The 72,089-nt window shown below is 45.0% G+C and overlaps 2 long non-coding RNA genes across 2 annotated transcripts; one reads left to right on the plus strand and one right to left on the minus strand.

The window, feature by feature from the left end:
• Window positions 1-11,121: 11,121 nt before the first annotated feature.
• LOC115081724 lies at window positions 11,122-11,776 on the minus strand. The gene is made up of 3 exons (XR_003853863.1): window positions 11,754-11,776; window positions 11,505-11,605; window positions 11,122-11,293 (listed from the first exon to the last, which is right to left on the minus strand). It is a non-coding gene; the product is annotated as an uncharacterized LOC115081724 (long non-coding RNA).
• A 198-nt stretch (window positions 11,777-11,974) lies between these two features.
• LOC115081723 lies at window positions 11,975-12,629 on the plus strand. The gene is made up of 3 exons (XR_003853861.1): window positions 11,975-11,997; window positions 12,146-12,246; window positions 12,458-12,629. It is a non-coding gene; the product is annotated as an uncharacterized LOC115081723 (long non-coding RNA).
• The last annotated feature ends 59,460 nt before the right edge of the window (window positions 12,630-72,089 follow it).

Genomic DNA, 72,089 nt, shown 5'->3' on the forward strand with positions numbered 1-72,089 from the left:
CTATCCCGTTTACATTTTTATGGTCTACTTTTATTGTATTTTTGTCCCCCCTTTTCTGTTTTTTTCGTTTTCTGTTTTTTTTTTATACCATAAGCAGGGGTGCACTTCCCATACTTATCCTAGCCTTTTCCTAGGCTATATTCCCAGGGAATTCATCTCCCTGATTTTGGTCCACCTAGACTGTCACAGCCTATTTACCTTAGGCTGTATATCCAGGGATTTCACCTCTCTGTATTTCACTGGGCCCAGTATTTTTCCCAGGAGCCTAGCGCCCTATATTTAAGCTGCCGGCTTTTCCTGGAGCCTTGCGCCCTGTATTTAAGCTGCCGGCTATGTCAGGCTCTTGTAATGCTGAACGCTTTGTTATTCATAGGAACACACAAGTCTCTTTATAATAGTGCAAAAACAATGATTAAGCACATTTCCCTTAAAGGTCTCAATGTTAGTGCAATACAAATGGGACAGCACAAAAAAACAAAGAGAAAAAGATTAAAAATACCTTCAGGGATCCTGTGTCCTGTATTCCGTTACAACCGAGAGAAGGGCTTCTCGGGCTGTACTGTCCTGCTTCAGGTTAGCCCAGCCCTCCCTTCTTTAATTCCCGGAACAATGCACCATCTGTAATAAAAAAAATTTACCAAAGGACAACAGAGACAGTGTATTTCTCATAATCAAATGCCTTTATTTCTTATGCTCATAAGGAAGTCAGCTCCTAAGCCTGAGAGACTGACTTGATTAGATATTCAATTGGTTAGCCTTAAATACAGTTTTGCCCTAGTAATTAAAACAATACTCCTTTGATTTAAGGTCACAAGGTGAAAAGAAACATTTGCTTACATCTGACATTCCAAAGAGTCCTGGGAAACTAACTAACCTTGATTTTATAACTCTTCATTGTGTTGCCTAAAAATACAAAGAGATACATGTGTTTTGTCTGTTATCTAAGTGTGAGACAGCTTCAGAGACCGAGCAGTGCCTCCTGGAACACTTTTGGTAAATTTCCACTAAACAGATGGCCCTTATAAATGTTATCACAGGTCCTGCAGGTCCCCACCATTGGCAGGCAGAGCTGGCTGGAGCAGAGGGCCAATAGGAAGATCACCAATACTAGCCCTCATTCCCCTTAGGTTGAGCCCTCAGGTGCCAGGGTTGGCTGGATTTAGGTACAGGCGAGCCTCTGTGAAGAGATGAATCCATCTCAGAAGATATTGTTGGCCAGTGGGAAAAGAACGAAATCAGTCCAAGCAGTGGTCGGACAGGCAACAGACAGCAGAGACAAAAGCAGGCAGAGGTCAGAAGCAGGCAGAGTTCAACAAGGTGAGGAGCAAGCAGTGATCACAAGGCAGGCAGAAGTCAAACGTAGTTGAGGAGCAGTCCAAAGTCAAGCCAGGAATCCAAATGAAGACAAAGCCAGGGATCCAAACCAAGATCAAGTCAAGATCAATCTGGGGGGAATAAGATAAGGCGGAATAGCAGGAAGGCACTGAAGTCTGATGAGGAACAAGAACACAGGAATGCAGGAACTCTGAAGACACAGGCAGGAACCAGGGACACGAAGACATGGCACTGGAACAGGAGTAGAAACTGGAACTAGGAACGAAGAGGCAATCAGCTACTCATAAGAACATAAGAACATGTCATACTGGGTCAGACCAAGGGTCCAACAAGCTCAGCATTCTGTTTCCAACAGTGGCCAATCCAGGCCATAAGAACCTGGCAAGTACCCAAAAACTAAGTCTATTCCATGTTACCGTTGCTAGTAATAGCAGTGGCTATTTTCTAATTCAACTTAATTAATAGCAGGTAATGGACTTCTCCTCCAAGAACTTATCCAATCCTTTTTTAAACACAGCTATACTAACTGCACTCCGAGGAGTTTGACCTATTGCTGAGATAGCTGAGGAAGGGCAGAGCAGTCCTTATATAGGAGAAGGTCTGTGATGTCATCTAGGGGTACCATGGTGGATTTCCTGCTGTGGGCCCTTTAAAAGTGTCTGAGCTGCGCGCGCCCATGCCTAGGGACACCTCGCTCAGCTGAGCAGCATTCCTAGTGCAGTGCATCAATCCTGCATGGCAGCCAGCCATGTCTTTACCTGAGGCCTAGCCGTGGCATTGGTGTGCTCCCTTCAACCCTGGGCTGGAGGCAAGAGCAGCCGGTTGTGGAACGGACCCACGACAGGCCAAATGCAACAGTTAGAAATCAAAGCACTTACAAGATGAATCAGGATGAGCGGAAAGAAACCTGCTGCCAGTGGTTCTACGGTGTAACAAATATGGAGCAAAAACTAAAGGGGGTGTGAGTGGGAGGTTAAAATGTTCAGAAATCAAAGGTCATCATAAATGATGAAAAGTCACAAAATCACAACCCACTGTGATTATGTACACTGAGGGGCTGATGCAATATCACACACGGTACAACGGGTGCTCATATTGAATGTCTGTTTTCCTAACGCATGCACATCCACCCCTCCTGGGCACCTAATACTATATTTAAATGAACTGCCAAGTTAAAAAAGACATGCTAGTGAAAACTGGGCATCCCTAGCGCTCAAATTCATCAGGTGCCCAGGAGACATGGCTGTGTGCCCATAAGGAAAACGGGCACTCACTCAATAAGAGCATTCATTTTATCCTGCCACAGATAATTTACACGCACAATAAAGATGCAGTGAAATTGGCCTGCAGCATGTAGATTGTGCATGTATATTGTGCCACCAGAATTATTTTGTTTTAATCGAGCCCTTACATTTTCCTTAAATTTTAGTCACTGCAAATCAGAAGATCATAGTATCACAAGGATACTAATTAAGAGGAACCACAGAGAGCAGTATTTTTAGTTTTTTCATTTGCCCTTGACTTGCCGTATGACTTAACGCCAGCACTGGAGCTGGCATTAAATTTTCCGGGTTAAAAAGGGTATATTGGGTGACTGTTGATTTCTGCATTGCAGGGTAATAGCTAATAGCCTCATCTATATGGAATTTACATGTGATGAGCGCAATTAGCTACATTTGTATGGGTGCATGTTTTGAACGTGCTAATCCCCTTATTGCATTGGGTGTTACACTAGCACATCCAAAACAAGTGTCAAACCGAGGGTAAATCTGTGCTCCAGGCTGGGCACACTTTATTGCATTGGCCCCTGATTGTGCAAGTCTTTAAAATTTGCACCGCACGAAAACGTGCCAGCAGCGGTTCTCCCACTATCATGCTACAGTCTATATCTTTTCTTCCCATGGTTCATATTTTTGTCTTGCCTGCCTATATTCTATGGCCCATCAGTTTTGTTCTCCCATCTTATATGTCCTCCCTCCATTCTTTCCATTAGTTTTCTCATCTCCCTTCTAATCATTTCTCCTGTTTTTCTTTCCATTTCTTTCTCTTCCTTCTTCCTTCTTCCTCTCCCTCATCCTCCCCTTCCTTCATTTCTTCCTTTCGCTCATTCTTGTCTCCTTGTCTTCCCTTGATCCCTTCCAATTTCTTATGCTTTTGTACATGTCTCTATCCAATGTAAACCATATTGTTGGAGGCAAAAAAGGACAGTTCAATAGGAATGGTGGCAGTGAAGATATAGTCAGAGGAGCCAAGAAGAATGGGGAGAGAAAGTTGGGAGAGGCACTGAAGTAAAAGGAGAGTCGAGAATGCTGGAGGAGAAGATGGCAAGAGAGTCTGAAGATCTGGCAGTGAAGAGAAAGATAAAACAGTGGTCGTAGCATCAAGAAAGCTATGGAGGAAAGCAGTTTACCATGATTATCTGTCAAGAAGCAAATCTGTAGCAATTGTAACATCACTAGAAAATGGAGACCTTGACATAATGTTGCTACTTTAATGACAGATATGAGTTAACTTAATAATCTTGAAGTTCATTCCCTTCAACAGGTTCTGTCCTCAGTATGAGTCGACTGTTCCTGCTCCTCCTTGTTCTTCTGCAGATACTGTACTGCACAACAGAAGGTAAGAAACACCAGCTCAGGGAGGAAGATGTATCTCATGGCTTTCTTCTGTGCTGGAAAGGAGTAATAAGCAACTTTGTCTCTGGAGCTTTATGGCACTTTCCTGTGTTAGGGAGATAGGGTAATAAATAGCATGTGATTTTCCATCTTTTATATTTATGGTCATGTTTCATGCTCTTATGATACATGTGTTTAGTTTGCAATAAGAAGACAATTTCCCAGGACATTTGCCCAGGTAGTTAGTGATTTACCCAGGTAAATTGGCTGTCTGAAAATTGCCCTCACTCAGTCCAGATGAAAGTATTCACAGGATCCTATAGCATGTGTATTTTTTATCCAGACTGAACACAGCAATTCCCAGGTGCATGTTTTGGATAGGATTGGAAAATAACACACGTAGGGAGTAATTTTCTTAAGGATTTAAGTAAGTAAAAATAAGATATACTGCAGCAATTTTCAGAAGCCCATTTACAAGCTTAAAGATCAATATTAAAAGCCCAATGTGCACCAAATTCAGGAGATGAGTGCACATGTCGGGCTGGCACGCACTGAACAAATTTTAAAAGCTGCAGAGATGCGCGCATATCTCTTGCGGCGAGCAGCTTGCACTTGTTTCCAAAAGGAGCATGGTCTCAGAAGGGCATGGGCATTTCGGGACATGGTCAAGAGATGTGCATGTAAATACTTATGCACCCCGGTGCGCATTGAGGTCCCCTGACACATACGTTTCCTTTTGTAATAGATGATATGAAACATAAAATAAAAGGATCAAGACATTTCTGAGGGGTTTAAAGGGTCTGGGGTGACTGGGGTCAGTGTAGGCTATCAAACCAGGGTGGGGGGGGGGGGGGGGAGGAACTAGCTTTTAATTGGGCAAATTGGTAGACAAACTGGTGAACTGGGAATGGCTTCAGTGCTTGCCCCTTTAAAAACCCCCTTACTTACGAAGAAGAAGCAGAATTTATGCACTCATGCATGCACTCACTTAAAATTGGGCACACATGTGTGCAACCAGGCTATTATATAACGTGTGCATATATGAGCGCAAGCTATAAAATGGCTGTGTCATTGAGCATGGGCTGACACATGAGTGCCAATGTGTACCCACATACTGGTTTGAAAGTTACCATCTCTAAGGGGGTTATTTTCTAAAGCTAGCGCATGTGTGCGATAGCTGGCTCGGGGCGGAGTCGGCCCCGGAAGAGGAGGAGTCGGGGCGGCACCAGGGCTGACACCGCGAAGACTGCGCCGACAGCGAAAGGTAAACACCTTTATCGCTGTCAGTTTTGCGCCGAATAGCTACACCTTTTATGGTGTACTTATTTGGCGCGACGCCGGCAGCAATCGCACCGCGGAGGTGCAATCACTGCCGGCTATCGCAGGACCGCCTCCCCGTTTCGCACCCCCCGTTACTGCCGAATTCACTATGCCTTGCGGCATTAGTGAATCCGGCCCTAAGTGTTCTTACATGAGCAAAATATTGACAATTCAATAGCATATATTGTAGCAAATTTCAAAAGCCCACTGTGAGGAAACATATAAGAAACTCCTTCAGAACACCTTAAAGGACCTGCTACAGATATCTGTACCGGTCCTCCTTAACTCCCAATCCAGCAACCCAGATTCTGGGCAAGGTTGGATCACTGCAAGCAGGGATAAAGAGGCCAGGACCCAAGGGATGAGGGAGGCCTCCATAGACAGGTGGAAGCCTCGAGATAGCAAACTGTAATTTACAATGGGTTTTGTTAAACTGCACAAACCAGCTAACTTATTTTGTTTATTATTGTTTACCACTAAAGAAGCTTCTAAAGATTTTTTTCCAGAGTCCAGCCTTGAATCTGTTCTCTGGCTAGTCCTGACTGCTGGGCATCACGTATGGTGACAGAAGCGAAGTCTCTTGCCTAAGCAGGGAGCACAGGCAGAAGCCCATAGCTGCAGCAGAGGGGAAAAAAAACAAACCCTACAGAATTTTGTTTTCTTTTCTTCTGGGACCTCCCAGGTCCACTCACCCAACTGAAGCTACAACAGGCCAAGGGGGGAAGCCCTTCCTTTGCAGTCAGGGGTCAAGCAGTGAGTCGGGGCTAGACAGGCCAGCAGGGTTTTTTTGTTTTGTTTTGGGTTTTTTTCCCCCCCTCTCCTTTTCCTGGAGAGATACCCAGTTTGGAGGTGGCTCAGAAAGCAGGGAAGATGAAGCAAGTGATCCAGGGCCTTGCTACAGGGCAGCAGCAGCAGCAATTGCAGAATGCCATATAAACTCAAACTGACCAGCAGCAGGCACTGCGAGAACAACTTACACAGCAAAACTCTAAGGCTAACTCAGGTGGCACAGGCCGTGCAGACATCTGTGACCAGGATACCCCTGGCAAATTTGTTACCTCACATCCTGTGAAAAAAAAGAAATGCAGACAAGGTCCCAGAGGCTTTTCTGAAAAATTTTGAGAGGACCGCCCACCTGTCGACTTAGCTTGAAGCCAGTTGGACTATGATGTAATTGACGAACTTGCTCACGGGCAGGAATCACGCGGCTTTCCAAGCAACCAACCCAGATGGGTGGGCTACCTATGTAGAAGTCAAGGCCGCTACCCTGGAGAGAGCTGGGTACACCTCAGAAACGTACCAGCAGCAGTTCTGGCAGGAATTCTTGAAGCCCGGGGAGAGCCCCTGAAATCTGTTTCATCGCCTGAAGGATGCCGGCTGGTAGTAGTTACAACCGGAGGCAAAGACTAGCCTCAAAGTAGCCTGACAGGTGCTTCTGGAACAATTCTTAGACATGTGGAATTGGGTCGGCCAGCATACAGGGCTTATGTTGGAAAGAGCTCTAGAAGTGTCAGACGCCTTCCACCAGGCTCAATTAATGCCTGACGTGGCAAGGAGGCTAAAAAGACAGCCCACACAAACTCCCTGGCAAAGCACATGGAATGGAGGTCCGCAGCAGCGTCCCTCAGAGGCGGATAGCTCATCTTCTGTACCTAGAACTCGGGCCACAGTCTCTTCCATGTGCTTTAACTGTGGTTGGAGAGGTCTTTTGGCAAGGGACTGCCAATTTGAGGGACCTGAAGTTATGGACCCAGCCAACATTAGAATGTAAAGTCTCTGGGGATAAAGGAAAAACTCCAAAGCAGGAAAAATCTACACCCCAGAGGAGGAAAGGTACCTCAGAGAATTCAACCCACCCCAGGAATGAAAATGTGGACAGTTTTTCCTTCTGTGCGGGGAGTGGTTATCAGAAAGACCAGTGTACCTTTCGAAAGGCCAAAAACAAAGAAGCCTTGAAGGGATGCTCTTTTTGTAACGTAGCAAACCATAACGTTGAAGAGCGTCCATGGTTAGACGACATCAAAAGCGATCGTAAGCTGAGGAACAGTGCATGAAAGAGCAGGCAGCAAAGGGGAACCTCAGAAAGAGAATGAAAAAGACTCCTGCATTCATTGAGGACAGAAAATTGTACCAAAGAGCCAGAAATCCAGAGTTGTTTACGGTAAAGTAATTACCGGTACTTTTGGACACTAATCCAGTGGTCCCTAGTTTGAGCACCCAGCACACTGTGTACAGGAAGTCACCTCACCCAGGGAGTTCAGGAGAGGAAGTCATTCACCCCGCACGGGGACCTGAGAGGACCCCTTTCTTCTCCCAGCTGAAAGACTCCACACCTTGAGAATAAAGGGAAGTAGAAGATCTAGTCAGGGTCCCTGCACCAAAGAACTTAAAAATACTTTTATGGCCCCCAGCCGGGCTGGACATGCACACTGGGGTGGGGTTACGAATAAATGAAACAAAAATGTATGTTTATATTGATAGGTATCCTGCATTCATTTCAGGGCCACAAATGAAATGAAAATGGTCTCATTTGCTGCATTTTACCCATTTGTCTCAAATGAATGTGTATCCCTAACAGATGCATGTGACCTCTGAATGCCCCATTTTCCAACATGTAATTGTAACAGCAGTTTCTGTTTTGCATGGGTTTTTTTTGTACTTTTTGTCTTTCAGACACCAAGAGCTTCCTTTCTGACAGATGTCCCTGTATTTTAGGTAAATGAATAATAATAATATTTTTAGTAAATCTAAAAATAAAATTGATGGCTGCACAAATGAAGGGGAATAGAATGATTAGTAAGAATCAGCTTGGATTCAGGATTCTTTGTAGTTTGTGATGTCTTTTTCTGGACAAACAAAATAATCATTCAATGTTGTTATGTTGCATGTGTTTTTGAGAGCAGATAGGTTTCTTCTTCAAATAAGATCTCTTTCGGAGGAGTCACCCGCAGGGCCCGCACAACCATTAGGCAGTACCTGACAGACGCTTAGGGCAGCGTCAATGGGCAGGGCACTGCTGGGATATGCGAGGGCGCCGTTTTCAAAATGTGAAAGAAGGGTCACAGCAGTCGCAGAGCACGAGAGAGAAAGAGCACTATAAGAAGCAACCGTAAATCAGTATATCTACTACTGTCAGAGGGCACATTTAACTCAAGATGGGTTTGGGGAGGGGGGGGGGCAGCCTTACATTGGTCTGCCTAGGGTGCTACAGACCCTTGCACTGGCCCTGACACCTGCCATCTTGAAAGCTCATTTAAGAACATAAGAACATAAGAAAATGCCATACTGGGTCAGACCAAGGGTCCATCAAGCCCAGCATCCTGTTTCCAACAGTGGCCAATCCAGGCCACAAGAACCTGGCAAGTACCCAAAAATTAAGTCTATTCCATGTAACCATTGCTAATGGCAGTGGCTATTCTCTAAGTAAACTTAATAGCAGGTAATGGACTTCTCCTCCAAGAACTTATCCAATCCTTTTTTAAACCCCGCTATATTAACTGCACTAACCACATCCTCCGGCAACAAATTCCAGAGTCTAATTGTGCGTTGAGTAAAAAAGAACTTTCTCCGATTAGTTTTAAATGTGCCACATGCTAACTTCATGGAGTGCCCCCTAGTCTTTCTACTATCCGAAAGAGTAAATAAGCGATTCACATCTACCCGTTCTAGACCTCTCATGATTTTAAACACCTCTATCATATCCTGCCTCAGCCGTCTCTTCTCCAAGCTGAAAAGTCCTAATCTCTTTAGTCTTTCCTCATAGGGGAGCTGTTCCATCCCCTTTATCATTTTGGTTGCCCTTCTCTGTACCTTCTCCATCGCAATTATATCTTTTTTGAGATGCGGCGACCAGAATTGTACACAGTATTCAAGGTGCGGTCTCACCATGGAGCGATACAGAGGCATTATGACATTTTCCGTTTTATTCACCATTCCCTTTCTAATAATTCCCAACATTCTGTTTGCTTTTTTGACTGCCACAGCACACTGCACTGACGATTTCAATGTGTTATCCACTATGACACCTAGATCTCTTTCTTGGGTTGTAGCACCTAATATGGAACCCAACATTGTGTAATTATAGCATGGGTTATTTTTCCCTATATGCATCACCTTGCACTTATCCACATTAAATTTCATCTGCCATTTGGATGCCCAATTTTCCAGTCTCACAAGGTCTTCCTGCAATTTATCACAATCTGCTTGTGATTTAACTACTCTGAACAATTTTGTGTCATCTGCAAATTTGATTATCTCACTAGTCGTATTTCTTTCCAGATCATTTATAAATATATTGAAAAGTAAGGGTCCCAATACAGATCCCTGAGGCACTCCACTGTCCACTCCCTTCCACTGAGAAAATTGCCCATTTAATCCTACTCTCTGTTTCCTGTCTTTTAGCCAGTTTGCAATCCACGAAGGACATCGCCACCTACTAGACCTTTGGAGTATTCTTATGTTGGGCAAATGAAATGTATCACAAGCTATAAAGAATCCAGCTTTTTATAGGACCAATACGATAACTGGAACCCACTGGGAGGCCATTCCAGGAATTTATCATCCTTTCTTGGAAGAAATATTTCCTTACAATATATTGGTCCTGAGTTTATCCCCTTTTATTTTGATAACATGGCTTTTGGCTCTACTGCTTCCATGCCATTGGAAAATGTTTGCTTTGTGTGTATCATTTATACCTTTCAAGTATTTGAATGTCTCTTTTGTATCTTCCCCTCCCCTTTCTTTCTTTTAGAATAAACATATTTTGATCCTTAAGTCTCATATCAAGAGAGCTTGTGGTGGAGACTCATCTCTGGACTTGTCTGTAGCCATTTTGGGTTATGGCCTTCAGAACTGTACACAGTACTCCAGATGAGGTCTCACCAACGACCTGTACAGAGACATTCTAATCTCCTTTTTATCTGTTGGTAATGCCTATCCCTATGCACCTTAGTATATTGCTCTGGCTTTTCCTACCATATTTTAGTGTTTTGCTACTTAGAGATAATCAGTGTTCACCCCAAGATCTTTCTTCTGATTGGTGCACATCAGTGCTTCACTCTCTATCTTGTTCAGCGGTGCTGGATTTCTTTGCTCCAGATGCACGGTTCTACATTTTTTCCTTTTCATTTAATCTTAAGTGCCAAACTCGACTACTTTTCAAGCTTTCTTCGATGATTATTTCTTTCTTCTTCTCCATTTGGAATGTACTTCCTGTTGAAAATTTCCTTTTCATCTACTAAAACCCCGAAATGTTCCTATCAGCACCTCTAACATCACTTATAAAAATATTGAACAGAAACAGACCCAGGCCTGATAATCTGCCTTTCTTTGCTGTGAATTCCATTTGCCACTGCCCTCTGTTGCATATCTCAAAACTGGTCAATTTCACCACCTCAGGACCCACCCCAGGCTGCTCTTCTTATATATATATATATATATATATATATATAGCAATCAAAAAACTATAGGCAATATCGTCTCTACCAGTGCTATGAGAAACATATATATAAAAAAAAAACCCTTACATTAACAAATGTATGGGAAACAACTAGCACTTATGTGAATTCAAAAAATATTTCAAAATGATTTATTACTGATAAAGAATCATTACTTTATTTAATAAGTTAATCACCTATCACCATTACACACATTGAATTTTCACATATCACAAAAAGTACATACACATTAAAATTAGCATAGAGTCCTCTAAAGTATATCCCTCAGTGCTCACCTACTTCTTACCTCGATCTTACCCTAAACGGACCTTGTACAGCCTAATCCCATTGATGTTAACTTAGGTCTTTGTTGATGAATACACCTCTTGCATCAAAAACCTCATGTATAAATCTTAAATAATAACCATATATGTTTCCAAAAATCATAAATCCTAGGTGTATTGCATTCATCCAGTTCTTTAATCCATCCCGACAAGGGCCTCGTTTCGCCACTGCTGGCTTCTTCAGGGGAATACTCTTTTTCTAAAGACCCAACATCAACAGTTACCCATGGCTCCCACCTCGTGTCTACAATACATAAAACAGTATTACAGAAAACAAAAAAATTTTTTTACATAACAAACATGACTCATACTGAAATATATTTATGCCCAATTTATCAAAGTTGTCCAATGAAATTTAACTTATTTAAAACATTGCATATATTAATATAAAGTGCCTGAATAGTAATAAATCAACTCTGTGATTTATAAAAACTTATCCTAAGTCCCACTCCTACCTAAAATTGAAGGAGCGGACTCAGACACAACACACTCAATTCACTCCAGCTCAATGGCTCCCGTTGTTTATCATGAAAAACTCCCGAATATGAGTGTAATCCTAAAAATTGGTTCAAACAAAAAAATCTTTAGTATTAAACCTTCACTATGAACAATGTTTTAACAAAAACTCACAAAAATTAATTAAATATATTTTACGTCAGGTGTAGTCTTGAGATACTCCCATACTGAAACCAATGTAGTTTTACCTCTTCACTCTGTTAGAAACCCGACTCACTTGGTGTAAACCAGGAGTTTCACTGCCTGGCTCCCGACTCCCTTCATATGAGCCAGGAGTTTCACTTCCTGGATCTCCTCCTCCTTCACCACACCTATAAAGACCATAAAATTTATAACCATGCTTTTTGAGGGGTCACTGCCCTCAATATACAAAACTTTATATAAGATTATACCTTTTTCACAAGGGAGTCGGGTTTCTAACAGAGTGAAGAGGTAAAACTACATTGGTTTCAGTTTGGGAGTATCTCAAGACTACACCTGACGTAAAATATATTTAATTAATTTTTGTGAGTTTTTGTTAAAACATTGTTCATAGTGAAGGTTTAATACTAAAGATTTTTTTGTTTGAACCAATTTTTAGGATTACACTCATATTCGGGAGTTTTTCATGATAAACAACGGGAGCCATTGAGCTGGAGTGAATTGAGTGTGTTGTGTCTGAGTCCGCTCCTTCAATTTTAGGTAGGAGTGGGACTTAGGATAAGTTTTTATAAATCACAGAGTTGATTTATTACTATTCAGGCACTTTATATTAATATATGCAATGTTTTAAATAAGTTAAATTTCATTGGACAACTTTGATAAATTGGGCATAAATATATTTCAGTATGAGTCATGTTTGTTATGTAAAAAAAAATTTTTGTTTTCTGTAATACTGTTTTATGTATTGTAGACACGAGGTGGGAGCCATGGGTAACTGTTGATGTTGGGTCTTTAGAAAAAGAGTATTCCCCTGAAGAAGCCAGCAGTGGCGAAACGAGGCCCTTGTCGGGATGGATTAAAGAACTGGATGAATGCAATACACCTAGGATTTATGATTTTTGGAAACATATATGGTTATTATTTAAGATTTATACATGAGGTTTTTGATGCAAGAGGTGTATTCATCAACAAAGACCTAAGTTAACATCAATGGGATTAGGCTGTACAAGGTCCGTTTAGGGTAAGATCGAGGTAAGAAGTAGGTGAGCACTGAGGGATATACTTTAGAGGACTCTATGCTAATTTTAATGTGTATGTACTTTTTGTGATATGTGAAAATTCAATGTGTGTAATGGTGATAGGTGATTAACTTATTAAATAAAGTAATGATTCTTTATCAGTAATAAATCATTTTGAAATATTTTTTGAATTCACATAAGTGCTAGTTGTTTCCCATACATTTGTTAATGTAAGGGTTTTTTTTTGATATATATATATATATATATATATATAACAGTGGCTTTGCACTATCACCAAGCAGTTATTTTTTATCTGCTGGGAGATATTTTGCATCTTTTGGATCCTTCCCAGATGATGGCCAGTCCCCTTGCTTTTGGGATTGGTCAGTTGCTCCCCTTCACATTCTGGGGTTGAGCATGCTCAGCTCAGTTTTTCAGTATTCCATGAGTTCAGGAGTTTGAGTTGAGTTGCATTTGCTGTTACTGTTGGAGTTGGTGGCTTTGCCTTTTTGAAGTTTGGAGATCCAAGTGGGCCCTCAGCCTACTACAAAGGGGCTAGCAGGAAGACATTCCTATTTTCGTGCTCTCTGGTCAAAAAAGGAGTTTCCCTATATTATGCGTGAAGAGGGGAGATTTTTGGATTTCCAGAGAGTGAGCCTATTTTTGTGAGTTTTTCCAGCCTTGAAGGGAAGCCCCCTTCAGGTAGGAACAGTTTGAGGCTGCCTGCATACTTAACCTTCAAGGATATTGGTAGTGCTCAAGAAAAGTGTTTGGGCTGGAGAGAAGTAGTTGTGGAGTTTCTCCCCTTGTTTAAGGAGCAGTTTTCCCTTTTTCAATATTGGGAGAGCCTGAACCAGTGTCCTTGGGAGTGATTATTTTACTGGTCATGATGATTTTTACAATCCTCTCATGGATACTTTTCTTTAAACTTCAGTAAACTCTTTTAATTCTGAACATCACTCCTTGTCTGTGTCTGAGTTTATGAAACCAACAGTGGAGAGACTGACTGAAGAGTGAGCTACAACAGTGAGTACAGAATGGGACACTGACAGTGAGAGACTGGGTGATAATACCAAGAACACCAAGGGCCCTGGAGGTTTTTTCCTCTTCTCTGACGATGTGGACCCCAGCCTTCTAGTGGCTTCCTACTGTGGTGAGACTGAAAAGAGAAAGAGAGAGATAGACAAAAATGGTCTAGGACAGTGAATGTGTCCCTAGAATTGCCATAACCCCTGAATTAGGGACTATGAAGCCAAGAGGGGTTACATATAAGTCTCCTGTATGGATCAGTATCAAAATCTTTACTGAAATCTAAGTATACTGTTATAATTTGGTAGTGTTGTGGGCCCTTGGTTGCAGCAAGAGATGGATCCTCCCACAGGGCAGAGTCCTGTGGGGATTTGCTGTGATAGGCTGGCTCTATTAGCACACATACAGAGTCAAGAGAGTCTTTATTATATTGCCGATGATGGGAATAACCCGAGGAGCAGGAAGAGAACCCCTGCACAGAAGAGAGTAGTCCCAGAGGAGTGGTCTCGTCAGTACTCCGCAGCGTGATAATCGCAAAGGTGCACTCTCACCAATAGATGATAGTTGTAGATCCGGTAGTAGTCCTCCGCAGAGCGCGGTACGCTGTGAATCCACACTGTAGACAATAGGCCAGAGAGGTAGATCCGGTAGTGGTCCGCAGAGCGGGGTATGCTGTGAATCCACACTGTAGAAGGTCAGAGAGAGGGACAAGCTGGAAAGCCGGGGTACTCACTCTGTAGTAGTAGGCTGAAGAAGAGAGGGACCTCCATGGAGCGGAGGCCCGGGATGAGGCAAGACCCATGAGGAACGGGTACCTTAGGCGTCCTGAGCTGGAAGCAAGCTGACCCCGAAGGATAAATCTGGAACGTGGCAAGGCCGCCGAGGAGCGGGTATCTGGGTCGTCTGAGGCAGGAATAAAGAGCGAAGGCGTCTGTAGCATGAGCGAAATCAGGAGGAAAGGAATCCTTGCTAACTCGTAGGTGGGTTAGTAAATGGAGACAGAGAAGGCACAGCCGTCTGCGACCGACGGGCGCAACATATATCATATGCATTTCTCAACCCTGATCCAGTTCTTTGATTTCCAAATCAAAGAAATTTAACTGATAAATAAACTAATTTTCCTCTGTTTAAACCATAGGGGCGGATTTAAAAAGGCCCGCGCGCGCCGGCGCGCCTATTTTGCATAGGCCGCCGGCGCGCGTAAAGCCCCGGGACGAGCGTAAGTCCCGGGGCTTTCGCAAAGGGGAGGGAGGGGGCGTGTCCGGGGGCATTCCCGAAACGACGCGGCGTTTCGGGGGTGTGCCCCGGCGTTTCGGGGGCGGGCCCGGGGGCATGGCGCCGGCCCGGGGGTGTGGTCGAGGCCTCCGGACCAGCCCCCGGGACGGGAGGACGGAGCGGGGCTGCCGGCGACGCGCGCAAAGTTAAGGGTGGGGGTTTAGCTGCATGTTCCCTCCGAGGCCGCTCCGAAATCGGAGCGGCCTCGGAGGGAACATGCAGCTCGCGCTGGGCTCGGCGCGCGCAGGTTGCACAAATGTGCACCCCCTTGCACGCGCCGACCCCGGATTTTATAAGATACGCGCGGCTACGCACGTATCTTATAAAATCCAGCATACTTTTGTTCGCGCCTGGTGCGCGAACAAAAGTACGCGCTCGCGTATTTTTTAAAAATCTGCCCCATACAATATTGGATCATGTAGCCTACTGTATTCAGCATAGTTTACTGTTCTTTCCTTTAGTAATGATTCCATTAAAGTACCTGCAAGACAAGTTAGACTGACTGCCCTGTAGTTACCAGATTCTTTCTTATTTCCACTTTCATGAAGAAGGACAAAATCTGCCTGTCTCTAGTCTTCTGGAATCATTCCTCTCTCCAACAAACCGTTACGCCTGACTAAAGTAACTAATTAAAAAAATGCAATACTTAGGAAAAGTATCACTGTATATCTCCAGACAGGTGTCAGCAAACCGGGAAGCCAGTGTAAGACCACCTGAAAGGTAGTTGCCTGGTCCTCTCAATCATTCACCCTGGAGAGAAAGTAAAAAAGAGAATAAAACCAGAAAATTTTTGTAAATTTTTGATATGTAAATAAAATCTGCTTTTCGCAAAATAGTTTATTTATTTATTTATTTATTTATTTATTTTATATACTGGTGTTCGATTTTACATATCACATCGGTTTACATTCCAACAATGAGATGAAATACAGGATCCTTGGGATTTTTTGGGGGGTTTTTTGAGTTGGATTCCAATAAATTGTTAAACAGGATTGTTACTGAAGCTGTCAGAACTCCTCTATGCTCTTTTAATATTCTAAGATACAGTATAGCCCATCTGTCCCAATCACTTTGTTCATTTTCAGTTCTGGTATTTTCCATACAAACCCTCTCTTCTGTAAATGGAATCTGCTTTCTACCATATGAACTCCTGCCATCTATCTATGGGCCTTCTCCAATTCCTTCTACAGTGAACACTGAACAAAATTATCTGTTCAGTATTTCTGCTTTTTCTTTTCCACTCTCCAAAACAGAGTTGAACAAATACATGTGGACTGAAAACTGGATGATTGTGCAAATGTAATATCTAACTAGATAAACGACGCTTGACCGACGTGCTGCAAATGCGCAGTAGAGAGCAGCTCTACTGCGCATGTGTGGGCGAGCACGTCGGTCTTAGGCAGCGTAAAAAAAAAAAAAACATGGCGGCAGCGGGCGGCGGCGGTGGCGGCAGCGGCGGTGGCGGCAGCGGGCGGCGGCGGTAGCAGCGGCGGCCAGTAGCGAGGGAGGGAGGAGAGAGAGAGAGGGACGGATGGACTGACTGAGTGGGAGGGAGGGAGGGAGGGATTGAGTGAGGGGGAGGGACTGGGAGGGAGGGTCTGAGTGAGAGGGAGGGAGGTAGGGGGTTGGGAAGAGTGAGGGGAGAGGGAGAATGAGGGAGAGGTGAGAGTCAGGGATGTGAGTAAGTGGAAGGGGGAGAGGGAGAATGAGGGAGAGGTGAGAGACAGGGCCGCAGCGACGGCGGCGAAGACGGGCGGCAGCAGTGAGGGAGGAGAGAGAGAGGGAGGGACTGACTGAGAGAGAGGGGAGGGACTGAGTGAGAGGGGAGGAGAGAGAGGGGAGTGGGACTGAGTGAGAGGGAGGGAGTGGGACTGAGTGAGAGGGAGAGGGGGGACTGAGTGAGGGGGGAGGGAGTGAGTGGGACTGAGTGAGGGGGGAGGGAGGGAGTGGGACTGAGGGAGGGAGTGGGACTGAGGGAGAGGAGGGAGGGAGTGGGACTGAGTGAGAGTGAGTGGGACTGAGTGTGAGTGAGAGGGAGGGAGAGGGGGAGGGAGTGAGTGAGACTGAGTGGGAGGGAGGGACTGAGTGAGAGGAGAGGGAGGGTGGGGAGGAGTGGGTGAGTGTGAGGGAGGGAGGTAGGGGTGGTGAAGAGTGAGGGGAGAGAGAATGAGGGGGAGGTGAGAGACAGAGGGATGTAGCCCGTTTTAACGGGCTTAACGGCTTGTATGATTATAAATAAAAACATTTCAGATTGGGCAGAGTTAATAAGAAAAGAGGCCTTATAATCAAGTTTGGAGTCATTACTATTTGTATGCATGCTGAAAATTACCTTAAAATTCTTACTGGTTTTCAAATAATTTCTTCTATTTTGTGTTGATGAGAAAATATCTTAAAAATTCAAGACCTCTTTTTTAGTCAGAGCTTCCAGTAATACTAAGAATATGAGAAGTTACAGTAATTGGGAAAACCAATAAGTCCTCATGTATTAGCTTAAAGAATGTTGTGATACAACCAATGCATACAAATAGTTTAGTTTAGTTAGTTTACATCAGACATGCCTTCACAACGGTTTACAAGTTAAAAACACAAGAAATACATTCTTTTGTTAAGATAGTAATAGTAATAGCTTCAAACCTCAGCAAATTAGAGCAGCTTGTTTTATGATGATAAAATACTATTATCCAACTTTAATAGAAAAATATCTGGATATTCATTGCATGCAAGCAGAACAATTAAGAATTGACATTTATTTACTTTCAATCTGTCAAGGAACCCTGGAAGTAAGAAACACAAATGTACCTGAATAAGTTTTTATTATGAGTTTTTGCTTCCATGGCAAGCTTATTTTCAAATTTTCTCTCTGCCTTCCCTTTCAATGCTTTGCATCTGACTTGTCAGTGCTTATGCTGTTTCCTGTTTTCTTCATTCAGATCCCTTTTCCATTTCTTGAAAGATTTTCTTTTAGATATTATAGCCTTTCTCACCTTACCTCATCTTTCAACTGTGCCATTAGTTGTTTAGCCTTCTTTCCACCTTTTCTAATGCGTGAAATACATCTGGTCTGGCCTTCCAAGATGGTATTTTTAAATAATGTCCATGCCTGAGCTAAACTCTTAACCTTTGCAGTTGCTCCTTTCAGTTTTTACCTAATCATTTTCCTCATTTTATCATAGTCACCTTTTTGAAAGTTAAAAGCTGTCATAGTAGATTTCTTTTTTGCGCTCAAATTTGATAATGTTGTGATCACTATTGCCAAGTGGCTCCAATACTGTTACCTCTCGCACCAAATCCTGTGTTCCACTAAGGACTAGGTCTAAAATAGTTTCCCCTCTTGTTGTTTTTGTACCAGCTGCGCCGTGAAGTAATCATTTATTTCCTCTAGGAACTTTACTTCTCTATAGTGTCCTGATGTAACATTCACCCAGTCAATACTGGGGTAATTGAAATCACCCATTATTACAGTGCTGCTGATTTTGTTAGCTTCCCTAATTTCTTTTAGCATTTCATTGTCTGTTAGTTCAGGTGGATGGTAATACACACTCATTACTATTTCATTCCCTTTTTCACCAGGAATTTCTATCCATAAAGATTCAACATTGCATTTTGTTTCCTGCAGAACTTTTGTCCTGTTTGACTCAATGCTCTCTTTAGCATATAGAGTCACCCCTCCACCAATTTGATCCATCCTATCATTTTGATTTAATTTGTTCCCTGGTATCACAGTGTCCCATTGGGTATCCTCCTTCCACCAGGTCTCTGAGATGCCAATTATATCTACATCCAGTGCTTTACACTCTAACTCTCCCATTTTACTTTTTAGACTTCTAGCACTTGTATACAGACATTTCAAAGTATGTTTGTTTGTATTAACAACCTGCTCATCAGTTGAAGGGTTAATTTGGAATCTTTCTGCACTTTACTTTGACATTTATTGCAACCTCTCTATCTGGATGCCCTATTTTTCCTGTTCTGTTAGTATCCTTTAAAGATACACCATTCCAAACCAAATGGCTCTGAGCGACTATAGTCTTTCCCCCCTCATCTAGTTTAAAAGCTGTGCTATCTCCTTTTTAAAGGTTAGTGCCAGCAGCCTGGTTCCATGCTGGTTAAGGTGGAGCCCATCCTTTTGGAAAAAGCTCCTCTCCCTTCCCCAAAATGAAGCCCAGTTCCTAACAAACCTAAAACCCTCTTCCTTGCACCATCATCTTATCCATGCATTAAGACTTTGGAGCTGTGCCTGTCTCTGGGGTCCTGCACATAGAATGGGGAACATTTCTGAAAATGCTACCCTGGAGGTTCTGGATTTCATCTTTCTATTTAAAACCCTAAATTTGACTTCCAGAACCTCCATCTTGCACTTTCCTATGTCATTGGTACCCACATGTACCAAGAAAGCTGGCTCCTCACCAGCAGTATCTAAAATCCTATCTATTTGATGCATGAGGTCTGCCACCTTTGCACCAAGCAAGCAAGTTACCAAGCAATCCTCATGTCCTTCAGCTACACAGATATCAACCTTCCTAATAATTGAATCACCAACTATAACGGCCATCCTAACTCTTCCCTCCTGGGCACTTGCCTCTGGAGACCTATCCTCGGTGTGAGAGGATACTACATCATCTTGAGGGCAAGTCCTAGCTACAGGATTGCTTCCTGCCTCATCAAGCTGATGCTCTCCTTCTGGTGACCTTTCTCCTCCAAAGTAGCACAGGGGCTACCAGATTGGAGATGGGCCTTCTCTACTATTTCCCTGAAGGTCTCCCCTTTATACCTCTCTGTCTCCCTTAGCTCCTCCAGGTCTGCCACTCTAGCCTTCAGAGATCAGACTCATTCCCTGAGAGCTTGGTGCTTTTTGTACTTGGTTCACAAATATGAACTCTCGCCAGCTGAGAGATAATCATACATGTGGCTCTCAGTGCAAAAGACTGGACTATTTCCTGCATCATAATTTTGTTGATTTATCAATTTAAAATGTCTAAGGGAGCAGGGATGTAAAGCTAACCTAAAGTACTTTTAGTCTATGGATTTATTTTATATGTGTCTGGCAATGACCCTCAATACACTACAATTAATCTACTTATATCTTCCTAGTTATCCAACTTATTGACTCATGACTCTTGTTTTGAATTAGATTCCTTATGTATAAAATCAGCAACAAATTACTCCTACCAAACACAATTACCATGTAAAATCAAAACAAATAGGACCAAATAAAAACAAATGAGGTCTAGTAAACAGATAAGGTATAGCAAGGTAAATGAAAAGTCTTAGGAGAACTGACAATTTGTCTCACCTTTTCAATCTGAACATCTGTGAGAGAGGATAAGAATCTTCTCTGTAGTGTAAATAATCACTGCTAAGTTGTAGTGAGTCTCAGTCAATTATGCAACATCAGTAGACATCTTCTGAGAGTTTCAGTAAGCTCTTTCCTCTAGAAGAAAAAACTGCATAATCGACCATGAAGGGAAGTGAATAATTAATCGTCTGATCTGAAGTCAAACACCTTATCCATTAGGCCATACAGCCAAGATGCATATGTATTAAATAGGTTTACAGCTGTGATAGCAGCCCTTGGCAATAGAATTGTCAATGGCTATGCTCTGGGGCATGGTGTAGAAATAGTATCAAACCCTAGATTTAAAAAACTTGTACATCTTCTAATGCAGTATTTCTTTATTATTTTCCTTGGATCACCAAAGGAAGATGCCGAGTGGCAGGATATGGAGACTGGATGCAAATTGGTTCCTATTGCTATAAGTATTACAATGATGCAAAGACCTTTTTTGATGCACAGGTAAGATTCTTAAACGTTACTTGGAATCTGAAAGCTTATTCAGATATTGAAAAATACATTTTTGATCTTGATAATTGACAGAAGTGATATCATTTGCTATGCTGTGGGCTGACAAACTGATTTATGGGATTAATTTCTCCCACCTTCCATGGGATTGACAGAAGAAGATTAACGACATAATCAAAATGCCTTCTGATCCTCTCTGCTTGAGATCAGCCTCAGTGGCTTTTTTAGGTCTTGCCTCTTGGACTAGGTTTATTTACCCTTCAAGCCCATGCGCGGAACAATAAATATCAAAGCATAGTACAAATAACAAATTTACAACCATAATATCCCCTGTCCCCATCACATCATCCAGCCATCATCTAACCATGTGGTTTATACGCTAAAGCTTAACATGCTTGGTAAGGCCACAGGGCGAGCAATTTTATAAAAGCTGATGTCAGGCTTAAATCTGTATGCATGAAGTACACACAGACTTAAACCTGAATTTTCAGGGCAGACTTACGTGCATAAGATCACTTTGAAAAATTAGCTGGCGTGTGTGGGAAATCATCAGCTTAGTGTGCTGTGGCAGTCAAAAAAGCAAACAGAATGTTAGGAATTATTAGGAAGGGAATGGTGAATAAAACGGAAAATGTCATAATGTCTCTGTATCACTCCATGATGAGACCGCACCTTGAATACTGTGCACAATTCTGGTCACCGCATCTCAAAAAAGATATAGCTGCGATGGAGAAGGTAAGAGTTGGGCAACCAAAATGATAAAGGGGATGGAACAGCTTCCCTATGAGGAAAGACTAAAGAGGTTAGTACTGTTCAGCTTGGAGAAAAGACGGCTGAGGGAGGATATGATAGAGGTGTTTAAAATCATGAGAGGTCTAAAATGGGTAAATGTGAATTAGTTATTTACTTTTTCGGATAATAGAAGGACTAGGGGGTACTCCATGAAGTTAGCAAGTAGCACATTTAAAACTAATCAGAGAAAATTCTTTTTCACTCAACGCACAATTAATCTCTGGAATTTGTTGCCAAGGATGTGGTTAGTGCAGTAAGTGTAGCTGGGTTTAAAAAAAGTTTGGATAAGTTCTTGGAGGAGAAGTCCATTACCTGCTATTAATCAAGTTGACTTACAGAATAGTTTAGTTTAGTTTATTGGTTTTTTTATATACCGACACATCAGACAAGCCTTCACATCGGTTCACACATGATAAAAAGATTAGAAATACAATGATCATAAATAGTAACAGCTAAAAACTATATAGGGTAAAAGAATAAATTAGCTGTTAAGAGAGATAAAATCATAGATTAATTAAATAGCATAATCATAAAACATTAAGATAGAAATTAAACTAAAAATATACAGGGGATAGCTCATCAGGATGGTTTGCTTATTTCTGGTCAGGCTGGTTAGCTGATTCATATTCTGCAAAGGCGCATTTAAACAGCCAAGTTTTTAAATCAGCTTTAAATTGCTTTTTTTCAGTTGTTAATCTCAGTGCTGTAGGTAAAGCATTCCATAGTTTTGTTCCTGCAATGGATATAATACTGCTGGCAGTGGTAGCCTGGGATCTACTTAGTGTTTGGATACTTGTGAGGTACTTCTAGCCTGGACTGACCACGGTTGGAAACAAGATGTTGGGCTTGATGGACCCTTGGTCTGACCCAGTATGGCAATTTCTTATGTTCTTATATTCTTATAACCCTGGTAGTATAGACAAACACATTTACACCTGCATTGCAACTTAGCAGGTGTAGATGTGCGCTTGTAAATTTATGTGCATACTTTGAATACTGAAAGTATGCATACCCTAATTCCATCCCTAGGAATGGCTTTTTCTAGTGCACATAAAAGTATACAAAAAAATCACTTTTGCACATACTTGTGAGGTACTTCTAGCCTGGATTGGCCATGGTTGGAAACAGGATGCACAAACCCTGTCTCCCTTCTCCACCCAGTTTTCAGAAGCCCACTTACACACATAAAACCAGGTTTTATGCATGTAAATCATTTTGAAAATTCAGCTCTTAGAGAATCTGGATAAATGGAAATCATAGTCCCCTAGAAAATGTCCCACTTGTCAACTAACCTACTGGCCAGGCTTAGGGTGCAGAGAGAGCTTTGATCTGTCAATGGCTGTGCTATGGAGCAAGGGTGTAGAAATAGTATGTAGCATGCCATACACCTCCATATGTGCTGTTTTTGCGTGCAGAACCTCTCTGGAAATTCACTCCTTAGTGCACAAAATCAGTACTGAGTACCTAACTTAGTTCCCCTGGCCTGACACCTACCCATATGCCACCCACTTTTCATATGCCTATATTCAGGTGCCTAATAAAAATAGGCATTTAATTCAGACACTCAAGGAAAAGTTTTAATTTTCGAGATTTTGGCACCTAATTTCTTAAATTAGATCTGGGGTGGCCAACCTTCACACAGCAAGAGTCAAGGAACTAGAATGTACAGTATCAAGGAGCCTCACATTTTCAAAGAGATGGAGGGAGGAAGCGGTCCCATTGAGGACTCCTCCTCCCTCCATCATCCCCACCAGTTTTTCTTTCTCTCTCTCTCTCCCTCTCTCTCTCTCAATCCTGTCACCCTGTCTCCACCAGCTTCTCAGTCCCCACTACCTTACTTCCCCCTACTTTCTCCCTCTCCCTCTCCCTCTCTTTCTCCTTCTCCCCCTGCCCCTAACCCTACCATTCCTATTTCTCCCCATTTCCCCAATCCAATTCCAGCACTCTCAGCACCTACCTGCCTAGTCCGAACTGACCACTCTCTCCCCCTTCTCTCTAATCTGATCCGAGCACTCATAGTGCCATTGCATAGATCCATGGTGTGACTGCACTTTGAGAATTGTGTGCATTTCTGATCACCCCATCTAAAAAAAAAAAGACATTGTGGATGAAGAAAAGATACAGAGAATGATGAGAAAAATGATAAATGGAGGGAAATCTCTCTTATTGGCCATAGTAATGGCAATTTATTTGTATAGACTGATTTTCTACAATATAATCACAAAACGGTGTACAATAAAAAAATAAATATAAAATGCCTGAAGTAAGCCTTAACAGATTAGGGCTCTTTAGCTTGGAAAAGAGACAACTGAGAGGGGATATGATTGAGATTTATAAAATCATGACCGGGTGTAATGAGTAAATAGGGAGTGGTTATTTATCCTTTCAAATAACACTGAGGACCATATTCAGTAAGCCGTTTAGTTGACAAGTTATCCGGTTAAAGTAAACCAAATAACTTTTCCCGAATATTCAGCTGGATAAACGTTGGGCTGAATATACGAGCTTAAAGTTAACTGGCAACTTGAGGCCGGAATCCTTACAAATGTAACTGGCTTTGTTTGACTATAACCGTTTAGGTTTTTAAGTTATTGGGATTTGTGTGGCCGGATACTTAGCACTGTTTTTTTACGGTGAGACTGGCCCCCAGCAGCAGGAGATGACGTCAGGATAAATGCGACTCCTGCTGCCGCCTAACCCACAACTGGCGACTTAAGAGAAGAGGAGGACACGGTGGCTGACAGTGGACCCCATCCTATTGGGGGGCTGAAAAAAAGGCCTGGGCCTTATGGGTGTGTCTGGGTGACTGCTTGTGTGTATGTGTATGGGTGGGTGACTACCTGCCCGGGTAGATGGGTGAGTGCTTGTGTGTGTTGGAGGGGGTGAATGCCTGTGTGTGCATATGATAGGGTGGTGTGTATGTATGATGGGTGGGTGAAGCGGTTGTGTGGGTGAGGGAGGGTGTGAGGGTGAGGGCATGTGTATGTGTATGAGTAGGGGAATTGTGTATGTATGAAAGGGTGCTGTGGTGGTGTGTGTGTATGAGAGGGTGGTGGGATCTGTGCACTGAGGAAGTGGGAGATAGGTGAATGGTGGGGGTATGTGTGTGGCGCCCTATGTGATCCTTACAGCCTTGTTCCCTCCTCCTCCCCCCAGCCCTTCCCACACACAATTAAACATTATGCATTAATAATAACAGAGCTTACATGAAAAAGGACATCAAAGTAGAGTCTTTCAGGAAAAAAAAATCACTTACAAAAACTCTATATTTTTCTACATTACTGAGGTACCAGCCAGAAAACGATTCAAAAAAGACACTTGGAATTCATGAATTTCATATGGTATTCGGCCTACTGTAATGTTTGTTTAGTGTGGACTTGACCCTTAGATAGCTGCCATAAGTAAATTGAATTACAGTAGAGTAAGCTTCTTATACCAAAACAGGGCTAATTGTCAGCCTTCAGATAGTAACAGTGTTGCCTTCCTGTGAAAAAAGCAACACTGCAAATTTTACACCAGGCCCTAAAACACCAATACACCTGCTATTAGGAAACAGAACAAGCTAAGCTGCTATAGATCCCTACACAAATACTTCACCTCAGCCACATGTAGAATGCAGTCATATCTTCACCAAATTACAGAATAAACAAAAAAGAGACTATGAAGCATAAACAGAAACCTGCAGACAAAAACTGAACAGGAAACTGCAACACAGACTCTGAGTGCAGTCCAGCAATGGAAAAACTGAAACATTACTATTCCTCACAAAACATTAAACAATAAAATCAAGAAATATAAAACAATCATAACAGTAAAACCATTCTAATAAAAAGAATAAATATTTTTTAAAATAAGTAACAGAACATCTAATTAAACATTTTTTTAAATTTCCCAAACAACAAAATTTTTCAAAACTGCAGACCCATCAAATAACACTCAGTAATTAAAACTAATAATGATTAAATATATTCCTACCTCTCCAATGCTGGGAACCTTTGGTTTCCAGTCACCCTGAGATTGTTATGGACTTTGGGGGGGGGGGGGGGTGATGGAGACCCACGAACTATCTCTTCTCTCTCATAGACACACACTCTAACATGGACATGCTCTCTCTCACACATACACTCTCGCATACACTCCTTCCCTCACTCTTACATACAGGATCTCTCTCACACACTCCCTTCTACTCACATACATGCGCTATCACCCTCTGTCTACTACTCACATGTATGGGCACTCTCTCATGCACTCCCTCCCTCTCTCTTACACACACACACACACTCACACCAGGGTCTCTATCTCCACTGCCAGCTGGATGGGCTTTATTTCTTCAGCTACCAGCCCTCTCTCTCTCTCCTTAAGAACATAAGAACATGCCATACTGGGTCAGACCAAGGGTCCATCAAGCCCAGCATCCTGTTTCCAACAGTGGCCAATCCAGGCCATAAGAACCTGGCAAGTACCCAAAAACTAAATCTATTCCATGTTACCATTGCTAGTAATAGCAGTGGCTATTTTCTAAGTCAACTTAATTAATAGCAGGTAATGGACTTCTCCCTCCAAGAACTTTGTCTGTGATGGCCCCACCAGGCCTCGCCATCTCTTCCACCACTGCTGCTGTGTGCTCCCAGGAATGCCAGGCCTAATTCCTTCTTCCTTTCTCTACTCACCCACACCCTCTTTCCCTTTCCTTCCTTTCTCACTCTCAACTTCCCACTGTCCAATGTTCTTCCTCTTCCTACTGGCAAATTAAGGTACTGCCAGTCTAGGTTGTCTTTCTGCTGGGGAGGGGGGGAGCAGAGAGCTCAGATGGTGCACAAATCTTCATGTTCTCTCCCTCCAATCACCTCTCACATTCCCTCCCTTTCCACCTTTCCTTCTCATTCTGTCCCTTCCCTTCATTTAGGCCTCATATTCTAGCTCTTCTGCCATATTTTCCTTTCCTCATTCACGTCACTCTCAATCTTCTCTCATCCCTCTCATTCACTCTATTCAGTTCACTTCCTTCAATTCTCTCTCATCTGCTCCCCTCCCTTCCTCCTTAACCGGGTCTTTTGTCACTGATGGGGTGGAACCCGGCCTTTCAGCCACCGGCTCTTCTCTGGGGCGGGCTTGCTGTTTTTCTTTTGCTGGTGAGGCTTGGCCTCCCCTCCAGCGGCTCTTCCGCGGAGCGGCCCTGATGCTTTTAATTCGCTGGCTGGTCCTGGCTTCCCTGCCAGTGCTGAGCGCTGCTGGTGTGAGATGGGAACCCCACTGGCATTGCCCATAAATCGTGCCTCACTTCCTGCCTGAGGACTCTTGTCAGGAAGGGAAATGAAGTCACTGCAGGGGTAATTGGGGGGGAGCACTTGCTGCCACCTCAAAATTTTGCCTCATTATAGAGCTGCTCCTGGGAGTTCAGGAGTAAGGAGGAAAGATTATGAGACCCATCACTGGATCTCTGCCCTTGGGACATAGGACTCAAGCCTGGAGTAAAGAAGACAGAACTGTAAGGATTTTTTTTCTGGGACTATGGGGATCCCCTCAGCCATAGGAGTTCCCTAGCCCACTGGGACAGTTTCTGGGCTCAGTCCAGGCGTGAGGGGGCTTAATCTCTGGGACCTGAGAGAGAGGACACATATACCAGAGAGAGTCAGTAATATGTATAACCCCAGCTGTAAGTGACACCGTAGTTATTCATTAAACATTGATTTTACTTCTGAAGAAATCAGTAAAACTTTATTTTCAAAACCCACAAATGTGTCCAGCCTGTCTGTTCCTGCAGCATAACTTCACATATACAGAGAGAGAGAGAGGCAGTGAAACACAAGCACCTACAGTAAGGAGTGATTCACGCCACTGCCTGGGCCAAGAAGGTTTGTTATCTGCCAGCTAGAACAGTTATATTATTTGACCTCCTTTCTAACTGCAGCGTATGTGATGCTGTAATGTATAATATTTTTATTTTCTATCAATATGTGTGGGAAATGTAAGAATATGTGAAGAAAGGTAAAGTCTGCCGATAAATTTTACCTACAGATCTTCCCTTTGAAAACTGGTTTGGAAAAAAAAAGTATCTGCAGAAACTTACACCTGCTATTTATGTGAGCACTATTTCCAGCAGAATTTATGGGGGTGGATAAATGACGGTGTTTTTATGGCTTTCCCCCTCACTCACTCCCCATACACTCTTGCTGTCTCTCTTCTTCCCTTCCCTTCATCACCCATTTCCCTCTTTTCCTTTCCTCTCTCGCCTCCCCCTCCCCTTTCACTCACCTCTCACTCACCCCCTCCCTCACCCTCCCATCATCTCCCCTCCTCTCCTTTCCTCTCCTCTCAGTAACACTCCCTTCCCTTCCTCTAACCATTCTCCCTTCTTCTTTCCCTTCTCTTCTCCCCCTCCCCTCTTACCCAGGCATCTTGCCCTTTCGCCATTGGGGGGGGAGGGTTGGGGCTTCTGCTAGCTCCTTGCATTTGTGCTGCCACATGGATCCTCTTCGGTCACTGGGATTGAGACCTCTGCTGGCAGTGCAGCATTTGCCATATTGTTACCCCCACACAGCATGTGTGTCTAAAAAACAAATAATAAACCTTGCTCTAGGCCTATCCAGCCATGGCCAGGGAACATTTCATAGGCAGGCGAGATATACTCTGTGGGCTAGACCTGGCCCACAGTCCATAGTCTGGGGACCCCTGCAATAGATAACAGTGTTATATTTGTTTCTGTTATTAACTCATGCATATCTGTATGTTATACCAGGCACATTGTGAGGGCAGAAAAGGGACCCTGGCCTCAGTTAATTCTGATGCACTTAACTGGCAACTTGTCTACTTGATTATTGCAACTGCCAAAACTACAAGACAAGCATGGCTGGGAGGAGTGCGACAATACCAGGTAAAGAATGCGTCTGGATGATAAGGGAAGTCTTTTATTCTGCTTTTTCATTTGTAATTTGCTGCAAAAATGCATAACTTAGAACTAAATGGGCGATAGAGTGGACACAGGAAATTGTTTGTCAGATACAGAGCTGTATTGTAATTCCCTCCCAGCTGTTATGGACTCTGCCTGCGGGTCTCCCTGTGAGCAGGCACTCACCTTCCTTCATGCTTCTGCTGGCCGACGCGGCTGGTGCCGCCGGAGTCGGGCCTTCAGCGTGGCCGGAGCCGCGGTCTTGCCGTTCCCTTGCGGCCCGGAGGCCACCCATCAGATCTCTCTTCGCCGCGGCAGGAGCTGCGGACTTCTCCCTGCCCTCTTCGCGGCTGGAAGCCGCCGCCGAAGCCTTCATGATCTTCGTGGCAGGAGGCCGCATCCCCAGGCTCGATTGGCGGCTGGAGCTGCCCCCGGGGCTTCCTGCAGCAGCTGGAGCCACTGCCGTCTTTGGGGCCTACATCCAGGCCCAGCCCTGCTGCCTCGCAACGTCGATGTCTGTGCAGGCCACTGTCCACGGTCCTGCACAGCTTCCTTTCTGCTTCCTCCTAAGCGCGCAGCCGCGCCTCTCTTCAATATTTAAAGGGCCCATGGCTGGATATGCCTTGGGCCCCACCTATGGACTGATTTCCTGTTCAGCCCTAAAAAAGGGCTGGTCTTGTCATTGTTCCTGGCCTTGCATTGGAGTTACTTCACTCTGGAGGCTCCTGCCTGCCAGAGCTCCATCAGGTCTTCTTCGTGGAGCTCCTCATCGTTTTGTCTTCTCGTCATGTCATGTCTTGATTGCTTGAGGTCCCCGTCCAGGTGTTCTAGTGTCTTGTCTTGATCTTCCACTTCCTGATGTCCCTGGTTCCTTGGTGTCTTGCTCCTGTGTCTTCAGCGCTCTTGAGCCTTCTGGTCCTGTCGGCCTTGGTCCCTCGGATGACGTCTTTCCCGAATTGGAGTGGCCCTGCAGGTAGAATTTGTTCCTGTGCTCCTGAGCCGTCTTGTCCTGCCAGCCTTTGTGGAGCTTCAGATGACATCGGCTTCGTCGTCGGAGTCCCACCTCAACTGGATTCTTCCCTGTGCTTGTCCCGCTCTCCGCGTGGTCCATGACCAGTCTCCTTGGGCTGTGTAGGGCACGCAGTGGGACAGGGTGGTCCGCGACCAGCCCATTGGGTCCGCTCGTGAAAGTGGGCTGAGTAGGGTGCCCTGAGAGACAGTGCCAATGTTCACCCTCCCAGCTTCTCGTCTCGTCTGGACTTCATCAAGTTCCTCGTCTCGTCCCTGTTGCCGTTGCATCAGCCCTGATGTCATGTCTTCACTTCAACCCTCGTCCCTGATGCCATTACATCAGCCCTGGTGTCATGTCTTCACTTCAACCCTCGTCCCTGATGCCGTCGCATCAGTACTGGTGTCATGTCTTCAGTAGCCTTGGTGTCAAGTCTTCGTATCTACCCTGTTGTCATGTCTTCTGCCCTCATCCTCAGGCCGGCCTGCTGCTCCATGCCGATCCAAGCAGCAGGTCCGAAAGGGCTTGGAACGGTCGAAGGACTGTTCCCCTACCAACATCATCTGGTTGTTGGCGCTGGGAGCTTGCAGGCCTGGCAGAGGGTAAGACCGTAGTCCCGTTGTGCTGGAACACGCCGTCAACCCTCGGTTCGGTCCTGGATCTGTCTGGGGTCGGGCTGAGGCCCAAGGGCACACAAAAACCCGCCGTTACGTAACACCAGCCTACCACATACTTTACTATCCCATGGGCTGCTTTTCGTATTCAGACTCTGTGCGGGTTTTCTCAATTAAGGTTGCTCATTCCTCAATTAATTCCACTTATAACCCATCTGATTTACTTCTTTCCAAATCACTGCTTTAACTGAAAGCCTATTTGTTTTTTTATTTTGTGTCTTGTCTGTCCATCTTGACTGGCCTGTAAGCTTCAAGGGTAGAGACTGTCAATTCTATTTCTCTGTTCAGTTCTGCATGTCTGGTATGCATTACACACATGATGATAATAATAATAATCATAATATCGTCTTACAAGTGGCTGGCAGCTGGGATATGTCCTAGGCAGTGTGGACAGGAATAACTAGACAATGAATGGGGTCAGTTAGTCTTTTTCTACCATAATTTAGTATCTGGACAATTTTCAGCAAGACTGAGCATGTCATCTAGGCAGCCAAATTTTGGACACTCAGATCTAAGCAAATTTTCAGCCAAACCTAGATGCCTAGATTTTTGGCTGAAAATGTACTAAATCTATATAGCTAAAGTTTGGCCCACCTAGATTTAAGAGACTCAGTGTTGGCTGAAAATGGCTCACCTTAATAAAACTTGACAAATTCAAAATATGCTTGTCATATCTCCCCAAACCTAGATATTTTAAACCGTGCCCCCCCCCCCCCCCCAGGTACTGTAATCATCCCCATCTCCCAATAGTTTAAACCATACAAACACCTTTCCCCCATGGCATGATCCCCTTCTTCCCACCCACTCCACCTTGTAAAATGATCCTCTGGTATCCCTTCCACCGTGTGAACATTCCAGACCCTCCCAAACTCTGGAATCTCACTGCTTCCTTTTTATGGGCAGAATGGACACAATTTTCCTTTTCTAGCACTGCTGAGCTATACTGATTAGTCCTGCAACTTGAGCTCCAATTGGTCTTTCCTGCACTCAGGGTATTTCAATGGAATACTTTCTGTTTATTTAGCTTCAGCCAGATATCCCCAAGTCTCCAGCAAACACAGGTAGAAGCCCTGCCCTGGTGACATTATTTCTGGGCTGGCAGCTTGAAAAGTCAGCTTGTAGCAGCAGGCAAGTCACCATCAACTGTGTTTTCCCTTTAAAGGAGCCCCTTGGAGGGGTTGTGGAGATTTCTAGGAATTATAACGCTGGATTTCCCAGTTATTTTCTATCAGGACTGGCTTCTTAATTTCTATTTTATAGTAATGTTGAGATCTATGGACTAATTATTTAATTTACATTTAATTATTTTATTTTATGTCAAAATGTAATGTCTTCTATAGATTATTTTCTTTTCGATGATTGTCTGTCCTTGTTACTTTTCATGCTACTTGTCATGAACTTTTAGAGCTGCATTTATTTTTTGCTCTGTTACAGGTGAATTTTTAAAGGAGCTAGGCATGGAAATGTAACATTCTATCGTAGCAATTTTCAGAAGCCATTTACCCGTGTTAAGAGCATTTAACACAGATAAAAAAAACCCTTAATTCAATGTCATATATTGCAGCAATTTTCAAAATCCCACTTACACAAATAAAGTGAATTTACACATGTAAAACCCAGTTTAAAGCATGTAAATACTTTTGAAATTCAGGTTCACGTTAGCGTGATTTTCTAAAGTATCGCAGGCCTGCGATACTTTAGAAAATGAGGCCCTTAGTATCATTCGTTTACATGCATAACTCCTTTGGCACACACTAAATTTTCAGTTACAATAAGGTATCCAGTGGAATAAGATAATACACTGATATTTAGGGTTCAGAAGAAACTTCAGGAATAGTGTAGTTAGATTAGTCTAAAATTAGTGTAGTAGGTTATTTCTGGAGGAAAACAGACCAGAGGGTGCATCATCATCCAGATAATTTTCGGGCTGATACAGTAAAGTCTGCGGGAGAGCGGGAGTTTGCCCGCTCTCCCGGCGCGCGCACCGGCCACTCGCCGGTGTGCGCGATGCAGTATTTAAATGAGGCCCGGCGGTAGATCCGGGCAAAAGGAGGTGCTAGGGACACTAACGCCTCCTTTTTGACAGGAGCGGCGGCTGTCAGCGGGTTTGACAGCTGACGCTCAATTTTGCCGGTGTCGGTTCTCGAGCCCGCTGACAGCCACGGGCTCGGAAACCGGACGCCTGCAAAATTGAGCGTCCGGTTTTCGACCCGACAGCCGCGGGCCGAATTCAAATTATTATTATTTTTTTTTACTTTTTTTACTCTTCGGGACCTCCGACTTAATATCGCCATGATATTAAGTCGGAGGGTGCCGGAAGAAATTAGCACCAACCTTTGGGTCGGCGCTAATTTCTGAAAGTAAAATGTGCGGCTTGGCTGCACATTTTACTTTCTGTATCCCGCGCTTACCTAATAGGGCCGTCAACATGCATTTGCATGTTGAGGGCGCTATTAGGTGCTGCGGGTTGGACGCACGTTTTCCTCCCCTTACTGAATAAGGGGTAAGGGAAAACGCGCGTCCAATAGCAGGCTAACTGTGCGCTCCATCGGAGCGCACTGTACTGTATCGGCCTGATTGTTTGTAAGAGGAGAAGCAGATGCTAGCATGACAATGAAGTCAAGCTCAAACTATCCCTAGATTCATCAAAATGTGATGATAACACATGGAAAATGCCCGTGCTAAGAAAAAGGGGCGTGTTTATGGACATTTTAGAATTACTGCCAGTATGTTAAATTTTTCCCTTATAAATAATCCACAGGCTCTTGCCCACAATGGGCTTCAACCAGCATCATATTACTGGGCACATTGATTTTACGTCATTTACTCATTCCATTTTTCACTTTAACAATTTTATTCCTTTTCAACCTCAAAAATCACCCTTAATTATTGCTACTTAAAATACTCTTTAAAAAACTTTTTTAAACTTATCTTTTAAACATCAAACTGCTCTCCACATTTGCTCAGTATTTATGCCTTCCCGACATTGACAATGTTTCGGCAACTTCTGCCTGCCTCGAGAGAATATGCCTATTCTCTAAAACAGCTAAATTTGCTTACCGATCTTATCAAGATGGCACTAAACTTTTCCCATAGACACCTTTTCGAGGGAATGGGAGAGGGGTAAGGGAATGGGGGGCTATCTTAATGTTGGATTTTGGGGGAAAGGGTTGGGGGGGTTATTTTAATGTTGGAATTTGGGGGATGGGTGGCCGGGGCCATCGTGCAGCTATATGTTTCTATTTTGTAACTTTTGGCCAGCCCTGACCCCAGCTCAAACTTTTCTCAAGCCATGGGGGTTTTTTTTGGGCCAGCACTTTAAATGTGTGGCAGAAGCCTCGGGATCCGAATCAGGGTCCTGGGCCTCTCCCCACATATTTACCATATTTCTAGGTTGGCTGCAATAAAATATTTGCATCAGATTGCCTAGTAATGGCCATCTTTGCATGCATTTGTATTATTCATGCCTGCAAATCTCATGAAAGAAGGCCATTGTAATAGGGGAGGGTAGAAGGGCTGGGAGATGTAAAATATCACCTATATTTCGTGATATCGCCACGATAGTGCTCTGTTTAACTATTGTTTAGTGGCTTGATGCAACTCCCAGTAAATAATTAAGCTGAAAGCATTTAAGCAGAAAAACATAAACAAATGTTAAAATCAAAATAAAATTATGATTTTACAGTAAGAATCTATATTCAGCAGGTGCTATTCAAGCCAAGGCAAGAGAGACAGTATTTTGTCTATACTGAGCAGGAAACATTCAAACCAAACCTGGACAAATATAATATTTTGAGAAACACATCTCCTTTTTTGCTGCAATTTGCCAGTGTCTTCATTCACTCCATTGTTGTTTGGCACTGTGTATCTTCATCTGCCATTATTGTTTTTACTTCCATAATTTATGTTTTTATTGATATTATACTGATTTATGTTTTTATTCTATAAACATGGGGCAACTTTCCTTCTAATTCTGTCATCTTTCCTCCCTAAGTCCACCAGATCTTTTTCCTTCTTTAATACAGAGGATACAAATTCTAGGCTAAGAATTTTCTGTGCAAAATATATCACCCACTCTTTATCAGAGGGCTGTTTTGAAATTTCCTCAGTAACTGCTGAACTTTGATTTACTAATACCTTCATTAACTGAAAGAGTCTCCTTTATGCAAGTGCCAGTAGCTCGAACAGAAAGCATGTTTTTTTACCTCTTTAACTGCCATTTTATACTTGTAGACTTTTGTTATACAGAGGGGGTCATTTATTGCATTAGGCTATGTGATAGCTGCCATGACCATGTGGTAAGGTTTCATTGCCATTTGTGATGTCTCCTGTGAGGTGAATTGAAGGGGGGAGAGAGAGAGAGAGAGAGAGAGAGATTGAGAGAGTGAGAGAAAAAAAACTCACTCCAAGATGAGATTTGGGCAATGTTTAAACTGAATTTTTGCATAAACCTCGCCCCTTTTGCATGCGGTACTTACCGCATTTTGATAAATCCAGGCCAGAGATTTAAATGTACTGGTGGCTTCTTTTTGTGCCATCAGCAGTGAAGTTGATGTCTTGGTTGCTGAAGCAACCATAACCTAGTGTGATATCATGGGGCAATTGCCACTGGTATTATCTAACATATCCTCACAAGACCAGCCATATCTATTCTAAACTTAAGATCCTCATTCCAAAATGCAGCCATTTGACCAAGTGATCTTCCCTTATAATTCAAAAAATTGCATTAGTTAATTCAGACAATTTTACTGTTATGATCCTGCTCGCGGAACCCATCTGGCGAGCAGGCCCTCCACCTACCGCTGTGTCAGCTTGATGCCGTAGGACTTCAGGCAGCCTAGGCCACTCCCAGACAGTGCCGCCAGTGTCCCTCCACCTCTGCGGCTTAGTATCGCCGCCGAGACTCAGCTTCTTTGTGGCTTGCAAGCTGCTGCAGAGTTCCCCCATGCGGCCTGAAGCCACCGCCACTGACCTCCGCTTCGCGGCGGGGTGGACACCGCCAGGAACCCTGTCTAAGTGGCAGGAGCTGCCGCTGACCTCTTCATCTCCCAGGCTCCTCTAGCGCAAGTCTCTTCAGGTTATTTAAAGGGCCAGAAGTGGGAAAAGCCTGCAGCCCCACCGGATGTTGTCATCACCTTGTTCCCTAGACCAGCCATATAATAGGGCTCAGTTTCACTTCCTTGGAACCTTCAAATCAGATTCCATGGTCACCCATGTTCCTCTTCTCTGTTCAAGGTCTTCCGTGGTCTGCTCCTGTCCAGATGGCTCCATGTTCCATGTTCTTTTTGTTCCTGGTCTCCTCCGTCTCATGTTCCTGGTCTTATCCCTCATTGGAGCTCCTTCGTTGCCTGTTCCTTGTCCTGATGTTCCTCGTCCAGGAGTCCTGATGTTCTTTGTCCTCTAATCCTGATGTTCTTCATCCTAATGTTCTTCATCTGAAAATCTTAATGTTCCTCATCCAGACGTCCGGTTGTTCCAGAAGTCCTGATGTTCCTCGTCCAGAAGTCCTGATGTTCCTTGATCCGTGTTCCAGATGTCCCTGATGTTCTATGTTCCAATCCTGGTCCTGATGTCCTCACCTCTGGCTCTTTGTCCTGCTTCCAGGTTCCTTGATTGTCCACCTTTCTGAGCATGCCACCATCGTGGTCCATGACTAGCCCATGGGGGGCTGTGTAGGGTGCTTTGTGGCACTAGGCCTATCTTCATGTCTGCAGCGCAAGTCTCTGGAAGGCGCTTGTTTTTAATGCTGAGATCTGTTCCTGAATTCCGAGTTCCAGGTCTTGAATCCTGAGTCTTGAATCCTGTCCTGGTCTTCGGAGTACCTTGTGCCCACTTCCGTCCATGCCCAGGACTCTGTCAGAACCTGCTCCACTTCAGCATGGTCCACGACCAGCCACAGGCAGCTGTGTAGGGCGCGTCTCGGTGCAGTCCTCTCCTGAATCTTCGACATGTCTCCGGTCTCAAGTTCCACTTTTTCACCTGGAGTCTGCTTCGCTTCCAGCGTAGTCCACGACAAGCCATGGGCGGCTGTGTATGGCATGCTGCAAAGCAGCATTCACCCAGTACTAATGCCTGAATCCTGAAACCTTGCCTGAGACTCCCAAGTCCCAAAAAACCTCGTCTGTGCCTTCCAAGTATTCTGAGTCTTTCAAGTCCTCGTCTGAGTCTTCCAAGTATCCTGAGTCTTAGTCTGAGTCTGTCAAGTATCCTGAGTCCTTGTCTGAGTCTTCCAAGTTCCACGTAACCTCATCCGAGCCCTCCAAGTATCCTGAGTCTTCGTCTGAGTCCTCCAAGTATCCTGAGTCCTCGTCCGAGTCTTCCAAGTTCCACGTAACCTCGTCTGAGTCCTCCAGGTATCCTGAGTCTTCTGTTCCAAGTTCCATGTCTCGTCTTGTTCCTGCCCTCAGTCTCTGTCTGGCCTCACACACTCATCGTTCCCAAATGGCGGGTCTGGAAGGGCTATTGAGTGGCCGGAGGGCTACTCCTGAGACCAGCATTGCGTTGCTGGGTCTCACTAATACGTGTAGGTCCAGTAGAGGGCTGAGCCTGCCTTGTTCCTGTTCCAGACATTCTTTGCCTTGTTTTCAGTCCAGCCTTGTTCCTGCTCCACCCATGCCTGTATAAACTCACCTCTTACGGAGTCTTGGGACTCCTCCCTGAGCTGCCTCATGGCCCAAGGGCTCACAATCTCCCAGGAGCAGGCAACCGTACCTCCACATCCTCAACAGGATTCGAAGGCCCCGCAGTCATAACATTTACCATATTAATATTCCTCACGTTCTAGGTAGATGTTGGATTCATGGACCCTTCAGTCAGCTGGGACAGATGATGACACACCGTGAGAAGTCCCACAGTGGAAGTCTAAGCCGGGAGGCGGCACAGGGCAGGAGACCGGAGGGATCTTCACCACTGGAAGCCTGAGGTCCCCCCAGGAGGAGCCTGAGAGGACCCGAGCCGCTTGGACTTACGTGCGGTCTCCTGTGGGTCGGTTTCTGAAGAAGAGTTCCAGAGGATGAAGAAGAGTAGAGCTGTAGCCAGGAGGCCATCTGGAACTTCACCACTGGAAGCCTGCTGTCCCCCCGAGAGGAGCTCGTGAGGATCCGAGCCGTTTGGACTTAGGAGAGGCCTTCTGAATGAAAGCCGGAATCAGGAACCAGTGGACGAAAACTGGAATCAGAAGCCAGTGGATGGACCGAGGTCAGAGGCCAGTAGTCGAAAGCCGACGCCAGAAGCCAGTAGACGGACCGAGGTCAGAAGCCAGTAGTCAGAAGCCGAAGTCAGAAGCCAGTGGACGGAAGCCGAGGTCAGAAGCCAGTAGTCAGAAGCCGAGGTCAGAAGCCAGTAGTCGGAAGCAGCAACTAGTAACTGTCAAGGAGTGAACCTCGTTGCAAGGCCCTGAGATGCTTGTCAAGCCAGCTTAAATACTGGCAGCACTTTACATCACATCCTGAGGCAGGGCAGGGTATTCCCGCGCTGGTCCCTTTAAATGGCCAAGCCCCTGCACGCATGCCTAGAGGCGGGGCCTGCATCGACGTCGGTGGCATCTCCCTTGCTGACGGAACACCGTGAAGGAGGCCACGGGCCTAACTAGGCCTCAGCCATGCTGCCGCTGCCGCCAGACACCCGGGCTAAGTGGGGGACCGGCCCGCTGACCTCCGTGGGTCGGGCACATAACAGTAGACTACTCTTAGGTGTCTGATGCACAGAGACTTGTCTTACTAATTTAAAGCCAACCAGCAAATAGTCTGACCATGTCACAGGATCATACACAGTGATGCCAGAATCAGAGTCCTTTCTGAGCTAAAAATCAAATCAAAGCAATGTCCAGCTCTCTGCTTCAGTACATGCACAAGTTGGGGAAAGTCCCATATCTTCCAAGTAGTTTAAAAAGACATTAACCACCCCACTTTGTGGGGTCTCAGTGTGTATCATTGTCACCAATCTGCCTCCACTCATAGCCAACTCTGAGATCCATCCAATTAGATCCTCCAATGATACATTTAAAACAAATAGGATTAAATATTTTATTTACTCAATGCATAATTAAACTCTGGAATTCGTTGCCAGAAGATGTGAAAATGTAGTTGGGTTTTCAAAAGGTTTGGACAAATTCCTGGTTCAAAAGTTCATAAGGCAAAACAACAAAGAGCACTAAATAGGTCCTTGAAATCAAACAAAGAAACACAAAAAGCACCACCAAAATCACTTCAGGCGTGCAAAAAAAATTCCAATTATGTGAAATGAAAAATGAAAAGTGAAAAATTATTGATGAAGTAAGGGCCGCATCTGCAAGCCTGTCAACGTGTTCAAACTCACTAGGTTGAACCGTCCGGGCTTTTCTTCATTTGCGGCTCTTACCGGGCTGTAAAGCCTGTTGTAGTTGTTGTGGCTGTTAAGCCTAGAAAGAGTATTTTAAATTGAATGACTTTTATCAATAGCTTTTAAGATGCATAACTAATGTCACAATGTCCCGTTTCTGTAAGTAAACAATCTCCCCGACAGCGGCCGGTGTTTCGCTGCACAACTTGCAGCTTCGTCAGGGGTGAAAACCTTTGAGACAAGAGAATAGCAAAAAATAATAATCAATGAAATATTCGAGACAAACAAAGGTAATACTTAACTTGTAGTTGCAGCACCAACCTCCTATATCCGGACACAGGTCTCTCAAAAAATGTTCAAAAAACACGGGACAGAGACCGGTAACAGCAGCATAGAATGATTAAATTGCCCGCGCGAACTAAGGGACATGTCTACGTCATGACGTTCAATAGTCATGGTAATTGTGTCAACAAAAAAGTCTTATAAAAAGACTTATAGCTCTAATGTAGAATTTAGACCCTTCTGATGTACTGTGTCCAGCAAGTGTATCCACTGCGGCTCTTCTTGTAACAAGGCACCGTTGAAATCCCCTCCCCGCCAGGAAGGAATGAGTTGTTTTAAAACACAGACTCGTAAAGAATCAAAAATGTGAGCTTTTTCCAGGCAGTGTGTAACAAGAGGAGCTGAAATGCGTGCTTTATTGAGGCAAGATCTATGTTCAATTATTCTGGTTTTCAACTGTCTTCGTGTTTTGCCCACATACCATAGATTGCATGGGCATTGAATCAAATATGCAACACCTGCAGATGAACAATCTGTTTCTTGTTTCAGTGTCACTGTAAAATTTAATCTAGAAAAGAACAGGACTTCCATATCAATCATTACTTGGCACACCAAACAGAAGCCGCAGGCTTTATGTGACCCTGTAAGTTTAGTTTGGGATGGTCTTCTAGAGTCTGAGTGCACTAGTTGATCACGTAAATTAATGCCTCTAGTGTAAGTGAACCGTGGGATCCGGTCAAACTCAGGATGAAGTTGCAAGATGTGCCAATTCTGTGCAATGATATTCTTCATTTGCTGTGCCATGAAGGATAAAGGAAGCACACAAGGCACCGTTTAACTAGTTTTAACAGAGGTTTACAGACAATTAAACAATTCAGAGTTTTATTTACCTCTATCATTTGATCCCACTGAAGAATTGTCAAAGGAAACGACATTTTGATAAAAACAGGCACAGAGACTGGTTTTTTAACATCACAAGAAGCCTCTTTTCTAATGAAAAAATTTCCTAAGGTGCCTGTCTTTTACGTTTTACCTAAAATACACAAAAATCAAAAACAACCTCCTGGAAGACCGATTGTGTCTAGTCGAGGCTCCCTGTTAGAGTCTCTGTCTAAGTTCATTGACTTTTTCTTGGCACCTTTTGTACCCCTAAAAAAATCGTATATCAGAGATTCATCTTCGATGATACAATTTTTGGAAGCTTTTGATTCAGACACATCCTTTTTGACCATGGTTACACTCGATGTGGAAGCCCTTTACACAAGCATTCCACAAGATGAAGCAATAGTTATTGCTACCCAATTTTTCAATGCACGTCCATTGCCACAAAGGATCCCCACTGAATTTTTACATTCTCTATTAAAGATAGCCCTGACAAAGAATTTTTTTTGCCTTTGGGGGCCAGTTTTACCAGCAAATCTGTGGGACAGCCATGGGGGCGACGATGGCCCCGGATTTGGCAAATCTTTATATGGCCAATTTTGAGAAACAGTGGATCTACAATAATAACCCTTTCATACAACACATCACAACGTGGAAAAGATATATTGATGATATTTTTCTTCTGTGGTCTGGTACTTATGATACTTTGTCTCAATTTCTAGATTGGCTGAATAGATGTAATAGCCATTTACATTTTACAGCAGAAATTCAGAAAGATAATATTTATTTTTTGGATATTTCTATCATAAAAACCTCTGGAAAATTTCTCACTACATTATACAGTAAACCGGTTTCTAGTAACACATTTTTGCACTTTACCAGGGCCCACCCTCGTAGCCTTAAAGAGAATCTGTCAGTTAGTTAATTCCTTCAGATTCGGCATCTCTGCACCACCACAGCAGACTTCAAAGTTCAAGCACAATCGTTGAGTACAAGGTTTGCAGCAAGAGGTTACCCTAGACGCTGCATAAAACGAGCTTATACACGAACTAAGTTTGCACATAGAGATTGGTTATTTTTACAGCAACCAGAGGACCACTCTGAGATTCTCACCTGTGTGCTTCCTTTCTCCTTCATGACGCAGCAAATGAAGAATATCATTGCGCAGAATTGGCACATCTTGCAACTTCATCCTGAGTTTGACCGGATCCCACGGTTCACTTACACTAGAGGCATTAATTTACGTGATCAGCTAGTGCACTCAGACTCTAGAAGACCATCCCAAACTAAACTTACAGGGTCGCATAAAGCCTGCAGCTCCTGTTCGGTGTGCCAAGTAATGATTGATATGGATGTCCTGTTCTTTTCTAGATTAAATTTTACAGTGACATGGAAACAAGAAACAGATTGTTCATCTGCAGGTGTTGTATATTTGATTCAATGCCCATGCATTGAATCAAATATAAATTGCCTACGGTATGTGGGCAAAACACGAAGACAGTTGAAAACCAGAATAATTGAACATAGATCTTGCCTCAATAAAGCACTCATTTCAGCTCCTCTTGTTACACACTGCCTGGAAAAAAGCTCACAGTTTTGATTCTTTACGAGTCTGTGTTTTAAAACAACTCATTCCTTCCTGGCGGGGAGGGGATTTCAACGGTGCCTTGTTACAAGAAGAGCCGCGGTGGATACACTTGCTGGACACAGTACATCCGAAGGGTCTAAATTCTACATTAGAGCTACAAGTCTTTTTATAAGACTTTTTTGTTGGCACGATTACCATGACTATTGAACGTCATGATGTAGACACGTCCCTTAGTTCGCGCGGGCTATTTAATCATTCTATGCTGCTGTTACCAGTCTCTGTCCCACATTTTTTGAGAGACCTGCGTCCAGATAGAGGAGGTTGGCGCTGCAACTACAAGTTAAGTATTACCTTTGTTTGTCTCGAATATTTCATTGATTATTATTTTTTGCTATTCTATTGTCTCAAAGGTTTTCACCCCTGACGAAGCTGCAAGTTGTGCAGCGAAACACCGGCCGCTGTCGGGGAGATTGTTTACTTACAGAAACGGGACATTGTGACATTAGTTATGCATCTTAAAAGCTATTGATAAAAGTCATTCAATTTAAAATACTCTTTCTAGGCTTAACAGCCACAACAACTACAACAGGCTTTACAGCCCGGTAAGAGCCGCAAATGAAGAAAAGCCCGGACGGTTCAACCTAGTGAGTTTGAACACGTTGACAGGCTTGCAGATGCGGCCCTTACTTCATCAATAATTTTTCATTTTTCATTTTTCATTTCACATAATTGGAATTTCTTTTGCGGTCAAAAGTTCATAAACCATTATTAAGGTAGTTTTGGGGAAATCAACTGCTTATCCTTGGGATAAGCAACATGGAATCTATTAACCTTTTGGGATCTTACCAGATACCTGTGACTTGGATTGGCCACTATTGGAAACAGGATACTGGGCTTGATGACCTCTGGTCTCACCCAGTATGGCAAACCTTATGTTCTTATGTTCTAAGGGAAGGGGGTTCTACTATTATTACATCTTTGGCAAAGGAGGAAACTCATTTATAGAATCCCTTCATGTATGCCTACTACTATAACTTACAGGATTTGCACAGTCACTTTTAACCTGTATGTGTGTGTGCATAAACTGTGTGTGCACAAGGAAGTTCATGAATCAGTACAATGCATATGACAGGTAACTGGCACAGTGACTTTTACCAATAGGTCAGAAATAGTGTTTGTAAGTTGGTCATAATTCAACACATAGCATAGAAATTTGTTTGCCATGGCAAAGTGATATAAATGGTTTAGCTGTATAAAAGAAAAAGCTCCAAATCACATGCTGGTTGTGAGAATACAGCTACAACTTAATTATACATTGCTACTATCAAAAAGAAGTTAGGAGTGATAGGGCCAAAAATGTGAAGTCATAAAGAGAGAGATAAGGAAACAAAAATAGAAATATTTGAAATAAGTTGATCAGTTATTGATGATACTGACTAAAGTGACACATATAGTTGTGATTAGTATGATGGGGAAAACTAACGCTTTGTGTGGGTGCTGTCAGTGCTGTGTTTTTAGCCTTTTTGTCTGATGTCAGCTTATACTTGTGCCCATACTTATATCTGTTCTGCATCGCAAGTAATATCTTTGCTCAGTAGTCATGACATTCTGCTTATATACATATGTGCATCCTTAACATATGGGAATGACAGGTATACTACCAGAAAATTGTCATCCTATGTACATTATCTCAAGCTGCTAATCCAACACTCCATTGCAATGTTAACTTTAAAAAATCTTCATATAGCCATAATTTGATATATGCTAACAGGCCCACTGATACTTGTGAATACTTACTCTTTTCTGCATACATTTCCTCTTGGACTCATTGAATGAGTTCAAGCTTCTGTCTCCACAGCTGGTGGAACTTGGCCTTCTGCTGCTCGATATCTTGAGGGGTGTATGTTCGCCTGAGGGACATATCAGCTTATATGAGCCATTTGTTATAGTCCATCACTGATGATCACAGTAGACACTTCCAACTATCACTTCCCCATTAAATTCCTCTCCCATGTAGTTTCGTAGTTTCTCTCTCTTCTCTAACCCTACTGCAAACAATGTTCCACTTCACCCATCCTCAATTTTACCCGTGGTGAAGTTGACTTTAACCAGTTGTGAAGTTAGCTGGACTGCAACCAGTCAAAAGGCAGGAGAAGTCCATTAACGGCTATTAATCAAGTTTACTTAGGGAATAGCCATTGCTATTAATTGCATCAGTAGCATGGGATCTTCTTAGTGTTTGGGTAATTGCCAGGTTCTTGTGGCCTGGTTTGGCCTCTGTTGGAAACAAGATGCTGGGCTTGATGGACCCTTGGTCTGACCCAGCATGGCAATTTCTTATGTTCTTATATATATCAACTCCTATCAGTCATCAGATCTGACCTTAAACCCTACCCTCACTTTGGCATACTTGTGCTGCTAATGCTGATCTACAAGTGGAAGATATAATCATGAGCATATCAACAGAACATTGCTGCGCCTGTCTACCATTGGATATGCTTTTGCTCAAGACACTCATTTTGGGAGCAAGGCCATGAGAAAATAGTGATAACCCAATGGTCCATCTTCTGCTTTGTGCCTTCCCATTGATGACACAGCTCCTAACATGGGAGACACTCACAAATCCAGCATTTCAGTTAGGATGCCCATTGTGAAGATGACCAACTGCTTAAAAGCTCTGTAGTATGATCACCTACAAATGCCACCTGGTCTTCACCCCCCCCCCCCCCCCCGGTATAAAGTCAGTAACCCTATAAACCTTTGTTTTAAGTAATTGTATTTTAATATTTATGTTTTGGTATTTACACAACTTTATTAAACTGTATTTAAAGGTGGTATATGAAATATAAATAAATAAATTATATCTTATCTGTTGAAAGCCTTCTGGATGATTGTCCAGAGAGCTGTCCTTTCATGTAGGTTACCCCTGCTGGGGCCAGGAGGATACAGTACTTCCTGAGCTGGAAGCTCCAGTCGGATCAGTCTTTCTTTCTCCAGATAATTCTCTGACCTGCGTCTAGTAGTCATTTTAGATTATGTCTGCACATTCAATAGAGGGTGCAATTCCCTGCTAAAGCTGTATCACACGTTTACTAATTTATCCGGCTAAGTAGTGATATTTGTACTTTAGACAGATAACATGGTTATTCAGCTAAGTAGCGATATTCATACATAAGGTTAGCCAGTTTTATTTATAGTTGATTATTCCCATATATTTAGACTTAGCCAAACAGGTTTTTCTGGTTTGAAAATCCTAGTTCTTTTTTGGACATTTATATTTAGAAACATAGAAACATGATGGCAGAAAAAGGTTGAATGGCCCATACAGTCTGCCTATCCATCCAATTACTTTAGCATTATAATTCTCTTCACTTCCTTAAAGATCTCATGTATTTATCCCATTCTTTCTTGAATTCAGATACTGTTTTTGTCTCCACCACTTCCACTGGTAGGCTGTTTCATACATCCACCCCGTCTCTGTAAAGAAATATTTCGTAAGATTATTCCTGAGTCTACTCCCTTTCAACCTCATCTCATGACCCCCTCATTCTAGAACCTCCTTTCTATTGAAAAAGGCTCATCTCCTGTGCATGGAAACTTTTGAGATATTTGAATGTCTCTATTCTATCTCCCCTATCTCACCTTTCCTTTAGGGTATACAAGTTTAGATCTTTAAGTCTATCCGTATATGATTTAGAATGAAGATCACTGACCATTTTAGTAGCCACCCTCTGGACTGACTCCATTCTGTTTATATCTTTTTGAAGGTGCGGTCTCCAGAATTGTACACAATATTCCAAGTGAGGTCTCACCAGGGACCTACACAGGGGCAATATCACCTCCCTTTATCTGCTGACCATTCCTTTCCCTATGCAGCCAAGCATCTTCCTGGCTTTTATCATCACTTTATGCACCTGTTTGGCTACCTTAAGATCATCAGATACAATTATCCCCAGATCCCGCTCTTCCTTTGTGCTTAGATTTAGCCAGCTATCTCAGCACTAGCCAGTTTATTGAATACTGACCTGCTAATTTTTATAGAAAAGAGAACTAGAGAACTAAAAGAGAAGAGAATTACTCCCATCATTTAGACATTTTATTTATTTACGTTGTGAGTGTTTAGTGGACTCTTGGACCGGCCTGGCGGAGACTGGGAAAGGTGGACCACTGTCTCCATGTAGAGAGGTGCAGGCCGGGAGGCAGACACTGGACCAGGTGAAGGAGTAGACCTTCACCCTGGAAACCCGTACTCCCCAGGAGGGGCCTGTGGGAGTCCGGCCGCTGGGACTTAGGAGATCAGTGAAGATGTCTTCACCCTGGAAGCCAAGGCTCCCCCGGGAGGAGCCCATAGGAGTCCGGCCGCTGGGACTTAGGTGAGCGGGGACGCAGGGATGGTAATCCGGGATCAAGGCAGACACCAGGCTGGAACCGAAACAGAATACTGAGACAGGGACCTGGCTGGTACTGAAGCAAGGTACTGAAGCAGGAACCAGGCTGGAACTGAAGCAAGGCACAGAAGCAGGAACCAGGCTGGAACTGAAGCAAGATACTAACAGGCGTTAGCGAACTCCGAGGCACACAGCAACTAGGAACCCCAAGGTAACCTCGTGGCAAGGCATCTAACCGAGGCAGGTGCCGGCCTTACATACCCACCGGCGTCTGACGTCACTGAGGCGGGCGGAGCATCGAGAGGCGGGAAAGGGCATTCAAGTTTGGGCTCTTTGCGCGCGCGCGCGCCTAGGAAGAGGGCAGCTGGCTGGGGCGTCCCGGCGGTGTCGCCCCCGTGGAAACGCCGCCGAAGAACACGCCTGGGACCCGGCGGACCCCTGCAGCGGGCCCGAGTCTGAAACCCAGAAGATCGAGGTAAGGTCCCAGTCGCGAGTGCCGCGACCGGGGCCACAACAGTACCTCCCCTCTTATGCCCCTCTTAGCAGGCTCGGGTTTACCTGGATGTTGACGATGAAATTGCCGCAGAAGTTCTTTATCCAAGATGTTACGGGCTGGTTCCCATGTGTTGTCCTCGGGACCGCAGCCCTCCCAGGCAAGCAGATACTCCCAGTGTCGGTGATGGAACCGGACATCTAGGACTTCCCGAACATGATAGGTTGGCTTATCAGGTACAGCAGGATCTGTGGAATCAGGAACTCGACGGTGATACCCAGGAAGAAAGATAGGCACTGGCTGATGATGCCGATCTGCCCATTTCTTGGTGGTTTTGGCCACTTTGGCAAGTTTTCTCTGAATGGAAGCCCACAGAGATTGTAGTTGCTGGGCAGAGAGTTGCACCGTGGATAGCGCGCTTGGAAGAGGCAGAGGTAGTGGAGGTTGCAATTGTTTCCCATAGACTGTAAGGAAGGGCGAGCTTCCTGTGGCAGAATGCGTATGGTTGTTATATGAGAATTCTGCCCATGGTAGGAACTTGGCCCAATTATCTTGTCTCTCATTGACGAAGAAGCGAAGGAACGTTTTTAAGGTCCGGTTGGTGCCTTCCGTCTGCCCATTGCTCTGGGGGTGGAACGTGGTTGAGAAGCTGAGTTGCACATTGAATCTTTTACACAGGGCTCTCCAATACTGGGCGGTGAACTGGGGACCCCGGTCGGACACTATGTCTTGGGGTAGACCGTGAATCTTGAAGATGTGCTGTGTGAACAATTGAGCCAGTTCCAGGGCCGATGGTAGCTTAGCAAAGGAACGAAGTGAGCTATTTTGGAGAACTGGTCCACGGTCACCCAGATGATAGTGTTCCCTTCGGAGGCTGGGAGGTCCACCACAAAATCAGTGGAGATGTGGGTCCAAAGTTCTACCAGAATGGGTAATGGTTGCAGCAGGCCCCACGGCTTCCCCGTGCGTGGCTTCTGCAAGGCACAGGTGGGGCAGGAATCCACAAAGGCACGGATATCTTGTTTCATCGTTGGCCACCAGTAAAACCGATTTGCCAGATCGAGAGTTCTGTCACGGCCCGCATGGCCCCCTGTGAGGGAATTGTGGGCCCAGGGCAAGACCGCTCTTCGAGAGCATCGAGGAACCACTGTCTTCCCTTGGGAGCTTACTGCAGTCACAGAGAGGTTAATCTTCGCGGGATCCAGAATGTACTGGGGTGGATCCTCAGCCTCTTCCAGCTCAGTGGAACGCGACAAGGCATCAGCTCGGACATTCTTAGAGGCAGGCCGGTAACGAAGCATGAAGTTGAAGCGATTGAAGAACAGGGACCAGCGAGCCTGCCTTGGGTTCAAGCGTTGGGCATGACACAAGAACTCTAAGTTTTTGTGGTCGGTGTATACCGTGATGGGATAGTTGGCTCCCTCCAACCACTGCCTCCATTCTTCAAAGGCTAGCTTAATGGCCAACAACTCCTTGTCCCCATGCTTAGTTATTTTTGGCAACTGAGAATCTCCTGGAAAAGTACGAGCAGGGGAGGAGTTGTCCGGAGTCAGAGCACTGGCTAAGTACAGCCCCTACCGCGACATTTGAGGCGTCCACCTCCACCACGAATGGTCGGAGGGGGTCTGGGTGATGAAGGCAGGTGTCCTGCAGGAAGGCCTCCTTGAGGGTTTCAAAGGCTTGGCAGATGGGAACGGGCCAGTCCACTGCATTGGTTCCCTTCCGAGTAAGGGCGGTGAGCGGAGCTACAATATGTGAGTAGTTAGGGATGAAGTGTCTATAAAAGTTGGCAAAGCCGAGGAAGCATTGCAATGCTTTTAGCCCTCTCAGCCGAGGCCAGTCTCTGACAGCAGCCACCTTCTCCGGGTCCATCTGGAATCTGGAGGCAGAGACTATATAACCCAGGAATGGCAGGGAAGTTCTTTCAAAGCAACACTTCTCCAATTTTGCGTGTAGACCATTGTCCCTGAGGATCTGCAAAACCTGACGAACTTGCTGGCGATGCGAAGGCAGATCGTGGGAATAAATTAACACTTCGTCTAGGTAGACGATGACTGAGGTATTCAGAAGGTCTTGAAGTATCTCGTTCATTAGGTGTTGGAACACCGCCGGGGCGCTGCATAGTCCAAAGGGCATAACGAGATTCTCATAGTGCCCATCCCGGGTGTTAAAGGCGGTCTTCCATTCGTCCCCAGGACGGATTCGCACTAAGTTATAGGCACCTCATAAATCTAGTTTTGTGAACACTTTAGCCCCCTGCAACCTATCCAGAAGCTCGGGAATTAATGGGAGTGGATAACGATCCCGCTTCATGATCGCATTGAGACCCCAATAGTCAATGCATGGCCTCAATGAGCCGTCCTTTTTACTAATGAAAAAGAAACCCGCCCCAGCGGGTGATTTGGACAGACAAATAAAGCTCTTTGCCAGGTTCTCAGAGATGTATTCTGACATGGCCCGGGTCTCTGGTAAGGACAAGGGGTACACTCTACCCCGAGGAGGCGTTGTCCCGGGTGTCCCGTTGTCAATGGCACAATCGAAAGGGCGATGCTGGGGTAGAATCTCCACCTTAGATTTGGAGAACACATCGGTAAAGTCTTCGTAGGGCGCGGGAAGACCGATGGCAGAGTGCAGAAGAGGAAGACCTGGAGCCTTTGGAACCTTCAAACAGTTGGAAAAGCAGTACGGGCTCCACTTGGTAATCTGCAAGGTATCCCATTGGATGGTGAGAGAGTGTTTCTGTAGCCATGGCAACCCTAGCACCACGGGGTGGATGGCCTTTTCCAACACCAGGAAGGCTATCTCCTCTGAATGGATCGTCCCGGTGCGTACAGTTATGGGTGTCGTGGAGGCTGTGATGCGGCCTGGAAGAAGTGTTCCCTGGATGGAGGTAATCCGCAGAGGCGTCTCCCGAGACTGCAAGGGGATCTGTAACTGGTGTACTAAATCCTTCAGGATGAAGTTACCCCCTGCTCCGGAGTCCAGGAAGGCGAGAGTTTCCAGGGACCCACCCGGATACTCCAGGGTAATGGGTACAGTACATTGAGGAGCAGCTGCGCAACCTAGGAGGAGCTCCTCACAGCCTCCTAGGTTCTGGCGTTTTCCGAACGCTCTTGGCAGCGCACCAGGAAATGGCCTTTCTGGCCGCAATAGAGGCAGAGACCCAAGGCACGGCGACGTTGTCTCTCCTCCGCGGAGAGTGGGGTACGCCCCACTTGCATGGGTTCACTGGTCGTGACCTCCGGTCGAATTGTCTTGGAAGAGGATAATGGTTTGGAGAATGCAGGAGCCAACGAGGGTCTCCGTCTGACAGGTCGTTGCTCTCTGGCCCTCTGCTGGAGGCGACGGTTGATTCGCCCCACCATTTCTATAAGGCCGTTAAGGTCCTCTGGGAGGTCGCGAGCGGCTACCTCATCCTTGATGCGTCCGGCCATGCCCTCCAGGAAGATTGCTCGGAGGCTGTCGTCCTGCCATCCCACCTCTTGGGCAAGCGTGCGAAAATCCATGGGGTAGTCTGTCAAGGAGCGTCCTCCCTGGCGTAACTGTAACAGTTCGGACTTGGCGGTGGCTAGCCGAGCCGGCTCGTCGAAAGCTTGTTTGTAGTTGGAAATAAACCGTGACAAGTCCTCAAGTGAGGGATCATTATGTTCCCAGAGCGGGGAGGCCCATACTTGCGCCTTCCCATCCATCAAGGACAGAATATAAGCAACCTTGACCGCATCCATAGGAAACTGCTGGGGAAGCAGGGAGAACCGTTTAAAGCATTGATTCAAAAAACCTCGACAGGTCTTAGCCTCCCCAGCGTAGCGTGAAGGTGCGGGTAACTGGGAAACAGAATTAGTGTTCACCACAGAGGCAGGTGGTGCAGCAGGCGGAGGGTCCATAGGCGTCGTGTCTAGGCGAGCAGCCAGTTGCTCCACTGTAGCTGCAAGTACATCAAGGCAATGCTGTTGTTGTTGCATTCGTTGGGGCATTCTGGGAATGGCCTGAAGGCCCGACATGTCCGCCGAGTCTATGGCCTTGCAATCTGTTGTGAGTGTTTAGTGGACTCTTGGGCCAGCCTGGCGGTGACTGGGAAAGGTGGACTACTGTCTCCGTGTAGAGAGGTGCAGGCCGGGAGGCGGACACTAAACCAGGTGAAGGAGTAGACCTTCACCCTGGAAACCCGTACTCCCAAGGAGGGGTCTGTGGGAGTCGAGCTGCTGGGACTTAGGAGAACCAGGAAGAGGTCTTCACCCTGGAAACCGAGACTCCCCCGGGAGGAGCCCGTAGGAGTCCGGCCGCTGGGACTTAGGAAATCAGTGAAGATGTCTTCACCCTGGAAGCCAAGGATCCCCTGGGAGGAGCCCGTAGGAGCCCGGCCGCTAGAACTTAGGCGAGCGGGGACGCAGGGATGGTAATCCGGGATCAAGGCAGACACCAGGCTGGAACTGAAGCAGAATACTGAGACAGGGACCTGGCTGGTACTGAAGCAAGGTACTGAAGCAGGAACCAGGCTGGAACTGAAGCAAGGCACAGAAGCAGGAACCAGGCTGGAACTGAAGCAAGATACTAACAGGCGTTAGCGAACTCCAAGGCACACAGTAACTAGGAACCCCAAGGTAACCTCATTGCAAGGCATCTAACCGAGGCAGGCGCCGGCCTTACATACCCGCCGGCTTCTGACGTCACTGAGGCGGGCGGAGCATCAAGTGGCAGGAAAGGGCATACAAGTTTGGGCTCTTTGCGCGTGCGCGCCTAGGAGGAGGGTGGCTGGCTGGGCGTCCCGGCGGCGTCGCCCCGTGGAAACGCCGCCGAAGAACAGGCCCAGGACCCGGCAGACCCCTGCAGCGGGCCCGAGTCCGAAACCCGGAAGATTGAGGTAAGGTCCCGGTCGCAAGTGCCGTGACCGGGGCCGCAGCATATTTAGATATTTTATATACTGTCATTCCATAAAATGATCACAACGGTTTACATAAGTAACTTTCATAATTGTTAATCAGCAAATCTTGATGGTTTACCTATGTGGTAATTTAAGGAAATATGGGAAAGTAAAAAAAGGATATCCAAACTGAGATTAACTGGAGTCCTGGTAGTAGTACATGTATATATAGTATCCAACAATAATAACAATAACAATAATTCACCTGACTCTATTTCTAATGTGAATTTATTGTTTCTTTGATGACAGGGTGGTCGTTTTCTGTGGAAAGATGGACGGACTTGGTTCTATAATAATTGGGCTGAAGGAGAACCGAACAATTTGCGTAATAAAGAATCCTGCCTGGAAATAAACTTTTCAAGTGAGTAGTTAAATTCTATGAGATTAGAAGACCAACTTTATGTTAAGAATGTTCTATATTATTACAGAAACACATTCTTTTGGTGCATTCTGAAGTCAGTGCAATGACATCACCCATCTCTAACCTCAGAATTCTGTTCATTCTGTGATAAATGCTGGTTCAATTCATTGCTAGAATTTTTCATGGGTGTAACAATTTGCCACTTATTAAAATTATTCTATAGAAAAAACCTAATAAGAGTAATTTCTCTGCTCCTTTATCTTCTATATCTTGCCATCTATCTCTGTCTGTCCATACTCTTGTCTTTCTGTTTTTATCTGATTTCAATGAGTTCATAGGGAGGTGCTTTCATTTTAATTGAAATAAGAAATGTCAATTATGTTTTGTTTCCTATTTAGTTTTCTTTCATTTTGTAAAACAGAATGAACGAAAAATGAAACATAATTTCATTTTTTAAATTTGTTTCAATTACATAAACAATTTGCTAAATGAATGCAGAAAAACTATTTTAAAATATTCCTTTCCCACCCCTCTGACCCTGACCTTCCTCCCAATCCCCCTTCATTCTATACCTTACCTCATAGTAAGGGTCCAAATGAGTGATCCCCAGTTCCTTCTGCTCTGCCGGTGTCACTTTGAAGTACAGCACCTGCAAGGCAGGAGTGACTTGGGAACATTCCTGCCCCATTTGGATCCCTGGCAATAGGGTAAGGTTTGGGGTTTTCATGAGGAAAGGGGGATTCATTTAACATATTTTATGTTATGAATCCTCCTGTAGCAGTGCTATGGGAGGCTCCTTACCTCTTCCTGGAGGCCACTCCGAAGCCGGGGTCTCACCTGCGAACTAGCCAGGATTTGCTCCAGGGCCTGGGAGCCGCAATGTTCTTGGGGCCTGCCTGAGGCTTGCTTGTGTCTGCATGGACTTCCTGGTTTGAGCCATGCCCTTCTCCCTAGGGGCCAGCCCGCAGCATTCCTCCTTAGTTATAGGGCCAGTTAGGTGTGGGCCATCCAAACTCCTCCCAGGGAGTCGCCTGTCTACAGCCCTATAAAAGGACTTCAGCTTCCAGTCAGCCTGGCCTTGCATCGGAGTTACTTCACTCTGGAGGCTCCTGCCTGCCAGAGCTCCTTCAGGTCTTCTTCGTGGAGCTCCTCTTTGTATCGTCTCGTCATGTCAAGTCATGTTTGTGCCTGAGGTCCCCGTCCAGGTGTCCTGGTGTCTCGTCTTGATCTTCTGCTTCCTGATGTTCCAAGTTCCTTGGTGTCCTGCCCTTCTTGGTGTTTGCTTCAGCGCTTCTGAGCCTTCTGGTACCTGTCAGGCCGTGCCCTCTCGGATCACGTCTTTCCCAAGCGTGGAGTAGCCTACAGGTGGAATTCGTTCCTGTGCTCCTGAGCCGTCATGTCCTGCCAGCCTTTGTGGGGCTTCGGGCGACATCTGGATTCGTCATCGGAGTTCCACTTCAACTGGATTCTTCCCTGCGCTCGTCCCGTTCTCAGCGAGGTTCGTGACCAGCCTCATCGGGCTGTGTAGGGCACGCAGTGGGACAGGGTGGTCCGTGACCAGTCCTGCAGGTGGACTGTGTAGGGTGCCCTGAGAGACAGTGCCAATGTCCTTCCGCCCAATTTCTCGTCTCGTCTGGACTTCGTCAAGTTCCCCGTCTTATCCCGGATGCCGTTGCATCAGTCTTGGTATCATGTCAACGTCTTGTTCCTGATGTCGTCACATCAACCCTGGTCCGGGATGCCGTCGCATCGACCATTGGTCCGTGATGTCTTCGCATCAGCCTTGGTGTCATGTCTTCGTCTGCGATACCGTAGCATCAACCTTGGTGTTATGTCTTCGTGTCAAGGTCCGTCTGCCCTCGACCTCAGGCGAAGCCTGCTGCTCCATGCTGATCCAAGCGGCAGGTCCGAAAGGGCTCGGAATGGTTGGAGGACTATTCACATTCCAACATCATCCTGTTGTTGGCCTTGGGAGCTTGCAGGCCTGGCAGAGGGTAAGACCGCCTGCCATAGTAGAATACGCCGTCAACCCTCAGTTCGGTCCTGGATCCGTCTGGGGTCGGGCTGAGGCCCAAGGGCACACGTAAACACCCCGCACGTAAGATTTTACATGTTCAGTTGGTGGGGGAGTGACCCAGACCTGATACTATGTTTTTTGTTTTTTTTTTTAATTCTTTATTTTCAAATTTTTTGAAATTACACCCAAGAATAACCTTGTACAGAAAAATTGATGTTTGTCATTATCCATACACCATAACAAGAAAAAAAAATAATAATAATTGAGTAACCCTCATCTCATATATTTTACAAACATCATAAATTATAAGAAAATGTGGAGGCGGAACTATGAGTGCAGACCTGATACTATGTTTTGATTTGTTTTTATCTGTCCTTTTGTTTCAAATAAACAAAATAAAGCAGAAATCACATTTTAATTTCTTTAACAAAACTTTTTCAGTGCAGACATCTAATATCTCATTGGAAAGCTATTGAGTTAAAGATGTGACATGTGAAACATTTTTTATTTTTTTTTAAATTTTGGATGAGTTTTGTCATTGAAATTCAACATAAGGCCCCTTTGCCTTATCCTTGACTACAAATTGCATTTCAGTAGTTGTTGTCAGTTTTAAACTAGACCATAAAGGTGGAATACAAAAATCCTAAAATAAATATAAGGGGATCTAAAAGTTCCTTACTAATGAGGCGGGTGTCTTCACAAAGACACACTGTCTTGATTTCAAAGGTCATGTAGTGCTATTCAGACACTTCCCAATGAGAGGTATCTGAAGTGTTTGTTAGATTGGGTAAAACTAAGAAACCGAGAACTTCTAGGCTATTCTTCTGTTGAAGCAGTCCAGGACTCAAGGCAGGAGACTCTGAAGCCGCCGGAGAGGGAGGAAGTACTTGCAGCAGCTATGAGGGGGCCCTATACAGGAATCTTGATTAAGATTCCTTTTGGAAGGGAAACCTATCCCAAGTTTCTTTTACTTTGTTGGGAGTCATCCAAATTTGTATTTTGTGAAGAAATGGATATACGTCCAGGAGTAGTAAAAAGCTCCAGGGAGTTTGTGTCTGCAGCTGAGGAGGTTATGCACCCAGCAGAATGATAGCAGGAACTTCTGTCAATGTGAATTCTAGAAGAATTCTCAGTGGAAAACTACTAAAGTGAGAAAGATCTAATCTGACGCAAGGGATCAACCCTGTGTCTCAGAGGATCTCAGTGGAGAGGGAAGAAATCTTAAGGCTGCTTCAGTTACCAAAAAGGGGAGTCTAAGAATTCCTGGGATATCTTGATAGTGATTTGGAGTCAGAAGGAGCCCCTGACAAACAATCTGTGAATGAATGAATTTATTTTCAATTTTGGATTTAACACACAGGAGCATTTTATTTGTTCTTTAATGGATCATCTCTCATCATATGTTTCAGTAGACTAAGTCTGGAACAGCCCAAATTGGAGTGAATGTGTCTTTATTCCTGAATTCCCAACAAGTGTCTCAAGCCCAAGGGCCCTGATGCAACAAGTCTTCTCCACTGCTAGAAGAACCCTGGAAACACATTTTGTTTGTATGGTAATCCCAACTAGTGAAGGTGTAGATAAGATTCCTCCAGTCATAAAAATCAAATACACAAAAAGGAATCCATAATTAACAAAAATACACTAAATCAAAATATTATGAAACTAATATTTACTTTAATAATACCCATTTCTTACACATAACATTCCCTTATACTCAAACCCTACGTTATTTAAACAATTAAATAAATACACTTGTTCATAATATCATCACATCAGAAAAAAATCTTCAGGGACATAGTAGCTAAGTCCCAACGTCAAACTGGCAGCCCCGGTGCTGCCTTGGAGGAAGAAGGTCTCATGATTGGAAAGCATCAACTTGGTGCAGCAGGAAAGGATCCTGAAGCAAGGACCTGATCTCCAGGTGGTGCATTGTTCTTTCGCACCGAGGATGTGTCTCCAAGGCCTATTGCCCAGGGTTAGGTCGGCCATCATAGTTAGTGATTCGATTATTAGGAATGTAGATAGCCGGGTGGCTGGTGGGCATGAGGATCGCCTGGTAATAAACCTACCTGGTGCGAAGGTGGTGGACATCATGTGTCTCCTAGGTAGGATTTTAAATAGTGCTGGGGAGGAGCCGGCTGTCGTGGTACATGTGGGCACCAACGACATAAGAAAATGTGGGAGAGAGATTCTGGAAGCCAAATTTAGGTTCTTAGGTAAAAAGCTTAAATCCAGAACCTCCAGGGAAGCATTCTCTGAAATGCTCCCTGTTCCATGCACAGGTCCCCTGAGGCAGGCAGAGCTCCAGAGTTTCAATGCGTGGATGAGACGACAGTGCAAGAAGAGGGATTCAGTTTTGTAAGGAACTGGGGAACCTTTTGGGGAAGGGGGAGTCTCTTCCAAAGGGATGGGCTCCACCTTAACCAGGGTGGAACCAGACTGCTGGTGCTAACCTTTTAAAAGGAGATAGAGCAGCTTTTAAACTAGAACAAAGGGGAAAGCTGACAGTCGCTCAGCAGCGCATGGTTCGGAGGGAGGTATCTTCAAAGGATACTAATGACGCATTAGAATTAAGGCATCCCGACAGTGAGGTTCCAATAATAAGAAAAGTAGTCCAAGTGCCTGTAACTAAAAACTCACCTTAGCTAAAAAATTCTAACTTATCCCTATCAATTAAAAAGCAGAATGAAAATACAAACAAAAAACAAACTGAAATGTTTGTATACTAATGCTAGAAGTCTAAGAAGTAAGATGGGAGAATTAGAATGTATAGCAGTGAATGATGACATAGACTTAATTGGCATCTCAGAGACATGGTGGAAGGAGGATAACCAATGGGATAGTGCTATACCGGGGTACAAATTATATTGTAATGACAGAGAGGAGCACCCGGGAGATGGTGTAGTGCTTTATGTCTGGGATGGCATAGAGTCCAACAGGATAAACATCCTGTATGAGATGAAATGCACAGTTGAATCTTTATGGGTAGAAATTCCTTGTGTGTTGGGGAAGACTATAGTGATAAGAGTATACTACCATCCAACTGGCCAGGATGGTGAGACAGACAGTGAAATGCTAAGAGAAATTAGGGAAGCTAACCAAATTGGTAGTGAGGTAATAATAAGAGATTTCAATTACCCCAAATTGACTGGGTAAATATATCATCGGGACATGCTAGAGAGATAAATTTCTTGGATGGAATAAATGACGCCGGGACCCCCCACTGGACCCCAGGTAATTTAAAACATTTTGGAGGGCTTCGGGAGGGTGGGGGATTTATTTTAAAGGGTCGGGGTGGGTTTTAGGGTGCTGGTTTTCCCACCCTCCCCCGATTTACGATTTTTTACGATTAAAAAAAACCAAAAACCATGACGATCAGATTTCCCTCCCCCCCCAGCCAAAATCGATCGTTAAGACGATCGATCACCCGATTCACATCCCTAGTTTCTAATACTATAGAAAATTGGTGGTAGTTGCAATCTAGTTCATCCTCTGTGTTCCCTTGGGGGCGGATTTTCAGAGCCCTGCTCGCGTAAATCCGCCCAAAACCGGGCGGATTTACGCGAGCAGGGCCCTGCGCGCCGGTAAGCCTATTTTACATAGGCCTACCGGCGCGCGCAGAGCCCCGGGACTCGCGTAAGTCCCGGGGTTTTCGGAGGGGGCGTGTCGGGGGGGCGTGTCGGGGGCGGGCCCGAACCGCGCGGCGTTTTCGGGGCGTGTCGGGAGCGTTCCGTGGGCGGGCCCGGGGGCGTGGCTATGGCCCGGGGCGGCCCGGGGGCGTGGCTGCACCCTCCAGACCCGCCCCCAGGTCGCGTCCCGGCGCGCAGGAGGCCTGCTGACGCGCGGGGATTTACGCCTCCCTCCGGGAGGCGTAAATACCCCGACAAAGGTAAGGGGGGGGGTTTAGAGAGGGCCGGGGGGGTGGGGTTAGGTAGGGGAAGGGAGGGGAAGGTGAGGGGAGGGCAAAGGAAAGTTCCCTCCGAGGCCGCTCCGATTTCGGAGTGGCCTTGGAGGGAACGGGGGTAGGCTGCGCGGCTCGGCGCGCGCCGGCTATACAAAATCCATAGCCTTGCGCGCGCCGATCCAGGTTTTTAGCAGATACGCGCGGCTCCGCGCGTATCTACTAAAATCCAGCGTACTTTTGTTTGCGCCTGGAGCGCAAACAAAAGTAGGCTATTCGCGCTCCTTTTAAAATCCGCCCCATAGTTTACAGAGGCACTGTGTAAACTACAAAGTCAACATAGGTTGATATTGTAGATTTAGACTTGAGAAGCAGTTTTCTTATTTCTGAGAGCTCTTCAAGTTCCTTTGTCATCAGCTGAAGTGCATAAGTACAGTTAATAGCTTCTGGGTATTTACAAGGACTTGACCTTAAATACTGTGCCTGTCCATCCAGGCCTTACATCCCTACAAGGGCCTGACCTGAAACACTGTGCCAGTCCATCCACTGTCCAGACCGTACATCCCTACAAGTGCTTGACCACAAATGCTGTGCCTGTCCGACTAGGCCTTACGTCCCTACAAGGGCCTGACCTCTAACGCTGTGCCTGTCCGTCCACTGTCCAGGCCTCATTATCTCCGACCCTATTTAATATCTATCTTCTTCCTCTCTGCCAACTTCTCACCAACCTCAATCTAAAGTACTTCCTTTATGCAGACGATATCCAAATCATCATCCCCATCAAAGATACATATTCTGAAACTCTTGACTACTGGGAATCATGCCACCTGAAAATCAAACAACTACTAAACAACCTACACCTCATCTTAAACTCTTCTAAGACAGAAATCCTTCTCATTTCTCCGGAAACCAACATCTCCAACACTACTCTTCCCACCAACCTACCTACCACACAAGTTCGAGACTTAGGAGTGATAATAGACAACCGGCTAAACTTCAAGGCCCATATCAACAAAACAACCAAAGACTGCTTCTATAAACTCCAGGTTCTGAAGAGGATAAGACCTCTTTTCCATGCCCAAGACTTCAGAACGATCATCCAAGCAGTCATTTTTGCAAAATTAGACTACTGCAATTCCCTATTGCTAGGTCTGCCCTCTTCCTACTCCAAACCACTACAGATGGTTCAAAATTCAGCAGCTCGATTACTAACAGGCGCAAGAAAGAGAGACCACATATCCCCCATTCTGAAAGAGTTACATTGGCTACCCGTCCACTTCCGTATCATGTACAAAGCCATTTGTGTCATCTTCAAAACTATTCATCAACGCATCTCCCTCGATCTACAAATCCCCCTCCAAGTATACAACTCGACAAGACCTACCAGAAATGTCTACCGAGGCGCCCTCAAAGTTCCCCCTGCGAAAATGACCAAACACATCACTCTAAGAGATCGTGCCACCTCCACTGCTGGCCCTTCTCTGTGGAATTCCATTCCCACAGATCTCAGACTGGAACCTTGCCTCTTAACTTTTAGGAAAGGACTTAAGACTTGGTTATTCAAGCAAGCTTTCCCAGACACAATCTAATATCACGTCATAGATACAAACCAAGGACTTCAAATTTTCAGCCATTAATCATGCCATTTTTACATAGCATTTAATTTATTTGTATACCGTTCAACCGTTTATTCTTTCCTATCTCTTCCTTCTTATCCAAGTTCTGCTACCCTTGTTATTTGTAACTGCTCCTTCGATCACCACAGTTCTAGTTGATGTATTTAATGCACTCCCGTTTCATGTAAACCAGCAAGATATGTGCTCATGATTGCCGGTATATAAAAACCTTAAATAAATAAATAAATAAAAATTATGTCCCTACATGGGCCTGACCTCAAACGCTGTCCAGCTTGGAGCTTGGATATTTCATATGCTCAATAGTTTTCATGACCTTCATATTATGGGCCATTTTCCCTAGATGTTTCTTAGGTGCCAACATTAATGTTGTACTCTAGTTCATCCTCTGTGTTCCCATAGTTTACAGAGGCACTGTAGGGTACAAAGTCAACATAGGTTGAAATTGTAGATTTGGACTTGAGTAGCAGTTTTCTTATTTCTGAGAGCTCTTCAAGTTCCTTTGTCATAAGCTGAAGTGCATAAGTACAGTTAATAGCTTCTGGGTATTCACTAGATGCCAACGGATCCACCACACTCTAGGGGCCAACCCATTTCAGGGAGCTCTTTCCTGCGCAAAGGAAAGGGAAATCTCCCCGGGTATAGCCAGCCTATCTCTTAACATCCGCTGACCCATGTTGAACTGCTGTTCACATGGAAACCTCCTCCGCCTTGTCCTTCAAAATTCTCGTTTGTATATCTGCTACGTCCACCAGATTTTAAAAGACCAGCGAGAGCTCACTAGATGCCAACGGAAACACCCCACTCTAGGGGCGAACCCATTCTAGGGAGCCCTTTCCTGTGCAAAGGAAAAGGAATTCTCCCCGGGGCCAGCCTATCTTGCCCCTATCAAAACCACAGGGACCTGACTACCTCAGCTCTGCAAGCCTGTCTTACCCCTATCAAAACCACAGGGACCAGACTACCTCCACTCTGCCAGCCTGTCTCGCTCCTATCAACTTTCTGCCACTCTGCCTTGCTGCCATACACCAGATGACTCACTCTACTCCTTGTGGTGTTCTTGCCATTATCATGGTTCCTCAGTGTGTTGGTGCTAGTCTTTCTGTTGCTTTGTCCCTTTATCGGCACCTTGTGTTTTTTTTCTGACACTCTTTTTCTGCTTGCTATGTTCCCCCTTCATTGTGCTGTAGGATGTTGATGCCACTTGTCTTGCCACTTTGCCTGTCGTGCTGCCTTCGAGGGTTCATGCATCTGTTATCGGTGCTCTCTTTTGAAGCTGTGGTGTGTTTTTGACACTCTCGCTGCTGCTTTGCACCTCTGTTAAAGCACTCTTGCCACTCCTGGTACCCCTTTTCCCCTTTACAGTGCCTTAGGCTATTCATGCCACTTTGGTGCCACTTTGCCAAGGTCTAATTACCTCGGAGCTCTTTTCTCGTTCTGATGATTGCTCCTTAGAAGTTTCATCAGAATTGATAAGAAAACCCCAATGCTGCATCCAAAATTAGGCTGCAAATACTACCCCCATTGACTAATGGGAAAACGGAAAACGAATAAAACTAATCAACGAATTGGTTTTTCCCCCTATGAAACTAATGCAATGAATTTGGGTCCCTGCGAAACGAAAACCGAATCGAAACACATTTTTTCCTTCTGCACATCCCTACAAGTCACTCTTATCCATGCCTATCTCCTCTACCAAATTTTCCGACTCTGTGTTCTCCACCTTGCCACACAGTGTGCTTCTTGAGTTGCTGCGTCATGCTTCCTTTCTGGCCTTATTCAAATCCAGTCTAAAAATCTACCTTTTTTAGGCTACTTTTAAATCTTAAACCCTGATTATCCTGCTCATAGCCTATTTTTTAAGCCATTTTCTTAATAATTAAAATTCCCAATTTTGCTCTGTATTTTTGTTGTGAGCAAGGAGTCTTAGGTTTTTTAACAGTGCTGCGTACATCAAGAAGTATTAAATAGAGTAGCAGTAGTCCTTATGCAACTTAGTTTCCTTCTGTCTCTGGCCACTGCCTTGTCATATTGTTTCCCTAAGTTGAAATCATCAGATATAATCTTTCTGAGGTCTTTTTCCTGCTATATGGACATCAGCATCTCACTGCATATCACAGTGAATATCATTATTTTTGAAGCAGGGGTCACGTTGGCGAAATCTTCAGTGTGAGAGACATGACCAACACCAACCAAAGTGGCTGGGGTTCTGGGCAAGGCAGGGAGGAGGGGGCCCTCTCCAATCATGTGACCATCTCGGGGGGAGGGGGGGGTGTTCGCCTCTGACTGTGCAGCTGCCAGAAAAACTCGTGTAACTAGAATGAAGCTTGTTCCCCCACTCTCTCTCTCTCTCTCTGCCTGTGTCCCTCAAACACTCTTCCCCAGTTCATCTCTCCCAACTCTTTCTCCCTCCCCAGCTCCTCTCCCACACAGTTTTCTCCAGTGCACACTGTTTCCCACCCCATCTCAGCCATTCTCAACCCCCACCCACTTTTCGCACCAGTCTGCAACCGCCTTCCTGTCTTTACCCCTCCCAAGCAGTTCTTAAAGTTCTGAGAGAATTTTTTTTTGCTTCTTATGCAATTTTTTTATTTTTTTTTTGCTTTTGCCTCTGCTATGGATCCCATAACCTCTTCTGCAAGTTTGTTCCACGTATCCACCACCCTTGCAACAGTATTTTCTCAAATTAATTTTGAGCTTCTATTCCTTCTGCTTCAAATGATGGCCCCTTGTTCTTGAGCTTTTCATTCTGTGGAAAATTATGAATGTCCATTCATTTGAAATGTCTCAGACAATATCAACAACATTGTTTGTCATTTCATATCATTTACAAACTGAAATGATAGAACCCCCCCCCCCAAAAGAAATTTTGTGTTTTTCCTTCTATCGTTTTTAGTGCACACTATTTGGAAACAGTGTACTGTGGCACTGTGAGCAGTCTGTGAATGGCCAGAGAATAGATTCAATCTAGAGTCTGGCTCTTTACTCATAAAGGGCCGAATTTTAAGAATTACGCACGGGCGTAGATTTGTGCACGCAACCCGGCACACACAAATCTACGCTCGATTTTATAACCTGCGCACGCAGCCGCTCGCATGTTATAAAATCCATGGTCGGCATGTGCAAGGGGGTGCACACTTGTGCACCTTGTGTGCACCGAGCCCTAGGGGAGCCCCGATGGCTTTCCCCGTTCCCTCTGAGGCCACTCCAAAATCTAAAGACTGACGAAATCTAAAGACTGCCGAAATTGGAGAGGCCTCAGAAGGAACTTTCCTTCCGCCCCCACCTTCCCCTCCCTTCCCCTATCTAACCCACCCCCAGCCCTACCTAAATCCCCCCCATCTTTATTTTTTTATTTATGCCTGCCTCTGGGCAGGCATAGGGTGTGCGCACCGGCCAAGTGCCGGTGTGTGATCCCCCAGCATGGCCACTGTGCCAGAGGCCTCGGTCCCACCCCCGCCCCATACCTGGACCGCCCCTCCCTGCCCCTTTTTCAAGCCCCGGGACATACTTGCGTCCTGGGGCTTGCGCGCGTCACCAGGCCTATGCAAAATAGGTTCGGCATGCGCAGGAGCGGGTTTTAAAGGGTTATGTGTGTAACCCTTTTAAAATCCACCCCAAACTTTTTATTACTTGCAGAAAAACAAACTGATGCAACATTGCTTACCTTAGCAGTTTTCAAAAGCAAAAATATAGCAATTTAATCCACAGCTAGTCAGAATTGGCCTTTCTTCCCCTTCCATCTCTTCCCCTGGGGGCCCTTGTTCTCCATGGGCCTAGCTTCTTATCTCCTTTTAAGGAAAACACCCTCAGAACACATTTTTCTTCCTGTCTATGGCTCAAAGTGGACCATGCTAAATGCCTGTTCCTGGACTTTTAATGAAGGTCTACCCTACATTTCTTTACATACCCTTCCCCCTCAGCTCGACTTTGTCAGGCCATTACCCAGGTTAACTCCAAAGAAAATAAATCATTCTTCATAAAGTCTTTTCCCACCATAAACTGGGACTGACCATTTCTTTCCCTTGTGGAGGATAGGCTCGGTATAGGGTGCTCTAGAACAGAGGATACTGTATCCTTCCCCATCTGTATATGCCTCAGGCCCAACTCAAGGAAACTACTTTCAAGCGGGGCTTGCTTAACTTTTCTAGGGTTATCCTCCCTGACCCTTTCATACATTTCACTATACAAAGTTAAAACATTAAAGTCCCTGGCAGTCTTTAGACACTGAGACCTCTTGGATTTTCTTCTCAGGTACTGCCTCTGTGGTTTGAATATCTTTGATTCCGTGTGGTATACATTCACAATGTCCAGTGGAAAGGCTTCCAGAGGAGATGTTTCTATTCCATCTGGGCTGGTCCAGCTGGCCATGAGCTGACCCTACAAAGTCTCAAACTGTGGATAATCACATCCCAGAACAATGGGGTACGGAAGTTTGAGAAATATACCCACTTCTACATAGGCTTGTCCTGCCAAGGTCATCAGTAAGTCTTGACTGGTTGGATACTGTTGCTGGTCACCATGCATGCAGAAGATTGTCACCTTCTTCCTGTAATCAATATACCCACTCTAGTAGAGCGTTCCACACCCTGAATCTACCAGAGCTTGGCTAGGGATCTCATCCAGCTCAACTGTGATCATAAAGTCCTTAAGTCCCAAATGGGGAATATCCATGAAGTTACAGCTAAGGAGCTATGCAAAATTGTGCCCCTATTTTTCCTCAAAAATGTGCTCCCAGTCTTTATCTTCAAATCAGGAACAGTCCTTGGCAATGTGCTCTTTCAATCCTTAATACGAGCACACCTGTGAAGTCTGTTCCCTTTAACTTCAATGCTTCCTACAAAGGGTTCTTTATTCTATTCTTTACCATATGGGCAATGCTCCTCTTTATACCCCTGCCCAGCACAGAATGAGCAAAAGGGAAAAACATCAGCAATCTTGCTACTTGTTTGTTCAGGTCCTCCCCTCCTGTTATGAATCAGAAGGTGGACCCCTGTTCCGAGGTAGAGTCAGCACTACCTAAAAGGAAACAATCCCCTTAGGTCTCTACCATCGAAGGACGAGGCCGAATGCTGTAGCTGTTGAACAAAGACTTCACCCTGGAAGCTCGAGATCCCCCCAGAAGAAGCCCGTAGGAACCCAGCCGCTGGGACTTAGGAGACTCCCTTGAAGACTGAAGAAAGGTCTGGATGCAGGCGCCTCCTGCGGGTCGTGGGTTCCAGATGGCTGGTGCCTCCAGCAGGTCGTAGTAGTCTTGACGGAGTCACAGAGTAGTCCAAAGCCGGTCCAAGGGTTTGGAACACAAGAAAGGTCAAAGTCCAAGATCAAAACAGGAGAAGAGTCAAGCCAGAGAAACACGAACGCAGGTCCAGAGGTCAGGAGCCAAGAGTCAATCCATGGAGCAGGGAAGCAGAGTGGGACGAAGAACCAGGAACAAGAAGCTCAGGACCAAACCCAGCCCGGAACCTTGATATCAAGGCAAGGTCTGAGGATCAGACCTTGCCTTAAGTACAGGAAGTCAGGGGAGGAGTCTCAGCAGGAGCCATGACTATTTCCTGTCATGGCTCCTTTAAGAGTAATCCTCATCCGCGCACGCGGCTCTAGTGAAGGCAGAGGGGAAGAGCTGCACCGTCCGAGGAACCATGCTGCCGAGCCTGGCCACGGCAGCAGCCGCAGGAGAAAGCTGAAGAGGGCTGCCTGCAACCGCAGGAGCCCTCGACAACGCCCGACACTTTGGGTAATTATTTTATTCGCGACCACCGGCCCGGCCCTGATTGCGGCCCACCGCGGCCGGCAGCCATGCCACCCGGCCCCCATCGTGGCCTGCCACGTCCGGCGGTGCTAACACCTCCAATTCAGCTATCATCTCCCTTTTGGGGGTTGCCCTTTTCCAGTGGGTACTTTAAGCTTTACGCTGGCTGAGTCACCTCCATAGGTTTGCTTCTTACATAATGACAGTATTTGGCCAAATGGTCTCTCTTCCCACAGTTAAAACAAGCTAGTAGACCTGGAATCTGTGATCTAAGTATGGAACCAGAGCTATCTTGCTCTGAGAACCATTGCTGGGGTTCTACATTCTCTTTGCCACAACAGGGAACCTGTGCAGATTGTTTTTCTAGCTTTTGTACCAACTCTGGCATCAACTTAGCCTGATGGAAGACATCCATCACTACTAATGCTTTCTCCAGGTTGAACCCTGGGTGCCAACGCGCCCAATTCCATATGGGCCAATCTAGCCCATACAGAAACTGCTACCTTGAGGTCTGTTTTCACTTTTGGCTGTAGCCACTTCCATCCGGCATCTTTTAGCTGATGGACATAAGAACATAAGAACATGCCATACTGGGTCAGACCAAGGGTCCATCAAGCCCAACATCCTGTTTCCAATAGTGGCCAATCCAGGCCATAAGAACCTGGCAAGTACCCAAAAACTAAGTCTATTCCATGTTACTGTTGCTAGTAATAGCAATGGCTATTTCCTAAGTCAACTTAATTAATAGCAGGTAATGGACTTCTCCTCCAAGAACTTATCCAATCCTTTTTTAAACACAGCTACACTAATTGCACTAACCACATCCTCTGGCAACAAATTCCAGAGTTTAATTGTGCGTTGAGTGAAAAAGAACTTTCTCTGATTAGTTTTAAATGTACCACATGCTAACTTCATGGAATGACCCCTAGTTTTTCGATTATCTGAAAGAGTAAATAACCGATTCACATCTACCCATTCTAGACCTCTCATGATTTTAAACACCTCTATCATATCATATGGAGTTTCTCTGGGATGTAAGGTGCTCCTGTAGAACTGTATTTTTTCATCATGTAGCCTGCTTTTTACAGGATAATAGTTTTGACATTGAATAACTGGCTCTCCCATATGAATTGGCAGCTTGAAAGGCAACTTGGCTCTTGCTGATAAGTAGATTTGCCAGGTAGGTGATCCAGCTAGCTTCTGGGCAGCCGGTCATGCAGGCCTTGCTTTCAAAGTTCTTTAGGAAAATATCTGGGTCTTCACCTCACTATGGAGGTACTAGGGTAATTCGTGTTATGGCAGCATGTATTGCTTGGGCCATCTGTGTCAGTGTCCCTGCTGCTGGTTCAACACTTTGAGATGCTGGTCATACTATTCATGTAGGGTTTGAACCCATTTCTGGAGCTGCTGCTACCGTTCTGTGAGGGTCTGTAGTAATTGCTTCATGTTAGCTGGATTTGCTAGTACAAAAAGCTCACTTGAAGGACTCTGTCTTATTCAGAAGAACATACACAACAAAAAAAACCTGCCTGTTCAGCTCTGGCTCACTATATAAGTCCACCTTACCAAGTGGAGCTACCCTCCTTAGCCTGCTGTAAAATAATCTCAGGCCACAACTCCAGCCAGGACCCAGGAAAGAAAAATTTTTTTTCTCTTTTCCTTTTTTTTTTGGCATGGTTCTCTGCCAGTACAAGGCTTAGCACAGAAATCCACAAACTGACACCATATGTGGCACCACAAGCAGTCTGTGACTGGCCAGAGAATAGATTTAGGTTGGACACTGGCTCGTTGCTCATAAATGTGCAAGTAACACATTTAAATCTAATTGGAGAAAATTTGTTTTCACTCAACACACAATTAAGCTCTGGAATTTGTTGCCAGAGGATGTGGTTAATGCAGTAGTGTAGCTGGGTTTAAAAAAGGTTTGGATAAGTTTTTGCAGGAGAAGTCTATTAACTGCTATTAATCAAGTTGACTTACGGGCGGATTTTAAAAGCCCTGCTCGCATAAATCCGCCCAGATTTACGCGAGCAGGGCCTTGCGCGCTGGTGCGCCTATTTTCCATAGGCCGCCGGTGCGCGCAGAACCCTGGGACGCGCGTAGGTCCCGGGGTTTTTGGAAGGGGGCGTGTCGGGGGCGGGACCCGATGACGCGGGGTTTCAGGGGCGGGGTGCGGCGTTTCGGGGGCGGGACCGGGGGCGTGGTGCCGGCCCGGGGGCGTGGTCCAGGCCTTTGGACCAGCCCCCAGGTCGGAGTACGGCGCGCCAGCAGTCCGCTGGCGCGCGTAGATTTACGTCTGCTTCTCGCAGGCGTAAATCTACGGACAAAGGTAAGGGGGGGTTTAGATAGGGCCGGGGGGGTGGGTTAGGTAGAGGAAGGGAGGAGAAGGTGAGGGGAGGGCGAAAGAGAGTTCCCTCCGAGGCCGTTCCGATTTTGGAGCGGCCTTGGAGGGAACGGAGGCAGGCTGCGCGGCTCGGCGCGCGCCGGCTGCCCAAAATCGGCAGCCTTGCGTGCGCCGATCCAGGATTTTAGAGGATACGCGCGGCTATGCGCGTATCTTATAAAATCCAGTGTACTTTTGTTTGCGCCTGCTGCGCAAACAAAAGTATGCGATCGCGCTGTTTTTAAAAATCTACCCCTTAGGGAATAGTCACTGCTATTACTGGCATCATTAGCATGGGATTTACTTAATGTTTGGGTACTTGCCAGGTACTTATAGCCTGGATTGGCCACTGTTGGAAACAGGAGGCTGGGCTTGATGGACACTTGATCTGACCCAGTATGTTAATTTCTTATGTTCTTTAACTTTTTATTACTTGCAGAAAAACAAACAGAAACAACGCTGCTTACCTTAGCGGCTTTCAAAAGATAAAATACAGTAATGTATTTCACAGCTAGTCAATAGCTGCCTTTCCTTGGCTTCCGTCTCTTCCTCTGGGATCCCTTATTTTCCCTGGGTCTGTCTTCTTATCCTCTTCTAAGGAAAATGTCCTTGGAACAGAGCTCCCTTCCTGTCTGTGGCTTAAGGTGGACCATGTTAAATGCCTGGCTTTTAAAAGGGGTCTACAATACACTCCTTTATATGTGCACTATTTGAAATAAAGTACACTATTTAAAAATAGTGCATACTATTTGCAAAAATATATCCCTTATTTCCAAAACAAAAATGAAAAAAAAAGGTAAAATATGTAAACACGAATATTTGCTCCTAAGCGACACAAAACATCACAACACAAAATGTTTTGATCTGCACATCCCTATAGAAAATGCATCCTTCTGGTACTTTTTTTGAAGCCTGCTAAATATTTCAGTTTTTCAATGTTCAATGTATTATATCTCATTTTTCCTTTCTTTTTTCTATACAATACATCTTTACCTCCATTAATTATTTATGGCTTATGTGCAGGCTGTTCACCATTTTGGTGGATCAGATGGCTAGTGTAACCATTATCTAAATGTGATATTCTATTAGAATTTACAATATAAATCTCTTTGAAGTTTCCAGCATTGATTGTGGCAAAGGATTTCAATTTTCATGTTGATAACCTGTCTTGCTCTTTTTCCCAGAATTATTTAATTAATTTCTTTTGCCTCTTTAGCTGTCAGTGAATTGAAACAACTTGTATACTCCCCCACATATTTGAGCGGGAACATCTTAGATTTATTGTTTGGTTCTTCACTCATTAGGAAACGGGGTAAACTAAAACTTTTATGGCTAAATGGGGTTCCTTGGTCTGATCATTTTGTGGATGATTTTCATGGCCATTTATGCATATAAATGTTTTTTCTAAAACTGACACAGTAATTGGTGAAGAGTCACAAAATTGACCCAGGCTTACTGCATTATTTTCTATGACCTCTTTTGTGCACTGAGGAGAGGTGTTCTGGGGGCTGGAGTTGTGACTTACATAAATATTACTTTACTTTAAAAAGTATGCACATAAATTGCCTAGTGGACATGAGGATTGCTTAGTAGCTTGCCTGCTTGGGGTGAACGTGGCACACTTCACACGTCGTAGAGATGAGCCAGCTGTCTTGATAGATGTGGGTACCAGTGACATAGGAAAGTGCAGTAGGGAGGATCTGAATGCCAAATTTTAGAATTTTAGGTAGAAAGTTAAAATTCAGAATCTCCATTCTCAGAAATGCGCTCATTCCACATGCAGGACCCCAAAGGCAGGCAGAGCTCAAGAGTCTCAATGCATGAATGAGACGATAGTACAGGGAAGAGGGTTTTAGATATTTTAGGAACTGGGCTTCATTTTGGGGAAGGGGGGGCTTTTTCCGAAAGGATGGGCTCCAGCGTGGAACCAGGTTGCTGGCACTAGCCTTTAAAAAGGAGACAGCACAGTTTTTAAACTAGATAATGGGAGAAAGCCAGCAATCCCTCAGAAGTACATGGTTGGGAAAGATGTATCTTTGAAAGATATTAACAGAAAAGCAAAGTTAGGGCATCCCAGTAGAGAGATTGCAATAAATGCTAAAGTGGCAAAGGTGCCTTTAAGTAAAGAACAGAAAGATTCCAAATTACCCCTGTCAACTGATGAGCAGTTGTTAATACAAACAAAAACATACTTTGAAATGTCTGTATACAAATGCTAGAAGTCTAAAAAATAAGATGGGAGAGTTAGAGTGTATAGCACTGGATGAAGAGGTAGATATAATTGGTATCTCAGAGATCTGCTGGAAGGAGGATAACCAATGGGAGACTGTGATACCAGGATACAAATTATATTACAATGATAGGATGAATCACATTGGTAGAGTGGTGGCACTATATATTAAAGAGGCATTGAGTCAAACATGAATATAGTTCTGCAGGAAACAAAATGTAAAGCTGAATATTTATGGACAAATTCTAGGTGAAAAGTTAAATAAAATAACAGTGGGGGTGTATTACCGTCCACCTGCTGGAATAAATAAATAGACAATGACATGCTAACTGAAATTAGGGAAGCTAACAAAATCAGCAGCACAGTAATAATGGGTGATTTCCATCTTCCCAGTATTGACTGGGTGACTGTTACATCAGTACATGCTAGAGAGTAGAGATGTGAATCGTATCCTCGATCGTCTTAATGATCGACTTCGGCTGGGAGGGGGAGGGAATCGTATTGTTGCCGTTTGGGTCTTTAAAGTATCGTGAAAATCGTTAAAATCGTGAGCCGGCACACTAAAACACCCTAAAACCCACCCCCGACCCTTTAAATTAAATCCCCCACCCTCCCGAACACCCCCCAAATGCCTTAAATTACCTGGGGGTCCAGCGGCAGTCCGTAGCTAAATCGGGGGAAGGGGGAGGGCAGGAAAACCGGCACACTAAAACACCCTAAAACCCACCCCGACCCTTTAAATTAAATCCCCCACCCTCCCGAACCCCCCCCCCCCAAATGCCTTAAATTACCTGGGGGTCCAGCGGCGGTCCGTAGCTAAATCAGGGGAAGGGGGAGGGCAGGAAAACCGGCACACTAAAACACCCTAAAACCCACCCCCTACCCTTTAAATTAAATCCCCCACCCTCCCGAACCCCCCCCCCAAATGCCTTAAATTACCTGGGGGCCCAGCGGCAGTCCGGAACGGCCTCCTGCAATTGAATCTTGTGGGGGCCTCCTGACCCCCACAAGACTTTTGGCAAGTCTTGTGGGGGTCAGGAGGCCCCCCCAAGCTGGCCAAAAGTCCCTGGGGGTCCAGCGGGGGTCCGGGAGCGATCTCCTGCCGCGAATCGTTTTTCCGTACGGAAAAACGATTCGCATGCAGGAAGTCGATCTCCTGCCGCGAATCGTTTTTCCATATGGAAAAATGATTCGCATGCAGGAAGTCGTTCCCGGACCCCCGCTGGACCCCAGGGACTTTTGGCCAGCTTGGGGGGGCCACCTGACCCCCACAAGACTTGCCAAAATTCCAGCGGGGGTCCGGAACGACCTCCTGAAGTCGAATCGTGTTGTCTATGGCCGGCGCCATTTTCCGTACGGAACCCCCGCTGAACGACCTCCTGCAGTCGATCTCCTGCCGGCGCCATTTTCCGTACGGAAAACGATTCGCGGCAGGAAATCGCTCCCGGACCCCCGCTGGACCCCCAGGGACTTTTGGCCAGCTTGGGGGGGCCTCCTGACCCCCACAAGACTTGCCAAAAGTCCAGCAGGGGTCCGGAACGACCTCCTGCAGTCAAATCGTGTTGGTCTATGGCCGCCGCCATTTTGCAAAATGGCGGCGCAGAGTGGCGCCGGCTGAAGACAACACGATTCAATTGCAGGAGGCCGTTCCGGACCGCCGCTGGGCCCCCAGGTAATTTAAGGCATTTGGGGGGGTTCGGGAGGGTGGGGGATTTAATTTAAAGGGTCGGGGGTGGGTTTTAGGGTGTTTTAGTGTGCCGGTTTTCCTGCCCTCCCCCTTCCCCCGATTTACGATTTTTTGACGATAAATCGGGGGAATTGGTATTGTATCGTGGCCCTAATGATTTTTGACGATTTAAAATATATCGGACGATATTTTAAATCGTCAAAAAACGATTCACATCCCTACGAGAGGTAAAGTTCCTAGATGAAATAAATGACTGCTTCATGGAGTAGCTGGTACAATAACCAACAAGAGGGGGAACTGTTTTATAGGTACTGCTTAGTGGAACACAGGATTTGGTGCAAAGAGTAACAGTGTAGGAGCCACTTGATAACAGCGATCACAACATGATCAGATATTCAGCGGAATAGCCATGCTGCTGAATATCCCTTATAAATTAGCCAGATAAGTCATATCTGGCTAAGTTACATATCTGGGCAGCTCTCAATTTTGGGTCCATAGATTTTTAGCCTGCCTCAATAAGGGAGGGTGATTTTCAAATAGCAATTGTATACAAATAAATACAACTTATTCAGATAACTTATACATAGCTAATGGCTATGCTGTGTGCTGAATATCCCTGTACTTGGCTCTAATTAGCCAGATAAGCTATATCCGGTTCAGTTAAATCTGCTGTATGATAGATCTAACTTCTCTGGTTAACTGGTTAAGTCCATATATTGGCACTTATCTGGCTAGGTTACCTGGATAAGTAGCATCTTCCCCCCGTCTCCCCCTGATCTTCCTGTTCTCCACCCCTGAGTTACCTGGCTACTTAGCCAGAGAAGTACCTAAACCAGCTAAATGGTGACTGCTGAACTTAGTTGGATATTCAACAGCTGCCACTTAGCTGGATAAGACCTACTTATCCATTTAAGAAGTTTTTGAATATCAGGCTCTTTAAGTTGTATATTACTGTTAAACTCTGCCTTAATATAAACAAGCATTCCCGGACTCAAACTGATCTACCTTCCACGCCAATCCTTACCTTCACATACACCATGACTAACCTTCTTGTTTGA

Source organism: Rhinatrema bivittatum, unplaced genomic scaffold (genome assembly GCF_901001135.1).
Source record: "Rhinatrema bivittatum unplaced genomic scaffold, aRhiBiv1.1, whole genome shotgun sequence".
NCBI lineage: Eukaryota > Metazoa > Chordata > Amphibia > Gymnophiona > Rhinatrematidae > Rhinatrema > Rhinatrema bivittatum.